Source organism: Sphaeramia orbicularis, unplaced genomic scaffold, assembly GCF_902148855.1.
Source record: "Sphaeramia orbicularis unplaced genomic scaffold, fSphaOr1.1, whole genome shotgun sequence".
NCBI classification, from domain to species: Eukaryota; Metazoa; Chordata; class Actinopteri; order Kurtiformes; family Apogonidae; genus Sphaeramia; species Sphaeramia orbicularis.
The window spans coordinates 47,976-101,916 of NW_021941486.1; the positions used below are offsets into that span (position 1 = coordinate 47,976).

The window sequence follows — 53,941 nt, forward strand, 5'->3', positions numbered from 1 at the left end:
CTTCCGTTGTATCTCTGAAACCGGAAGTCGCACAGACTTGTGGGTAGTACCAATGAAAAGGGCGTGGCCAAATTAGGATAAGGTCATACTACATAACATGTCTCTACGAGCTTCCGTTTCCGAGATACAGCCAGTTAAAGCCTAGAATTAACCATATCAGCTCCCTCTGCTGGATTCTATAGGTATTACAGTCTAACTAAAACAGCTCCCTCTGCTGGACTCTATAGGTATTACAGTCTAACTACAACTGCTCCCTCTGCTGGACTCTATAGGTATTACAGTCTAAGTAAAACAGCTCCCTCTGCTGGACTTTATAGGTATTACATTCTAACTACAACAGCTCCCTCTGCTGGACTCTGTAGGTATTACAGTCTAACTAAAACAGCTCCCTCTGCTGGATTCTGTAGGTATTGCAGTCTGAGTACAACAGCTCCCTCTGCTGGATGCTGTAGGTATTACAGTCAAGTTTCACATAAAGTACCTCACAAAGTGGGGTCCTATCGACTCCAAATGGCATGAAACGTGCTCCTATCACATTTTGAAATTGTAATTTTTGGGGTCCACACTTAGTCAAATTTTCATATTTTCAGATCGCCCATTGTTTTTCTATGATGATCTTTGACCTGGAATATCTCGCGAACCGAAGGTCGTAGAGACTCGGAAGTTTGATCCGTCTGACCTAATTTGGGGTCGCTGAACACGCCAGTCTTTGTCCTGTGTCTCTACAACCTTCCGTTCCCGAGATATAAGCAAAATAAAATTACTTCCGGTTATATCTCCGGAACCGGAAGTCGGACGTGAAAGTGGGTGGCACCAATGGAAAGCCCGCCCCCGAAATAGGGGGGGTAGGTCCAGGTTTCATTTCTCTATGACCTTCCGTTTGGCGTCCAAAAAAAAATGGGTCATCTTCAACTGGGTCATCATGGTTTTCTTGCCTGTTCCCTAACCCTAACCCTAACCCTAACCCCTAACCCTAACCCTAACCCTACCCCTAACCCTAACCCTAACCCTCTAACCCTAACCCTAACCCCTAACCCTAACCCTAACCCACTAACCCTAACCCTAACCCTAACCCTACCCTAACCCTAACCCTAACCCTTACCCTAACCCTAACCCTATCCTAATCCTAACCCTAACCCTAAACCCTAACCCTAACCCTAACCTAACCTAACCCTAACCCAAACCCTCTAACCCTAACCCTAACCCTAACCCTATAACCCTAACCCTTAGTTCAAAAAAACTTACCTCACAAAGTAGGGTCCAAACGACTCCAAATGGCATGAAACGTGCTCCTATCACATTTTGAAATCGTAATTTTTGGGGTCCACACTTAGTCAAATTTTCATATTTTCAGATCGCCCATTTTTTTTCTATGATGATCTTTGACCTGGAATATCTCGCGAACCGAAGGTCGTAGAGACTCGGAAGTTTGATCCGTCTACCTAATTTGGGGTCGCTGAACACGCCAGTCTTTGTCCTGTGTCTCTACGACCTTCCGTTCCCGAGATATAAGCAAAATAAAATTACTTCCGGTTATATCTCCGGAACCGGAAGTCGGACTTGAAAGTGGGTGGCACCAATGGAAAGCCCGCCCCCGAAATAGGGGGGGTAGGTCCAGGTTTCATTTCTCTATGACCTTCCGTTTGGCGTCCAAAAAAAAATGGGTCATCTTCAACTGGGTCATCATGGTTTTCTTGCCTGTTCCTAACCCTAACCCTAACCCTAACCGTAACCTAGGCCAAGGCCTTCTCCTTGGAAAAAAAAAACACCTGCAGGGCCTTCTCCATGGAAAAAAAACACCTGCAGGGCCTTCTCCATGGGAAAAAAAAACACCTGCAGGGCCTTCTCCTTGGGAAAAAAAACACCTGCAGGGCGTTCTCCAAACTGAGTATCCCTCTACATTATTGACATTATTTTATTTTCTACAGGACCTGGACACAACTGGACACCAACCAATACAACAAAACTAACAACACACACACACACACACACACGCACATACACCCTCATACACACACACACACACACACACACGCACATACACACACACCCTCACACACATACACACATACACACACACACACCCTCACACACATACACACACACACACACACACACACACACACACACCTCTGGCTGCATTACAACAACAGCCCAGATGCTAATTAGCGCATTAGCTCAGCTGAGTTCAGACCAACAGCACCGGTTTGAGCCAAACCAGTCCAATAAAAGCACATGTGGACTAAAGTTAGCACATGTGGACTAAAGTTAGCACATGTGGACTAAGGTTAGCACATGTGGACTAAAGTTAGCACATGTGGACTAAGGTTAGCACATGTGGACTAAAGTTAGCACATGTGGACTAAGGTTAGCACATGTGGACTAAGGTTAGCACATGTGGACTAAAGTTAGCACATGTGGACGAAGGTTAACACATGTGGACTAAGGTTAGCACATGTGGACTAAAGTTAGCACATGTGGACGAAGGTTAGCACATGTGGACTGAAGTTAGCACATGTGGACTAAGGTTAGCACATGTGGACTAAAGTTAGCACATGTGGACGAAGGTTAGCACATGTGGACTAAGGTTAGCACATGTGGACGAAGGTTAGCACATGTGGACTAAAGTTAGCATATGTGGACTAAGGTTAGCACATGTGGACTAAAGTTAGCACATGTGGACTAAGGTTAGCACATGTGGACTAAAGTTAGCATATGTGGACTAAGGTTAGCACATGTGGACTAAAGTTAGCTGACCTGAGAAAGCGCAGCATTTGGAGTCAACCATGTCAGGTGTTTGGGGATGCTCTGGGACCAGAAAAAAGCTCCATACGCTGTCTGTCATGTTGTCCAGTACAGGGTACTGCAGGTCCTTTAGGACCAGTACAGGGTACTACAGGTCCTGTCTGTCCAGTACAGGGTACTACAGGTCCTTTGTGTCAAGTACAGGGTACTACAGGTCCTTTGGGTCCAGTACAGGGTACTACAGGTCCTTTGGGTCCAGTACAGGGTACTACAGGTCCTGTCTGTCAAGTACAGGGTACTACAGGTCCTTTGGGTCCAGTACAGGGTACTACAGTACAGGGTACTGCCGGTCCTTTGTATCCAGTACAGGGTACTGCAGGTCCTTTGGGTCCAGTACAGGGTACTACAGGTCCTGTCTGTCCAGTAAAGGGTACTACAGGTCCTTTGTGTCCAGTACAGGGTACTACAGGTCCTGTCTGTCAAGTACAGGGTACTACAGGTCCTTTGTGTCCAGTACAGGGTACTAGAGGTCCTTTGGGTCCAGTACAGGGTACTACAGGTCCTTTGGGTCCAGTACAGGGTACTACAGTACAGGGTACTGCCGGTCCTTTGTATCCAGTACAGGGTACTGCAGGTCCTTTGTGTCCAGTACAGGGTACTACAGGTCCTTTGGGTCCAGTACAGGGTACTACAGGTCTTTTGTGTCCAGTACAGGGTACTGCAGGTCCTTTGGGTCCAGTACAGGGTACTACAGGTCCTTTGGATCCAGTACAGGGTACTACAGGTCCTGTCTGTCCAGTACAGGGTACTACAGGTCCTTTGGGTCCAGTACAGGGTACTACAGGTCTTTTGTGTCCAGTACAGGGTACTGCAGGCCCTGTCTGTCCAGTACAGGGTACTACAGTACAGGGTACTGCCGGTCCTTTGGGTCCAGTACAGGGTACTACAGGTCCTGTCTGTCCAGTACAGGGTACTACAGGTCCTTTGTGTCCAGTACAGGGTACTACAGGTCCTTTGGGTCCAGTACAGGGTACTACAGGTCCTGTCTGTCCAGTACAGGGTACTACAGGTCCTTTGGGTCCAGTACAGGGTAGTACAGGTCCTGTCTGTCCAGTACAGGGTACTACAGGTCCTTTGGGTCCAGTACAGGGTACTACAGTTCCTGTCTGTCCAGTACAGGGTACTGCAGGTCCTTTGGGTCCAGTACAGGGTACTTCAGTACAGGGTACTGCCGGTCCTTTGTGTCCAGTACAGGGTATGACAGGTCCTTTGGGTCCAGTACAGGGTACTACAGGTCCTTTGGGTCCAGTACAGGGTACTACAGGTCCTTTGGGTCCAGTACAGGGTACTACAGGTCCTTTGTGTCCAGTACAGGGTACTACAGGTCCTGTCTGTCCAGTACAGGGTACTACAGGTCCTTTGGGTCCAGTACAGGGTACTACAGATCCTTTGGGTCCAGTACAGGGTACTACAGTACAGGGTACTGCCGGTCCTTTGTGTCCAGTACAGGGTACTGCAGGTCCTTTGGGTCCAGTACAGGGTACTACAGGTCCTTTGTGTCCAGTACAGGGTACTACAGGTCCTTTGGGTCCAGTACAGGGTACTACAGGTCCTGTCTGTCCAGTACAGGGTACTACAGGTCCTTTGTATCCAGTACAGGGTACTGCAGGTCCTTTGGGTCCAGTACAGGGTACTACAGGTCCTGTCTGTCCAGTAAAGGGTACTACAGGTCCTTTGTGTCCAGTACAGGGTACTACAGGTCCTGTCTGTCAAGTACAGGGTACTGCCGGTCCTTTGTGTCCAGTACAGGGTACTGCAGGTCCTTTGGGTCCAGTACAGGGTACTACAGGTCCTTTGTGTCCAGTACAGGGTACTACAGATCCTTTGGGTCCAGTACAGGGTACTACAGGTCCTGTCTGTCCAGTACAGGGTACTACAGGTCCTTTGGGTCCAGTACAGGGTACTACAATACAGGGTACTGCCTGTCCTTTGTGTCCAGTACAGGGTACTGCAGGTCCTTTGGGTCCAGTACAGGGTACTACAGGTCCTGTCTGTCCAGTACAGGGTACTACAGGTCCTTTGGGTCCAATACAGGGTACTACAGTACAGGGTACTGCAGGTCCTTTGGGTCCAGTACAGGGTACTACAGGTCCTTTGTGTCCACTACAGGGTACTACAGGTCCTTTGGGTCCAGTACAGGGTACTACAGGTCCTTTGGGTCCAGTACAGGGTACTACAGTACAGGGTACTACAGGTCCTTTCTTACCTTTGGTGGTCACATGTAGATGTTCTGCTTTGGTAGACAGAACTTCTGTTTCTTAACAGAAGAACACTACACAGACAGTGAACTCAGATGGATTACAGTCGATAGAAAAAATACAAATTTCAGACATTTTGGTCAAAGCCAGGATTAAACCCAAAACTACAAATAAAATTGGATCTGGCATAAGTTTCTTTAAACAAGATAAGTAGGTTTATGATTTCCAGAGACAATAAATTTATAAAACATCAAAAACAGACAATATTCTTTAAAAAAAAAGAAAACTGCATTTATTTGATTATGTTTAATAAATGCAAAAATAAATATGTGGGAGAGACCATTTAGAGTTTGAATATTAGATGGTATTGTCACAAAATGCTGAGTTCAAGAATTTCTGTGTGTAGTTCCAGTTCAGACCACTGGGCCGTGTGTAGTTCCAGTTCAGACCACTGGGCTGTGTGTAGTTCCAGTTCAGACCACTGGATGGGGCTGTTCAAGTCAGACCTCTGTGTGTCTGTGGTTGTCTGAGGTGATGTCCATATAAATGTCCAGTAAAAGTGACCAGGAACATGGGGGACAAGGTTAGGCTGGGGGGGGGGGGGTGGTTAATGGACAAAAAACAACACACAGGAAATTCAGGAACACCTTTGATGTTTGTGTTTATCTTGGAAAACAACATGAAGAGAGAGAGTCTGAGTCTGAGCCAGGGACACATGGGATTAAGAGTGAGAAGAGTAATCCAGGCTAATCTGGACCAACTGAGTCTGTGGAGACAGAAAACAGCACAGAGTGGAAGGACAGGGACAGTGAACACACCACAGGGACAGCGAACACACCACAGGGACAGCGAACACACCACAGGGACAGCGAACACACCACAGCTGACAGCGAACACACCACAGCTGTTTGACTTTGTGCCTGCTTGGACAGAGGATGTACGTGCTGCTCCTTGTCCATGGACTCTTGTCCTGGGAGTCCCTTCTGTGGACCGTCCATGCTTGTCCATCTTTCTGTGCCTGTGACTCTGGGACACGTGGACCAGACGAACCCAGGTGGGTTAGGGTACAGGTTATTAGAGTTAGGGTACCGCTGCTAATGTTGTAATGGGTTGCTGGATATGACATTGCCAGCCACATACTGTCCCAGGTTTGTGTTGCTTAACCCTGACCCTAACCCTTGTGCTGGTTTCAGGTTGGTGCACTGCAGTGATCCCAGAATCTCGGCTGTTCCCGTTCACGTCCCAGCTGACGCATTCAAACTGAGGCTGGAGAAGACTGCGATCTCTCGGATTCCGCGGGCAGCCTTCTACAACCTGTCGCAGTTGAAGTTTTTATGGTTGACCTACAACTCCATCACATCCATTCACCCCAGCAGCTTCGTCAACTTGAAAGCCCTGCGAGAACTGCGTCTGGACGGGAACCTCCTGAGCACCTTCCCCTGGGAGGGGCTTAGGGATATGCCCCGCCTCCAGACCCTAGGCCTTCACAACAACCGCCTGTCCAGTTTACCTGCCCATGCCGCTCTGTTCCTGTCCAACATCACCTACCTGGATGTGTCCAGTAACAGGTGGGTCTGAATGGGTGAGCTTTTACTGGATCAGCTGGTCCCACTCCAACTGAACTGGGTTCTCCTCATGTCTGTGTCAGTTCTTTCCTGGTACCCAGCTTCCTAACCCTAACCCTAAACCTAACCCTAACCCTAACCCTAACCCTAAACCTAACCCTAAACCTAACCCAAACCCTAAACCTAACCCTAAACCTAACCCCAACCCTAAACCTAACCCCAACCCTAAACCTAACCCAAACCCTAAGCTCTAATCCTCCAAACACATACATGTCTGTCGGTTATTGGTGAATCTAAACACCCTGAGATGTGACAGTGAATGGTTGTTATTGTGTCCACGTCAGCCCTGGGTTAGGGTTAGGGTTAGGGTTAGGGTTGGAATGGGTGACACCTCCAGGGGGAACCCCTTCACACATTGGTACACTATATTGCCAAAAGTATTTGCTCACCCATCCAAATAATCTGAATCAGGTGTTCCAATCACTTCCATGGCCACAGGTGTAGAAAATCCAGCACCTAGGCACAGGGCCGGACTGAGACACATTTTCAGCCCTGGAGTTTCATACCTCAGACCGGCCCACTTTAGATCACGACCAATTTATTATTAAAATCATGTAATTATAACCTCACATGTCAGGTCTACACACTGTTCTGCAAAGCCTGAGACAAACACAGCAGTAGAGAGACTGATTTTTTTCACAGTAAGTCAGCCACTTACGGTTTGTTCCAACTTTGCTATTAAAAAACTTGTGGTACAGTGATATTAGGGGTTTGACGAGGATGATAAGAAAAAACTGTGTGTATATTCTGTGACTGAGGGTGAGCAGAGGAACCCCAGAAGAACCCCAGTGGAACCCCAGAGGAACCCCAGCTCCCACAGACTCCTGTTCATCTGTGTCATTAGTGGTTCAGGTTGTGCTGCTGAGCTGCTCCTGTCATCAGTAGACTCTGCTCTCCCTTTCACACTTCCTCCAGTTTCTCTAGACTCTCCTGCACCTGTATCACAATAAAAAATAAGATCTACAGACATTTGGACTTACTAAACCAGTTCAGATCTGTACATTGGCTAAATATGCAGGTTTATTTAATATGACTTTATGCTATTGCCTTTCAGTTGTGGACTTTGTGTATTTACTGTCTCACTGTTAATAATAAAACTAAAACAGGTCAGGACTATGGTTTGGGTCCAGACAGTGGTTTTAGTGGAACTACTGCTTGTTCACAGTCTGTTCCAACAGCTCACCTTCTCCTTCCATCCTGACAGGAACAATCCCCTCATCACTACTGGCTCCTGGCTCTCCTGGGGGGGCGCTGGGCTAGCCGCTCTCTTGTCCACCACAGGTCGTGTTGGGACTGGAACAGATGTGTGCATGTGGGCATCAGGGGTGTGGCGGTTGCTGGCAGGGTGGTGGACTGTGGTGGGGTTCCTGGCGGCTGGTGTTGCCGCCCTGGGCTGCGGTCGGTGCTGGGGCTGCGCTCGGGTGCTGCGCCTTGGGGGGACTCACGGCGGTGCTACTCGCTGCTGGGGGGGGGGCGACACTCCGGATACGTGTGTCTGGTGTGTGCAGGTGGGTGTGCAGGTGGGTGTGAGGGGCTGTTGATGGGTGTGGGTACATGTGTGGGTATGTTTGTACATGTAGATGTGTACGTGTGGGTGTGCATGTGGGTAGGTGGGTGTATGGGCATGGGTGGAGGTGTGTGTGTGTGTGTGTGAATGGTCGAACATGTGGGATGGGTGGTGTGTATGTCTGGGAGTCAGTGGGTGTGTGTGCATATGCTTGTGTGGGTGAGTGGGGGACTGGGGTGTGTGTGGGGTTTGGGGGTTGGGCTTGGTGGGATGGGGAGGTGGGCCTCCAGGCCCCCAGGGCGCTTGGCTGTGGCATCGGGGTGCGCACTGGCCTCCAGCGGGTGGCGGTCTGGGCCGGCCTGGCCGCCCGGTGTGCTGGGTGGGACCTGTGCCCGGGGAGACGGGTGGCTCCTGGGCTCGTGGGGCTCGGGGACCGGCGCCTCGCCTGCCCCTGGGTGGCCGGCTGCTGCCTTATGGGTACAGACAGCTGAGCCCAGAAATAAAAAAAAAAAAAGAAAAATTCCTTCATGAGAATTCCATAATTCTATAACCCAGAAGGACAGTTTCAGGATTTGAATATGGATCATGGCTGATCACTCAGGGTGTGCATTGAGTGTACTGTGTTTTATATACACACACACACACACATATATATATATATATATATATATATATATATACATGTGTGTGTATAGAGAGAGAGAGAGAGAGAGAAGCCATCATGTGTAATATGTAACAATTAACACCATTTAAAGTTGAGTCAGATGTGAGTGACTGACTAAACTGATTACCGGTGCACAATAAACCCAAATGTGAACAGATTTCATATCAGCCCCAGGTTTTATCTGCAGAATGTGTTCAGTAATCCACACGTGTCCAAACACAGCCTAACGCTACCACTGGGTACATACACAGACCAAATGTGGTTCCCAAATGTATCAGGTTCGGACTTCTAAAAGTGCCTCTGGGACTCAACACCAAAGCTGCCGTTTTGGTTCCAGAATATCATTTGGCTCTTTTTGCCATTGTATATACAGCAGGTAAGAGTTGGCTTGTAGTGCTAGATAGTGGATGCAGGAAATGCTATTGATATTGTTTGAGAAATTTCCCCCAAAACAGGAAAGACGATTCCTTGTCCATCTCCTTAACTTCCCTCTCTTTAGGTTGACCATATTGCCTGCTGAGTTGCTGGACCTTTGGTTTCCTCTCCCAGGACAACAGGAAAGTTCAATACAAAGAAGAATATTAGGTACGGTGTGAGAAGAGGCTAGTCCTATCAACAGACACTCACACATGAGTACAAATACATGAAAAACTCCAAACCAGGCCAATACAAACTACTGGATTCAAGTAAAGACAGCTCATTCATTACAAACCAGAAGATCTACAAACATCTACAACTGATGACAAACCCTGAAGGTGGACGTACTCGTACAATCCTGTTGTTTTTTCTGGAAATCCAGGTCTCCATGACAACCCCTGGTTGTGTGACTGTCAGATCTCCATGGTGGTGTCCCTGTCTCTTACCCTGGGCAGTCCAGTGGTTCTCATGGACCAGGTCCTGATGTGCAGCCGGTCTCTGGGTCAGTCCGGGATCCTGATGATGCAGACGGAGGCCTTCCGCTGTATGAGACCGTCTGTTCAGCCGGCAGCCACCACCGTCATCAGCCCACTGGGAAGTAACGTCATCCTGCGCTGTGACGCCACCGGGTACCCAACCCCCACACTGAGCTGGATTAGAACATCTGCACACACAGGTACCACACAGGTACCACACACACTATACACACAGGTACCACACACAGGCACCACTGCGCACACAGGTACCACACACAGGTACCACACACACTATACACACAGGTACCACACACAGGTACCACACACACTATACACACAGGTACCACACACAGGTACCACACACAGGCACCACTGCACACACAGGTACCACTCACACTATACACACAGGTACCATTGCACACACAGGTACCACTGCACACACAGGTACCACTGCATACACAGGTACCACCCACACTGCACACACGGGTACCAATCACACTGCACACACAGGTACCACCCACACTGCACACACGGGTACCAATCACACTGCACACACAGGTACCACTGCACACACAGGTACCACTGCACACACAGGTACCATCAGGAACTGTCACTACTTACTTAGTGGTGGTCATCTCCTTCTCTCCAGACTGCTGCCAACAGCAGATTGTTGAGAACGCTGAAGAACTGCCTCAGAGTTTGCAGAGTTGTAAGTCCTCTTTCTTGGCTTTTAAATGATGTGTTTATTCAATGACATGTGTCAGATTGTTTTTAAATCAGCATTCCTCCTGGTATTGTTTCTCTAAGAACTGTACCCATGGGACTGTGAGTGTGGTAACAAAGATTTACCTGCAGACAAAACACAGTAATAACAAAAACAAATGAGTAAAAAATACACAACAGTGTGGGTCAACATTTCAGGGTTAGGGTTAGGGTTAGGTCCAGTGCTGATCAGGGTTAGGGTTAGGGTTAGGTCCAGTGCTGATCAGGGTTAGAGTTAGGGTTAGGTCCAGTGCTGATCAGGGTTAGGGTTAGGGTTAGGTCCAGTGCTGATCAGGGTTAGGGTTAGGGTTAAGGTCTTTCATTTTCTGGCCTTTGTGGTTGGGGGTTTGCATTTGATGTTTAGATGTTCTGTTTCTTTTCTTGTGTGTGTTTTTATCTGTCATTCAATAAATGCAGAAAAATAAAATTTATATTCCATATCCTTTGTTTTCAGTTATGCAGGAAACTCCTCGGGTGGGACTGCGCTGGTCGATAATCAGTCTGAACGGACTTTCATATAAGGATGCAGGTGAATACCGGTGCCAGGCGCGGAATATGGCAGGACTATCAGAGGCCCCCATTAAGCTCCAGGTGGTGGGATTCACAAAACCATCCAGGATTCCAAAGAAGTCCCAGAAGACTGCCTCTAAACCTAACCCTAACCCTAAACCTAACCCTGCATCCAGATCATCATTCAAATATTCAGGGCCATTCCAGACCGCAAAGCCTGTTCCATCATTAAAGGACAATTCCATTTTCCAAAACTTCACATTCACTGTTCCTGCAGCGGTTAACCAGACAAACCAGAAGACCCAGAAGACCGGTCTGCGTAGACCCCCCACAGACAGGAGGACCAAGCCTCGCAAAGACACTGGTCTATCCTCTGAAACACTGACCCCGAACACCAAAAAGAGCAGGACAGCTGAGCTCTGGGACAGTCCCACTGGTCTATCCTCTGAAACACTGACCCCGAACACCAAAAAGAGCAGGACAGCTGAGCCCTGGGACAGTCCCACTGGTCTATCCTCTGAAACACTGACCCCCAACACCAAAAAGAGCAGGACAGCTGAGCCCTGGGACAGTCCCACTGGTCTATCCTCTGAAACACTGACCCCGAACACCAAAAAGAGCAGGACAGCTGAGCCCTGGGACAGTCCCACTGGTCTATCCTCTGAAACACTGACACATGCTTAAAGGGGGGGGGGGGCATGTTTTCCTTCAGCATTTTTCACTATATTGCTTAAAATCCCCTTCACACCTCGATTACAACTAAGTAATTAAATGCGCTAAGACAAAAATAAAAAACATAATCACCTGTGGAATGGACAGGACTGAATAAACACCATCCGGTCATTTTGAGCGGCCACTGGAAATGACTGAACGCTGATATGTCTATCAAACTCAGCTGTCATTTTTCCCTCCCCCCTCTGTTCGTACCGCTGTTCGAGCAGGAATCGTTCGTTCTCAGAGGTTTGAAAACTGGTACAGCAAACGATGACAGAGACAGAACTGGGTTATAGTAGTTATATTAGAGATTTTAGTTACATTACTTATATTACTTATATTAGATATATTAGTTATATTACTTATATTACTTATATTAGATATATTAGTTATATTACTTATATTACTTATATTAGATATATTAGTTATATTACTTATATTATAACTAATATATTTAAAATAAGCAATCTAAATATAATATAACTAATATTAGTTAGATTACTTATATTGTGACAGGGTGGTGCAGTGGTTAGCACTGGTGCCTCACAGACAGAAGGTCCTGGGTTTGATTCCAACACCAGTCCATGGGGGGTGGGACCTTTCTGTGTGGAGTTTGCACATTCTCCTCATGTCTGCGTGGGTTCTCTCTGGTACTCTGGCTCCTCCCACCATCCAAACACATGCACTGATAGGTTAGTTGGTTAATCTAAATTGTCCATAGGTGTGAATGTGACAGTGGTTGTTTGTCTCTATATGTTCAGCCCTGCGATGAACTGGTCACATGTCCAGGGTGTACCCCGCCTTCACCCCTATGTAGCTGGGATAGGCTCCAAGAGACCCCCGTGACCCTAGTGAGGATAAAGCAGGTTCAGAAAATGAATGAATGAATATTACTTATGTTATATTAGTGTAATAATGTTAGCACAAACCCAGAATCCAAATGCAGAACTCCAACAACAAAAGTTAGTTCCAAAAGGTTTATTGTTCACACACAGGTGAAAAAATATAATGAGTGACAGAATCTTGAGGATAATGGTGGGGGATTTTCTCCTCAGATTAGTCCTCCGGATCGAGGGCAGCAGCCCGTCTCCCCGAGCGGTGTTAGGATTCTTTTCCCCGACTGGGGAAAAGCAGAGGGAGGTCAGGGACGGAAACAGGTCATACACAGGCAGGCTAACAATCGAGCAACAGGACATAAGGACTAGGCAAACTCACGTACCGGTAGTCAGGGCGAGAAGGTCAAAACCAGATCAGATGAGGCAGACAAAACTGACAGGGAACAGGCAGAAGACGAGAAACCGAGGGATCCAAAAACAGGTCAAAGAACAGGCAAGCAAACGAACAAATGAGGTCAAGAACGCTGGTCTGAACTACTGGAGTTACAAACTGGCGACTGACAAAGGGAAAAGACAGGGTTTAAATACACAAAAGGGAGGGAAGACAACTAGACACAGGTGGAGCAAATCAGGGCGGAGACAGGTAATCAGGACAGAGGTCAGGATGAGCGGGGAACAGGAAGTAAAGACGACAGACAAGACACATGAGGGAAAACTTAACAAAATAAAACAGGAAGTGACACACAAAACATAAAAGACAGACAAAACCAGACTATTGTCTGGCAACAGGTATGACAGTACCCCCCCTCCTAGGGACGGCACCAGACGGACCAGGGACATCAGGATGACTATGATGGAACTGTCGAATCAGGTCAGGGTCCAGAATACGGGACGCAGGCACCCAGGAACGCTCCTCAGGACCATAACCCTCCCAATCCACCAGGTATTGGAATCCTCTTCCCCGGCGGCGAGCTGCCATCAACCGCCGGACCGTGTAAGCTGGACCCCCGTCAATCATCCGTGGAGGCGGTGGGGGTTGGGTGGGCGGAACCAGATGGCTTTCTTTCACCGGTTTAATTTGACTGACGTGAAACGTGGGGTGAATCCTCATGGATCTTGGTAACTTCAAACGTACAGAAACAGGATTAATGACTTTTGAGATAGGAAATGGGCCTACGAACCTGGGTGCCAACTTGCGACTCTCGATCCGCAGCGGAAGATGCTTAGCCGACAGCCAAATCCTCTGGTCCGGATGGTAAACGGGAGCAGGGCTTCTCCGGGAGTCAGCCGTGGTCTTGTAACGGCCCGACGCCTTCAGCAGGGCTTGTCTAGCTCGAGTCCAGGTCCTCTTGCATCTTTGGATGAGAGCCAAGGCCGAAGGCACGCCCACCTCCTTCTCCAGCGAGGGAAACAATGGCGGCTGGTAACCATACACCACATGAAAGGGTAATAAACCTGAAGATGCACTGGGCAGAGAATTGTGGGCGAACTCCACCCATAACAACTGGCGACTCCAGGAGGCGGGGTTCTGGGAGGCCAGCACATGGAGTCCCACCTCCAGGACCTGATTAAGTCTCTCCGTTTGGCCGTTGGTCTGAGGGTGGAAACCTGAAGACAGACTGACAGAAGCACCAACAAGAGAACAAAAAGCCTTCCAAAAACTGGCAGTAAACTGGGGCCCCCTATCGGAGACCACGTCTCTGGGGAAACCATGCAGGTGGAAAACATGGTTTAACAGCGCCTCCACTGTTTCCTTAGCCGAAGGCAGTTTGGGCAGGGGAATAAAATGCACCATTTTAGAGAATCTATCCACTACCGTAAGTACAACCGTGTTACCATTAGATGAAGGTAACCCAGTCACAAAGTCCAAGGCGATGTCCGACCAGGGCCTCTTGGGAACAGGCAACGGACGCAACTCCCCCATCGGAGCCTTATTAGAGACCTTGCTGACCGCACACACAGGGCAGGCAGCCACATATTCAGCGACGTCCTTTTCCATCGCTGTCCACCAGAAGCGTTGTTTCAGCACAAAAAGAGTCCTCTTCACTCCAGGATGGCACGCCATCTTAGAAGCATGTCCCCACTGGATCACCTGAGAACGAAGGTGAGGAGGAACAAAAAGGCGGTCTGGAGGGACGCCATCCGGAATGTCACAATCATTGAGAGCCTCCAAAACCAACTTTTCCACACTCCACTGAAAAGCCCCCACCATACAGGAACTGGGCAGAATAGTCTCAGGTTCAGAGAAACATGTGTCAGGGGAAAACACTCTGGAGAGAGCATCAGGCTTACCATTCTTAGAGCCTGGACGGTAGGAAAGAGTGAAATTAAAGCGCGTGAAAAACAAAGCCCACCTGGCCTGACGAGAGTTGAGGCGCTTCGCTGAGCGCAGGTACTCCAGGTTTTTATGGTCCGTCCAGATGAGAAATGGCACGTCCGTCCCCTCCAACCAATGGCGCCACTCCTCCAATGCCACTTTGATGGCCAGCAACTCACGGTTTCCAATATCATAGTTCCGTTCAGCAGACGACAGTCTCTTGGACAGAAAAGCACAAGGGTGTAACCTGTTGTCCGTAGGAGAGCATTGCGATATCACCGCCCCCACACCCAAGTTGGAGGTGTCGACTTCCACCACAAACTGTAGAGTCGGGTCGGGGACGGACAGGATAGGAGCCGAGGAGAACGCCCCCTTAAGACGGTTGAAGGCCGTATCCGCTTCAGTATTCCACCTGAACACAGACTTAGAAGAAGTGAGAGCATGCAGGGGGGCAGCCACGCTGCTAAACCCCCGGATAAACTTCCTGTAGAAGTTAGCAAAACCTAGGAATCTTTGAACGTCCTTCCGGGACGCTGGAGTAGGCCACTCCCTGACAGCACTAACCTTTTCAGGGTCCATCTGAACGCTTCCTTCAGAAATGATGAAGCCCAAAAACGACACCGTAGGCTGATGGAATTCGCACTTCTCTGCCTTGACGAACAGTTGGTTTGTGAGGAGTCTTTGGAGCACCTGTCGCACATGCAGAATGTGTGTTTCCTCATCTGGGGAAAAAATCAAAATGTCGTCCAAATAGACAAACACAAAAACATTCAACATGTCTCTGAGTACGTCATTGACAAGGGCCTGGAAGACAGCAGGGGCGTTGGTCAGACCAAAAGGCATCACAAGGTATTCATAATGGCCACTAGGGGTGTTAAACGCTGTCTTCCATTCATCACCTTCCCTTATTCTGACTAAGTGGTAGGCGTTACGAAGGTCTAACTTGGTGAAGATCTTAGCACCATGCAATAGTTCGAAGGCCGAGGACATTAGTGGTAAAGGGTATCTGTTGCGGACTGTAATATCATTGAGCCCTCGGTAATCGATGCAAGGCCTAAGTGACTTGTCCTTCTTATCCACAAAGAAAAAACCCGCTCCTGCAGGCGACGAAGAGGGCCTAATTAACCCAGCAGCCAGGGACTCGTCAATGTACTTTTTCATGGCAAGGTTTTCCGGTCCAGATAGAGAATATAACCTCCCTTTAGGAGGAGACGTACCAGGTCGTAAATCAATGCAACAGTCATAAGGACGATGAGGAGGCAGAGCCGTAGCTTTAGACTTGCTGAAAACCTCCTTTAAGTCGTGGTAACACAACGGAACCTTCTCTAGCGCTGGAAAATCCTTATTTTCCTCCAAGGGAACACGAACTGGGGCTACAGAAATCTGTGATGATTTGGGAGGACTAACAGGCAATTCAACAAACTTGCAACGAGTCTCACAATCTTTACTCCACGAAATAACCTCCCCTGTGCCCCAATCAATAAATCGTTCGTGAGTCTGTAACCAAGGGTAACCCAGAATTAATGGCTGTGAGTCAGAACAATAAACATGAAAGCTAATGTTTTCAGAGTGCCCATCCAGGAACTGCACAGCAACAGGTTCAGTGCAATGGGTAATGCGGCAGATCACGTGATCGTCCAGGGCTCGGGCTTCCAGCGGACGCTGAACCGGGTTCGTGATGAGACCCAGTTTACTAACCAGGTTCTGGTCCATAAGGTTAGCGTCGGACCCGGAATCGATCAGGACGGGGTGCTGGAGAGACAGAGAGTTAGAACACAGAAGCACCACAGGAAACGGGCGAGTGACAGTGGATAAACACACAGTTCTGCTCAACAGCGACCCCTCACCTGTCTTGGCATCAGGTCTAAGAGTACAGTTAATGACTCTGTGTCCACTTTGGCCGCAGTACAGACAAAGACCCTCTGTCATGCGTCGGCGACGTTCTTCAGCCGATATGTGAGTCCGTCCCAACTGCATAGGTTCCTCCCGGTTACCCCCAGTCTCTGTCACCGGAAGGCGTGGCGTCTCACGACCAGGTCCCCTACTGGACGGAGAGTTGACCTCTGGTTCCATAGATTGCCAAACAGACTCCTGGTCAGCGACCCGGATGGCCTCGGTTATGACGTCGTCTAGGGAGTGAAGCTGTTGACGGAGCGCCATCTCACGGCCCACAGAGCGATTAAGGCCGGATAAAAATGCAGTGATCAGGGCCTGGTTATTCCACCCTGATTCTACAGCTAACGAACGAAAGGCGCTCACATACTGCCTGATAGACTTTTCTCCCTGTCTGAGCCTCAAAATCTGGTGACCAGCGAACTGGCTCCGAACCGGGTGATCGTATACCCTCTTAAGTTCGGATACCAAAGCCGAAAAAGACTGAACAGCAGGAGAACCTTGTTCAAACAGAGCGTTAAAGTAACTGAGAGGGGGACCCTCCAACAGGCTAGCCACGTAGGCAATTTTAACAGAATCTTTAGCAAAACGAACAGGTTGCGAATCAAAAATTAACTGAAGTTGTGTAAAAAAGTCTCGACAGGTGTTGGGATTACCAGAGTACTTGGATGGTGCCGGAATGTTCGGCTCAGCCGAGTCTCGAACTGGCGGGGTGGTAGCCCGACTCTCGCCTGACACAGCTGCAGCCGCAGCTTGGGTACTAGTGAGCAGAGCCACCTGGGTAGTAAGCTGGTTCATCTTGTCGAGGAGAGTATGGAGAGCTTGGTCATGTCCCCCTAGCCTGTGCCCCTGGGACTGAATAGCCTCCTTGACCTGTGTGAGTTCTGCTGGATTCATATTTTGGCCAGTTTGTACTGTAATAATGTTAGCACAAACCCAGAATCCAAATGCAGAACTCCAACAACAAAAGTTAGTTCCAAAAGGTTTATTGTTCACACACAGGTGAAAAAATATAATGAATGACAGAATCTTGAGGATAATGGTGGGGGATTTTCTCCTCAGATTAGTCCTCCGGATCGAGGGCATCAGCCCGTCTCCCCGAGCGGTGTTAGGATTCTTTTCCCCGACTGGGGAAAAGCAGAGGGAGGTCAGGGACGGAAACAGGTCATACACAGGCAGGCTAACAATCGAGCAACAGGACATAAGGACTAGGCAAACTCACGTACCGGTAGTCAGGGCGAGAAGGTCAAAACCAGATCAGATGAGGCAGACAAAACCGACAGGGAACAGGCAGAAGACGAGAAACCGAGGGATCCAAAAACAGGTCAAAGAACAGGCAAGCAAACGAACAAACGAGGTCAAGAACGCTGGTCTGAACTACTGGAGTTACAAACTGGCGACTGACATAAGGAAGAGACAGGGTTTAAATACACAAAAGGGAGGGAAGACAACTAGACACAGGTGGAGCAAATCAGGGCGGAGACAGGTAATCAGGACAGAGGTCAGGATGAGCGGGGAACAGGAAGTAAAGACGACAGACAAGACACATGAGGGAAAACTTAACAAAATAAAACAGGAAGTGACACACAAAACATAAAAGACAGACAAAACCAGACTATTGTCTGGCAACAGGTATGACAATTAGTTATACTAGAATGTAAAGTTCAAATGTGTTGGAACACATTCATCTCTCAGACCAGTTGGTTCAGAATCAGTTTGATCCCAGATCAGTGGACTGGATGTTGTTCACTTCTCCTCCATTCCCATGTCTGTGTTTTCTCATTCCATCTCTGCTCAGTGCATTTGTCTGTAGACGCTCAGCGTCCATGCACTTCAATGGGACTGAGTGGAACTGGTTTAAAACCACTACAAACAGGACCAGCACTGGACACATGACACCTGTTGTCCCGCCCCCAGATGCTCGGCGTCTCCGGGGCCAACGGAGCTGTGGGCGGAGCTCAGCCGGGCCAGACGCCAAGCTTCCGTGTGCCGATCGGAGGACGGGTCCAAAGGCTGAATGTGGTTTGATTGACAGCTGTTTTCAGATGTGCTCCTTCACTGACACAGTTCAGTTTAATATGTCACACATTCTGCTGGGAAATCACAGAAACCAAATGAACTGTTCATTTACTGACCTGAAAGAAAACACAACCACTGGACTAACTGGTTTATATTCAACAGAATTTCAGTGTTTTCTTGGTTACTGTGTTTGATAAGGTCACTGATCATTTTCTTGAAAAGGAAAAGAGGACGAATTTATGTTGAAATAACTGGACCTTTTTTTTTTTATGCAAGTTGACAATGAACTTCAACTGTGTGAAAGACGAACAGACGACCCTGCTCCATGTGTCAAACTCCAGATTGTGTCTGTATTTGAGTAAACTGTGTTTGTGAACCCAGCTTCAGTTTTGTTCTGCCTAAACTTCAGTAAATCCACGTGTGTGTTAATCTGGTGTAAACCACACCTGCAGTGGTATGTACTAATCCCCTTCAGCCCACACTCAGGGGTAGGGGTAGGGGTTATGGTTAGGGCTGGGCTTCTCCTCAACAATCCTCAGATTTGACTCTGAAACACCATTTCCATGTTTGTCTTCACTCTGTTGTCTGTTGGACTTGAATTGAAGTATCAGATTACTTTAAATCCTGGGGACCACTGAATATGGGGATGGACTCTGAGGTCAACACTTCCACTGCTGTGGCAGAATATGGAGGAAAAAGCGCTTTTACACAACTGGAGCACAACATAGTGGCTGGATATCTGATTACTGCAGGTAACAAACAGAATGAGTTCTGCCAAGATCTGAAGGGTACAAATAAGAAAAGGTTCTGATAGTAAAATAAGGAAAGGTTCTGATGGTAAAATAAGGAAAGGTTCTGATGGTAAAATAAGAAAAGGTTCTGATGGTAAAATAAGGAAAGGTTCTGATGGTAAAATAAGAAAAGATTCTGATGGTAAAATAAGGAAAGGTTCTGATGGTAAAATAAGAAAAGGTTCTGATGGTAAAATAAGGAAAGGTTCTGATGGTAAAATAAGAAAAGATTCTGATGGTAAAATAAGGAAAGGTTCTGATAGTAAAATAAGAAAAGGTTCTGATGGTAAAATAAGAAAAGGTTCTGATAGTAAAATAAGAAAAGGTTCTGATGGTAAAATAAGGAAAGGTTCTGATGGTAAAATAAGAAAAGGTTCTGATGGTAAAATAAGGAAAGGTTCTGATGGTAAAATAAGAAAAGGTTCTGATGGTAAAATAAGGAATGGTCCTGATGGTAAAATAAGAAAGGTTCTGATGGTAAAATAAGGAAAGATTCTGATGGTAAAATAAGAAAGGTTCTGATGGTAAAATAAGGAAAGGTTCTGATGGTAAAATAAGAAAAGGTTCTGATGGTAAAATAAGGAAAGGTTCTGATGGTAAAATAAGGAAAGGTTCTGATGGTAAAATAAAAGGTTCTGATGGTAAAATAAGGAAAGGTTCTGATGGTAAAATAAGAAAAGGTTCTGATGGTAAAATAAGGAAGGGTTCTGATGGTAAAATAAGAAAAGGTTCTGATGGTAAAATAAGGAAAGGTTCTGATAGTAAAATAAGAAAAGGTTCTGATGGTAAAATAAGAAAAGGTTCTGATAGTAAAATAAGAAAAGATTCTGATGGTAAAATAAGGAAAGGTTCTGATGGTAAAATAAGGAAAGGTTCTGATAGTAAAATAAGGAAAGGTTCTGATGGTAAAATAAGGAAAGGTTCTGATGGTAAAATAAGGAAAGGTTCTGATGGTAAAATAAGAAAAGGTTCTGACGGTAAAAACAAATTAAAGAAGAGCAGAACACCCAAATGGACTAACACTGGATTCAATGTAGACAGTATGAGATCTGATATAATATATGATATATAATATATAATGTAATTTACGATATATGATGATATATGAGATGTTATAGAATATATGATATATGAAATGATATGAGATGATATATAAGATGAGATGATAAAGGAGATGAGATTGTTTTTTCCATGCATCTTGTGATGCTGTTTCTTGGACACATCATCAGTGATAGTACCTGGGCTCACAGGGGGGTTCAGGTCTTTCAACTTCAGACCCCCTCACCCAGGAGACCTGACCAGGGGTGATCAGTTCCCAACCTGTGGCCCACTCCTTGTCCCTCCTGGTCCACAGGGTTAGGGTTAGGGCTAGGGCTATGGTGAGGCTCTTTCCTTGTCCCTCCTGGTCCACAGGGTTAGGGTTAGGGCCACGGTGAGGCTCTCTCCTTGTCCCTCCTGGTCCACAGGGTTAGGGCTAGGGCCACGGTGAGGCTCACTCCTTGTCCCTCCTGGTCCACAGGGTTAGGGTTAGGGCCACGGTGAGGCTCTCTCCTTGTCCCTCCTGGTCCACAGGGTTAGGGTTAGGGCCACGGTGAGGCTCTCTCCTTGTCCCTCCTGGTCCACAGGGTTAGGGTTAGGGCCACGGTGAGGCTCTCTCCTGGTCCCTCCTGGTCCACAGGGTTAGGGTTAGGGCCATGGTGAGGCTCTCTCCTGGTCCCTCCTGGTCCACATGGTCCATGGTGAGGCTCTCTCTTCAGCCTCAGAAGCTCTTCTCATGGTTCTTCTTCTCCTGTGATGCCCAGGAGGCTGGAGGCTTTGCACAGCCCCTTCCCCTGGACTTCAGTGGGGAAGCACCGTGCACTCCACCCCCACCTGCGCCACTCCACCAGCTTCGCCTATTTTCCCTCTTCCTCTCCCCGGCTTCCTCCATCCTCTCCTCCCAGGGCACCGTTAGCTCCAACAGGATGATCTGCTTGGATGACTCTGAGAAGAGGACCATGTCTAGTCTAAGACTGGTTTCTGAGATGTTTTCAGGGAACCTTAGTGCCTTTCCCAGGTCCACCCTTAGCTGCCGGTCCTTTGCTGTTCCCAGGAGGCCTGTTAGGGCTTCCGGTCCGGAAGGTGGATGTTCTCCCACCCCCATGAAGGGGATTTCACACCTTGATGGTCGCAAGTGCTTGTTGTGGTCAGTTGCGCTGTTGATGGACTCAGCAACCGCCTTCAGCACCTGGTCATAGGGATAGGGTTAGGGCCATCTAGGACAGCTGCTGAGGATGTTCTCCACATCTCCTCTACCTTGGCACAAGGGACATGCTGGGGTTTCAACCTTGCCAAAACAGAAGAGGCTCGATGGGCTGGGCAGGACATCCTAGACCAAATAAGGAATTTGATGTGGTAGGGTTCCGCCCTCCACAATTCAGGCCATGTGATTTTCCTGTTCATGGCATCTTCTCATCTAGAACATCTGGACCATGCACCCTGTTGTCTGGATTGCACGTTGCTCCTCAACCCCAGGCCCTCACTTCGGGTTGGACCAAATTAGTTATCCTTGTCCTTAAATTTGTTGTAGTGGGTCGTTGGAATGGCTCCCAGTCCTGAACAGCCACAGATCACATGAGCTGTCTGTGACGGAGCTGTGGTTCTGCTGGGTCCACTGCCTCCTGGTCCACTGCCTCCTGGTCCAGTACCTCCTGGTCCTCTGGATCCTGGTCCAGTGCCTCCTGGTCCACTGCCTCCTGGTCCACTAGCTCCTGGTCCAGGGCCTCCTGGTCCACTGTCTCCTGGTCCTCTGCATCCTGGTCCACTGCCTCCTGGTCCACTGCCTCCTGGTCCACTGTCTCCTGGTCCTCTGCATCCTGGTCCACTGCCTCCTGGTCCACTAGCTCCTGGTCCACTAGCTCCTGGTCTAGGGCCTCCTGGTCCACTGCCTCCTGGTCCACAGCCTCCTGGTCCACTGTCTTCTGGTCCTCTGCATCCTGGTCCACTGCCTCCTGGTCCACTAGCTCCTGGTCCAGTGCCTCCTGGTCCACTGCCTCCTGGTCCACTGCCTACTGGTCCACAGCCTCCTGGTCCACAGCCTCCTGGTCCACTGTCTCCTGGTCCTCTGCATCCTGGTCCACTGCCTCCTGGTCCACTAGCTCCTGGTCCAGTGCCTCCTGGTCCACTGCCTCCTGGTCCACTAGCTCCTGGTCCAGGGCCTCCTGGTCCCTCCACTTTCTGCCAGTCCTCACCTCAATGCCAACTTCAGATCCTTTGGGATCCCTGAACTCCCAGGGTGAGGGTTAGGGTCAGTTTGTTCCAGCTGCCATAGAGGGCCATGCTGCTGAGACTGAGGGTTAGGCCCAAGCAATGTCACAAATAGCTTTAATAGATGAGAGATGAGATGAGATGGGATGAGATGATCTTGTTGAATAAAATCTGAACTCTTCTTTTCAGGTGTCATCATCTTAAACTGTAATAATCTAAACTCTTCTTTAATAATCTAAACTCTTCTTTTCTAAACTCTTCTTTAATCATCTAAACTCATCTTTTCTAAACTCTTCTTTAATAATCTAAACTCTTCTTTTCTAAACTCTTCTTTAATAATCTAAACTCTTCTTTTCTAAACTCTTCTTTAATAATCTAAACTCTTCTTTAATAATCTAAACTCTTCTTTTCTAAACTTCTTTAATAATCTAAACTCTTCTTTTCTAAACTCTTCTTTTCTAAACTCTTCTTTAATAATCTAAACTCTTCTTTTCTAAACTTGTTCTTTAATAGTCTAAACTCTTCTTTTCTAAACTCTTCTTTAATAATCTAAACTCTTCTTTTCTAAACTCTTCTTTAATAATCTAAACTCTTCTTTTCTAAACTCTTCTTTAATTATCTATAAACTCTTCTTTAATAATCTAAACTCTTCTTTTCTAAACTCTTCTTTAAAAATCTAAACTCTTCTTTTCTAAACTCTTCTTTAATAATCTAAACTCTTCTTTAATAATCTAAACTCTTCTTTTCTAAACTCTTCTTTAATAATCTAAACTCTTCTTTTCTAAACTCTTCTTTAATAATCTAAACTCTTCTTTAATAATCTAAACTCTTCTTTTCTAAACTCTTCTTTAATAATCTAAACTCTTCTTTAATAAACTAAACTCTTCTTTTCTAAACTCTTCTTTAATAATCTAAACTCTTCTTTAATAATCTAAACTCTTCTTTTCTAAACTCTTCTTTAATAATCTAAACTCTTCTTTTCTAAACTCTTCTTTAATAATCTAAACTCTTCTTTTCTAAACTCTTCTTTAATAATCTAAACTCTTCTTTAATAATCTAAACTCGTCTTTAATAATCTAAACTCTTCTTTTCTAAACTCTTCTTTAATAATCTAAACTCTTCTTTTCTAAACTCTTCTTTAGTAATCTAAACTCTTCTTTTCAGGTGTCATCAGTCTCAGCAGTAACATTGTCGTCCTGCTGATGTTTGTGAAGTTTAAGGAACTTCGAACCGCCACCAACTCCATCATCATTAACCTGGCATTCACCGACATCGGAGTGGCAGGGATTGGATATCCGATGTCTGCAGCATCCGACATCCACGGAAGCTGGAAGTTTGGATACACAGGATGTCAGGTAGGACTAACCCAGGATGGACTAACTAACCCTAACCCTAACTGCTGGGTTAGGGTTAGGGTTAGGGTTAGTTACTGCTGACTCAGGGAAATCTTCTGCTTTATTGCTTTTGGAATTGTCTGCAGCCTTTGACACAGTGGGCCACAGAATCCTTCTGACCCTAACCCTAACCCTAACCACACCTGTGGGCATTAAGGGTACTGCACTTCATCTGATCTGTCTAACACAAGTCCAAACATTCAGTCATTCACTTTCTGAATCCGCTTTATCCTCACTAGGATCACGAGTTAGGGTTCAGGTTGGGGCCTATCCCAGGGTTAGGGTTAGGGTTAGGGTTGGGGCCTATCCCAGGGTTAGGGTTAGGGTTAGGGCCTATCCCAGGGTTAGGGTTAAGGTTGGGGCCTATCCCAGGGTTAGGGTTAAGGTTGGGGCCTATCCCAGGGTTAGGGTTAGGGTTAGGGTTGGGGCCTATCCCAGGTTTAGGGTTAAGGTTGGGGTCTATCCCAGGGTTAGGGTTAGGGTTAGGGTTAGAGCCTATCCCAGCTACATAGGGGTGGAGGCGGGTTCACCCTGGACAAGTCGCTGAACTTCTTACAGATGTTTTTTCCATAAATCTTGTCCAGTCCGTCTCCTCTGTGTCACTGATCTGCGGTGTTCCCCAGGGTTCTGTTTTAGTGCCTCTTCTTTTTGCTTCCACTGGGCTCTGTTTTTAAAAACTACATGTTGCTTTTCATTTCTTTGCAGATGATGTTCAGGTGTACCTGCCAGTAACGGCCAACGACAGCCTCTGCACAATAAAAACCACTGCAGGACTGTCTCAGGTGTGCAGTTATGGACGCGCACCAACGTCCTGAATTTAAATACAGATAAAACACAGATGGTGGTCGTTGGACAAACGAACCCCCGACATGGATGGACAGTGGGATCGGTCCTTTGTCCTCCCACTGCTGTTCTGGCAGTGATTGTGGATCCTTTCAGTTTGATAAAGTCCAGTCCAGTTAGGGTTTGTTTAGCTTGGGTTAGGGTTATTTTAGCCCGGGTTAGGGTTTGTTTAGCTTGGGTTAGGGTTAGTTTAGCTCGGGTTAGGGTTTGTTTAGCTTGGGTTAGGGTTATTTTAGCTCGGGTTAGGGTTTGTTTAGCTTGGGTTAGGGTTATTTTAGCTCGGGTTAGGGTTTGTTTAGCTTGGGTTAGGGTTTGTTTAGCTTGGGTTAGGGTTATTTTAGCTCGGGTTAAGGTTTGTTTAGCTTGGGTTAGGGTTAGTTTAGCTTGGTTTGTGTTGGTGACCATACCCCCACATGTGTTTTTAGTCCTGTACTTGGATGGGTTAAGGTTAGGGTTAAGGTTTAGGCTCTGTTTCCTTCCAGTATCCTACTAAACCTCAGCTCACCCTCAAACAACCAGTTGCAGAAGGAAAGTGTCACATGATCACCAAACAAACACTTTACAGACTAAAGCTGTGAGCTCGCTGACGCACATTCACATTCAGTCGTGTGGATTCTTGGGCAGATTATCTTCTCTTTCCTCCATTCGCTGTTATTTTAGTGATTCTACTAATCCACCACACACAGATTTACCACAACACTTTGGATTTCACCTGTTTACAGTGTCCCAGAGTTCCTACAGAACTGGAAGGATTTATTGAACCGATCAGAGGATTCAGGGAGAGTTTTTCAAATCAACCAGTTTATTTCAGCAGTAAACCACAGCAAACCAGTAAAAACACAATCCCGGTTTATTTCAGCAGTAAACCACACAAACCAGTGGAAACACAATCCCGGTTTATTTCAGCAGTAAACCACACAAACCAGTGAAAACACAATCCCAGTGTATTTCAGCAGTAAACCACACAAACCGGTGAAAACACAATCCCAGTTTCATCAAAGAGTAAAACTCTTGGAATGATCTCAAACTCCCTTTGCAGCATTGGAGGGTCCACTGACAGGAACTCCAAACTCTTGGTGGGATTGAATTTTGTTTCATTAAATTAAAATAAATAGATTTTTTTCTTCTCAGATCTACGCAGCTCTGAACATCTTCTTCGGCATGGCCAGTATTGGTCTGCTGACCGTGGTGGCCATCGACCGCTACCTGACCATCTGCAGACCAGATATAGGTATGGACCTAACCCTAACCCAGATATAGGTGCGGACCTAACCCTAACCCTAATCCAGATATAGGTATGGACCTAACCCTAACCCCAGATATAGGTATGGACCTAACCCTAACCCAGATATAGGTATGGACCTAACCCTAACCCAGATATAGGTATGGACCTAACCCTAACCCTGACCCCAGATATAGGTATGGACCTAACCCTTACCCTAACCCAGATATAGGTATGGACCTAACCCTAACTCTAACCCAGATATAGGTATGGACCTAACCCTAACCCAGATATAGGTATGGACCTAACCCTAACCCTGCACATGCCCATACTGACCACACAGTTTTAACCCTAACCCTACTGAAGGTTTAACCCTATAGAGCCTTTTTCAGCCTACATCACATAAGTCTAAAACTTTTAGATCATCCTCCATGGGCCGACTAGTCAGCCACCCCGAAAACAAACGACGAAACAAACTACAAACTCTCTCCACTGTCTGACCTAAAAACAAACTACAAACACCCTCCACTAAAGGGTCAGGGTCAGGGTTAGGGTTACGGTTAGGGTCCTGTTTCTTTACTGTTTCCTTTCTGTTGTTTTTCTCCAGGTCAGAAGATGACAGTTCGTTCTTATAACCTCCTCATCGCGGCGGCGTGGCTGAACGCTGTGTTCTGGTCGTCAATGCCGGTGGTGGGCTGGGCTGGATACGCCCCCGACCCCACAGGAGCAACATGTACCATCAACTGGAGACACAACGACGCGTGAGTTCCACCCTGACCCTAACCTTAACCCTAACCCTAACCCAACCTGAGTGATGGTGCCTTCAGGTTCTTCAGTGCAGTGATGGTGCATTCAGGTTCTTCAGTGCAGTGATGGTGCATTCAGGTTCTTCAGGGCAGTGATGGTGCATTCAGGTTCTTCAGTGCAGTGATGGTGCATTCAGGTTCTTCAGTGCAGTGATGGTGTGTTCTGGTTCTTCACAGTGATGGTGAATTCAGGTTCTTCAGTGCAGTGATGGTGCGTTCAAGTTCTTTACAGTGATGGTGCCTTCAGGTTCTTCAGTGCAGTGATGGTGCGTTCAGGTTCTTCCACAGGATAGGGTTAGGTCTAACTCTCACTCTTTCTTCCTCAGGTCTTTTGTCTCCTAGGGTTAGGGTTTGTTCTAACTCTAAAATAAATGAAGGTCCGCACAACCAGTGAGCTCACTGGTTGTGCGGACCTTCATTTATTTTTCACGTTCTACTTTTAGGGATCCTGCACACCTCTAATTTTGGATGTGTGTGTCGTTTACCTTTGTTCTAACTCTAACCCTGTTCTTTCCTCCTCAGGTCTTTGGTCTCCTAGGGTTAGGGTTTGTTCTAACTCTAACCCTGTTCTTTCCTCCTCAGGTCTTTGGTCTCCTAGGGTTAGGGTTTGTTCTAACTCTAACCCTGTTCTTTCCTCCTCAGGTCTTTGGTCTCCTAAGGTTAGGGTTTGTTCTAACTCTAACCCTGTTCTTTCCTCCTCAGATCTTTCATCTCCTACACTATGACAGTCATTGCTGTGAACTTCGTGCTTCCTCTGTCCATCATGTTCTACTGCTACTATCATGTGTCTGTGACTGTGAAGAGAACCAGAGCCTCCAACTGCCTGGACAGTGTCAACGTGGACTGGTCTGACCAGATGGACGTCACCAAAGTAAGAACAGCCCTAACCCGAACCCTAACCCTAATGTGCTCACTTTGATAGTGTCTGTAGTTTGTCTGTAGTTTGTCTGTAGTTTGTGTCTCAGTTTCCTTCTCCTGTGTCTGTTGCAGATGTCAGTAGTTATGATCCTCATGTTCCTGGTTGCCTGGTCTCCTTACTCCCTGGTGTGCCTCTGGGCCTCCTTCGGGGACCCTGGGTCCATTCCTGCCTCCATGGCCATCATCGCTCCGCTCTTCGCTAAGTCCTCCACCTTCTACAACCCCTGCATCTATGTGGTCGCCAACAGGAAGTAAGAGTCCGCCTGCTGTTGAGGACCTGTGGACATGGACCAGGATCTGGTCCTGTGTTGGACAGGTTTCAGGTCCAGGTTCTGGAAGTGGTCTGTGGTGGACTGTGGTGGTCTGTGGGCTAAGACCACAGGTGGTCTGTGGTGGTCTTTGGGATCAGACCACAGGTGGTCTCTGGTGGTCTTTGGGATCAGACCACAGGTGGTCTGTGGTGGTCTTTGGGATCAGACCACAGGTGGTCTCTGGTGGTCTTTGGGATCAGACCACAGGTGGTCTGTGGTGGTCTTTGGGATCAGACCTGCTTCTGTCCCACTTCCAGGTGTAGGAGGAAAAGCCTAAGGCCTAGTGGCTCCACCTTCACAGTGAACACCCATAATGCATTTCAACACCCCCTGCTGTTTTCATATAGTTCACAAGACCACACGTCCCGGGTTTCCCATCTGGACCTGATGGATGCAGGAAATGTGACCCCCATGGGTCAGGGGTTCTGGTGTCACAGAGTGACCAATCCAAACTGTTCTGGTCACAACAAAAGAGACAACGGTCATATATTTGAATTGAATGTGTGTTTTTAGTCGTATATTTAAACTGAACTGAAGGCGTGTTTTTAGTCGTATATTTAAACTGAACTTAAAGGAGTTTTTAGTTGAATACTTAAACTGAACTGAAGGCAGTTTTTAGTCGTATATTTAAACTGAACTGAAGGCGTGTTTTTAGTTGTATATTTAAACTGAACTGAAGGTTTGTTTTTAGTCGTATATTTAAACTGAACTGAAGGCGTGTTTTTAGTCGTATATTTAAACTGAACTGAAGGCAGTTTTTAGTCGTATATTTAACTTGAACTGAAGGCGTGTTTTTAGTCGTATATTTAAACTGAACAGAAGGTGTGTTTTTAGTCGTATATTTAAACTGAACTTAAGGTAGTTTTTAATTGTATATTTAAACTGAACTGAAGGTTTGTTTTTAGTCGTATATTTAAACTGAACTGAAGGTGTGTTTTTGGTCGTATATTTAAACTGACGGTGTGTTTTTAGTCGTATATTTAAACTGAACTGAAGGTGTGTTTTTAGTCGTATATTTAAACTGAACTGTAGGCTTGTTTTTAGTCGTATATTTAAACTGACCTAAAGGCGTGTTTTTAGTCGTATATTTAAACTGAACTGAAGGTGTGTATTTAGTCATATATTTAAACTGAAGGTATCTTTTTAGTCGTATATTTAAACTGAACTGAAGGTGTGTTTTCAGTCGTATATTTAAACTGAACTGAAGGCAGGTTTTAGTCGTATATTTAAACTGAACTGAAGGCAGTTTTTAGTCGTATATTTAAACTGAACTGAAAGCGTGTTTTTAGTTGTATATTTAAACTGAACTGAAGGCAGTTTTTAGTTGTATATTTAAACTGAACTGAAGGTGTGTTTTTAGTCGTATATTTAAACTGAACTGAAGGCGTGTTTTTAGTCGTATATTTAAACTGAACTGAAGGGGTGTTTTTAGTCGTATATTTAAACTGACGGTGTCTTTTTAGTCGTATATTTAAACTGAACTGAAGGCCTGTTTTTAGTTGTATATTTAAACTGAACTGAAGGCGTGTTTTTGGTCGTATATTTAAACTGAACTGAAGGCGTGTTTTTAGTCATATATTTAAACTGAACTGAAGGCAGTTTTTAGTCGTATATTTAAACTGAACTGAAGGCGTGTTTTTAGTCGTATATTTAAACTGAACTGAAGGTGTGTTTTTAGACGTATATTTAAACTGAACTGAAGGCGTGTTTTTAGTCGTATATTTAAACTGAACTGAAGGTGTGTTTTCAGTCGTATATTTAAACTGAACTGAAGGCAGGTTTTAGTCGTATATTTAAACTGAACTGAAGGCAGTTTTTAGTCGTATATTTAAACTGAACTGAAAGCGTGTTTTTAGTTGTATATTTAAACTGAACTGAAGGCAGTTTTTAGTCGTATATTTAAACTGAACTGAAGGTGTGTTTTTAGTCGTATATTTAAACTGAACTGAAGGCGTGTTTTTAGTCGTATATTTAAACTGAACTGAAGGGGTGTTTTTAGTCGTATATTTAAACTGACGGTGTCTTTTTAGTCGTATATTTAAACTGAACTGAAGGCGTGTTTTTAGTTGTATATTTAAACTGAACTGAAGGCGTGTTTTTGGTCGTATATTTAAACTGAACTGAAGGCGTGTTTTTAGTCGTATATTTAAACTGAACTGAAGGTGTGTTTTTAGACGTATATTTAAACTGAAGGCGTGTTTTTAGTCGTATATTTAAACTGAACTGAAGGTGTGTTTTTAGTCATATATTTGAACTGAACTGAAGGAATGTTTTTAGTCGCATATTTAAACTGAACTGAAGTTTTTAGTCGTATATTTAACCTGAACTGAAGGCGTGTTTTTAGTCGTATATTTAAACTGAACTTAAGGGAGTTTTTAGTCCTATATTTAGACTGAACTGAAGTTTTTAGTCGTATATTTAAACTGAACTGAAGGCGTGTTTTAGTCGTACATTTAAACTGAACTGAAGGAGGTTTTTAGTCGTATATTTAAAGTGAACTGAAGGTGTGTTTTTAGTCGTATATTTAAGCTGAACTGAAGGTGTGTTTTTAGTCGTATATTTAAACTGAACTTAAGGCAGTTTTTAGTCGTATATTTAAACTGAACTGAAGGCAGTTTTTAGTCGTATATTTAAACTGAACTTAAGGGAGTTTTTAGTCGTATATTTAAACTGAATTGAAGGCAGTTTTTAGTTGTATATTTAAACTGAACTGAAGGTGTGTTTTTGGTCGTATATTTAAACTGACGGTGTGTTTTTAGTCGTATATTTAAACTGAACTGAAGGTGTGTTTTAGTCATATATTTAAACTGAACTGAAGGTGTGTTTTTAGTCGTATATTTAAACTGAAGGTATGTTTTTAGTCGTATATTTAAACTGAACTGAAGGTGTGTTTTTAGTCGTATATTTAAACTAAACTTAAGGGAGTTTTTAGTTGTATATTTAAACTGAACTGAAGGCAGTTTTTAGTCATATATTTAAACTGAACTTAAAGGAGTTTTTAGTTGTATATTTAAACTGAACTGAAGGCAGTTTTTAGTCGTATATTTAAACTGTACTGAAGGCGTGTTTTTATTCGTATATTTAAACTGAACTGAAGGTGTGTTTTTAGTCGTATTTTTAAACTGAACTGAAGGCGTGTTTTTAGTTGTATATTTAAACTGAAGGTATGTTTTTAGTCATATATTTAAACTGAACTGAAGGTGTGTTTTTAGTCGTATATTTAAACTAAACTTAAGGGAGTTTTTAGTTGTATATTTAAACTGAACTGAAGGCAGTTTTTAGTCATATATTTAAACTGAACTTAAAGGAGTTTTTAGTTGTATATTTAAACTGAACTGAAGGCAGTTTTTAGTCGTATATTTAAACTGAACTGAAGGCGTGTTTTTTATCCGTATATTTAAACTGAACTGAAGGTGTGTTTTTAGTCGTATTTTTAAACTGAACAGAAGGTGTGTTTTTAGTCGTATATTTAAATTGAACTTAAGGTAGTTTTTAATTGTATATTTAAACTGAACTTAAGGTTTGTTTTAGTCGTATATTTAAACTGAACTGAAGGTGTGTTTTTGGTCGTATATTTAAACTGACGGTGTGTTTTTAGTCGTATATTTAAACTGAACTGAAGGTGTGTTTTTAGTCGTATATATAAACTGAACTGAAGGCTTGTTTTTAGTCGTATATTTAAACTGAACTAAAGGCGTGTTTTTAGTCGTATATTTAAACTGAACTGAAGGTGTGTATTTAGTCATATATTTAAACTGAAGGTATGTTTTTAGTCGTATATTTAAACTGAACTGAAGGTGTGTTTTCAGTCGTATATTTAAACTGAACTGAAGGCAGTTTTTAGTTGTATATTTAAACTGTTCTGAAGGCAGTTTTTAGTCGTATATTTAAATTGAACTGAAGGCGTGTTTTTAGTTGTATATTTAAACTGAACTGAAGGTTGTTTTTAGTCGTATATTTAAACTGAACTGAAGGTGTGTTTTTAGTCGTATATTTAAACTGAACTGAAGGCGTGTTTTTAGTCGTATATTTAAACTGAACTGAAGGTGTGTTTTTAGTCGTATATTTAAACTGACGGTGTCTTTTTAGTCGTATATTTAAACTGAACTGAAGGTGTGTTTTCAGTCGTATATTTAAACTGAACTGAAGGTGAGTTTTTAGTCGTATATTTAAACTGAACTGAAGGCGTGTTTTTAGTTGTACATTTAAACTGAACTGAAGGCGTGTTTTTGGTCGTATATTTAAACTGAACTGAAGGCGTGTTTTTAGTCGTATATTTAAACTGAACTGAAGGCAGGTGTTAGTCGTATATTTAAACTGAACTGAAGGCGTGTTTTTAGTCGTATATTTAAACTGAACTGAAGGTGTGTTTTCAGTCGTATATTTAAACTGAACTGAAGGCAGTTTTTAGTTGTATATTTAAACTGTTCTGAAGGCAGTTTTTAGTCGTATATTTAAATTGAACTGAAGGCGTGTTTTTAGTTGTATATTTAAACTGAACTGAAGGTTTGTTTTTAGTCGTATATTTAAACTGAACTGAAGGTGTGTTTTTAGTCGTATATTTAAACTGAACTGAAGGCGTGTTTTTAGTCGTATATTTAAACTGAACTGAAGGTGTGTTTTTAGTCGTATATTTAAACTGACGGTGTCTTTTTAGTCGTATATTTAAACTGAACTGAAGGTGTGTTTTCAGTCGTATATTTAAACTGAACTGAAGGTGTGTTTTTAGTCGTATATATAAACTGAACTGAAGGCTTGTTTTTAGTCGTATATTTAAACTGAACTAAAGGCGTGTTTTTAGTCGTATATTTAAACTGAACTGAAGGTGTGTATTTAGTCATATATTTAAACTGAAGGTATGTTTTAGTCGTATATTTAAACTGAACTGAAGGTGTGTTTTCAGTCGTATATTTAAACTGAACTGAAGGCAGTTTTTAGTTGTATATTTAAACTGTTCTGAAGGCAGTTCTTAGTCGTATATTTAAATTGAACTGAAGGCGTGTTTTTAGTTGTATATTTAAACTGAACTGAAGGTTGTTTTTAGTCGTATATTTAAACTGAACTGAAGGCGTGTTTTTAGTCGTATATTTAAACTGAACTGAAGGCGTGTTTTTAGTCGTATATTTAAACTGAACTGAAGGTGTGTTTTTAGTCGTATATTTAAACTGATGGTGTCTTTTTAGTCGTATATTTAAACTGAACTGAAGGTGTGTTTTCAGTCGTATATTTAAACTGAACTGAAGGTGAGTTTTTAGTCGTATATTTAAACTGAACTTAAGGTTTGTTTTTAGTCGTATATTTAAACTGAACTGAAGGCGTGTTTTTAGTCGTATATTTAAACTGAACTGAAGGCGTGTTTTTAGTCGTATATTTAAACTGAACTGAAGGTGTGTTTTTAGTCGTATATTTAAACTGAACTGAAGGCGTGTTTTTAGTTGTATATTTAAACTGAACTGAAGGTTTGTTTTTAGTCGTATATTTAAACTGAACTGAAGGCGTGTTTTTAGTCATAAATTTAAACTGAACTGAAGGCAGTTTTTAGTCGTGTATTTAAACTGAACTGAAGGCTTGTTTTTAGTCGTATATTTAAACTGAACTAAAGGCGTGTTTTTAGTCGTATATTTAAACTGAACTGAAGGTGTGTTTTTAGTCGTATATTTAAACTGAACAGAAGGTGTGTTTTTAGTCGTATATTTAAACTGAAATTAAGGTAGTTTTTAATTGTATATTTAAACTGAACTTAAGGTTTGTTTTTAGTCGTAAATTTAAACTGAACTAAAGGCGTGTTTTTGGTCGTATATTTAAACTGAACTGAAGGTGTGTTTTTAGTCGTATATTTAAACTGAATTGAAGGTGTGTTTTTAGTCATATATTTAAACTAAACTTAAGGTAGTTTTTAATTGTATATTTAAACTGAACTGAAGGTTTGTTTTTAGTCGTATATTTAAACTGAACTGAAGGTGTGTTTTTGGTCGTATATTTAAACTGACGGTGTGTTTTTAGTCGTATATTTAAACTGAACTGAAGGTGTGTTTTTAGTCGTATATTTAAACTGAACTGAAGGCTTGTTTTTAGTCGTATATTTAAACTGAACTAAAGGCGTGTTTTTAGTTGTATATTTAAACTGAACTGAAGGTGTGTATTTAGTCATATATTTAAACTGAAGGTATCTTTTTAGTCGTATATTTAAACTGAACTGAAGGCGTGTTTTTAGTTGGATATTTAAACTGAACTGAAGGCAGTTTTTAGTCGTATATTTAAACTGAACTGAAGGTGTGTTTTTAGTCGTATATTTAAACTGAACTGAAGGCGTGTTTTTAGTCGTATATTTAAACTGAACTGAAGGGAGTTTTTAGTCCTATATTTAAACTGAACTGAAGTTTTTAGTCGTATATTTAAACTGAACTGAAGGCATGTTTTTAGTCGTACATTTAAACTGAACTGAAGGAGGTTTTTAGTTGTATATTTAAAGAGAACTGAAGGTGTGTTTTTAGTCGTATATTTAAACTGAACTGAAGGTGTGTTTTTAGTTGTATATTTAAACTGAACTTAAGGAAGTTTCTAATTGTATATTTAAACTGAACTTAAGGTTTGTTTTTAGTCGTATATTTAAACTGAACTGAAGGTGTGTTTTTGGTCGTATATTTAAACTGACGGTGTGTTTTTAGTCGTATATTTAAACTGAACTGAAGGTGTGTTTTTAGTCGTATATATAAACTGAACTGAAGGCTTGTTTTTAGTCGTATATTTAAACTGAACTAAAGGCGTGTTTTTAGTCGTATATTTAAACTGAACTGAAGGTGTGTATTTAGTCATATATTTAAATTGAAGGTATGTTTTTAGTCGTATATTTAAACTGAACTGAAGGTGTGTTTTCAGTCGTATATTTAAACTGAACTGAAGGCAGTTTTTAGTCGTATATTTAAACTGTTCTGAAGGCAGTTTTTAGTCGTATATTTAAACTGAACTGAAGGCGTGTTTTTAGTTGTATATTTAAACTGAACTGAAGGTTATTTTTAGTCGTATATTTAAACTGAACTGAAGGTGTGTTTTTAGTCGTATATTTAAACTGAACTGAAGGCGTGTTTTTAGTCGTATATTTAAACTGAACTGAAGGTGTGTTTTTAGTCGTATATTTAAACTGACGGTGTCTTTTTAGTCATATATTTAAACTGAACTGAAGGTGTGTTTTCAGTCGTATATTTAAACTGAACTGAAGGTGAGTTTTTAGTCGTATATTTAAACTGAACTGAAGGCGTGTTTTTGGTCGTATATTTAAACTGAACTGAAGGCGTGTTTTAGTCGTATATTTAAACTGAACTGAAGGCAGTTTTTAGTCGTATATTTAAACTGAACTGAAGGCGTGTTTTTAGTCGTATATTTAAACTGAACTGAAGGCGTGTTTTTAGTCGTATATTTAAACTGAAACGAAGGCAGTTTTTAGTCGTATATTTAAACTGAACTGAAGGCGTGTTTTTAGTCGTATATTTAAACTGAACTGAAGGTGTGTTTTTAGTCATATATTTAAACTGAACTGAAGGCGTGTTTTTAGTTGTATATTTAAACTGAACTTAAGGTTGTTTTTAGTCGTATATTTAAACTGAACTGAAGGCGTGTTTTTAGTCGTATATTTAAACTGAACTGAAGGCGTGTTTTTAGTCGTATATTTAAACTGAACTGAAGGCGTGTTTTTAGTCGTATATTTAAACTGAACTGAAGGTGTGTTTTTAGTCGTATATTTAAACTGAACTGAAGGCGTGTTTTTAGTCGTATATTTAAACTGAACAGAAGGTGTGTTTTTAGTCGTATATTTAAACTGAACTTAAGGTAGTTTTTAATAAGTATATTTAAACTGAACTGAAGGTTTGTTTTTAGTCGTATATTTAAACTGAACTGAAGGTGTGTTTTTGGTCGTATATTTAAACTGACGGTGTGTTTTTAGTCGTATATTTAAACTGAACTGAAGGTGTGTTTTTAGTCGTATATTTAAACTGAACTGAAGGTGTGTTTTTAGTCGTATATTTAAACTGAACTGAAGGCTTGTTTTTATTCGTATATTTAAACTGACCTAAAGGCGTGTTTTTAGTCGTATATTTAAACTGAACTGAAGGTGTGTATTTAGTCATATATTTAAACTGAAGGTATCTTTTTAGTCGTATATTTAAACTGAACTGAAGGTGTGTTTTCAGTCGTATATTTAAACTAAACTGAAGGCAGGTTTTAGTCGTATATTTAAACTGAACTGAAGGCAGTTTTTAGTCGTATATTTAAACTGAACTGAAAGCGTGTTTTTAGTTGTATATTTAAACTGAACTTAAGGTAGTTTTTAATTGTATATTTAAACTGAACTGAAGGTTTGTTTTTAGTCGTATATTTAAACTGAACTGAAGGTGTGTTTTTGGTCGTATATTTAAACTGACGGTGTGTTTTTAGTCGTATATTTAAACTGAACTGAAGGTGTGTTTTTAGTCGTATATATAAACTGAACTGAAGGCTTGTTTTTAGTCGTATATTTAAACTGAACTAAAGGCGTGTTTTTAGTCGTATATTTAAACTGAACTGAAGGTGTGTATTTAGTCATATATTTAAACTGAAGGTATGTTTTTAGTCGTATATTTAAACTGAACTGAAGGTGTGTTTTCAGTCGTATATTTAAACTGAACTGAAGGCAGTTTTTAGTTGTATATTTAAACTGTTCTGAAGGCAGTTTTTAGTCGTATATTTAAATTGAACTGAAGGCGTGTTTTTAGTTGTATATTTAAACTGAACTGAAGGTTGTTTTTAGTCGTATATTTAAACTGAACTGAAGGTGTGTTTTTAGTCGTATATTTAAACTGAACTGAAGGCGTGTTTTTAGTCGTATATTTAAACTGAACTGAAGGTGTGTTTTTAGTCGTATATTTAAACTGACGGTGTCTTTTTAGTCGTATATTTAAACTGAACTGAAGGTGTGTTTTCAGTCGTATATTTAAACTGAACTGAAGGTGTGTTTTTAGTCGTATATATAAACTGAACTGAAGGCTTGTTTTTAGTCGTATATTTAAACTGAACTAAAGGCGTGTTTTTAGTCGTATATTTAAACTGAACTGAAGGTGTGTATTTAGTCATATATTTAAACTGAAGGTATGTTTTTAGTCGTATATTTAAACTGAACTGAAGGTGTGTTTTCAGTCGTATATTTAAACTGAACTGAAGGCAGTTTTTAGTTGTATATTTAAACTGTTCTGAAGGCAGTTTTGAGTCGTATATTTAAATTGAACTGAAGGCGTGTTTTTAGTTGTATATTTAAACTGAACTGAAGGTTGTTTTTAGTCGTATATTTAAACTGAACTGAAGGCGTGTTTTTAGTCGTATATTTAAACTGAACTGAAGGCGTGTTTTTAGTCGTATATTTAAACTGAACTGAAGGTGTGTTTTTAGTCGTATATTTAAACTGACGGTGTCTTTTTAGTCGTATATTTAAACTGAACTGAAGGTGTGTTTTCAGTCGTATATTTAAACTGAACTGAAGGTGAGTTTTTAGTCGTATATTTAAACTGAACTGAAGGCGTGTTTTTAGTTGTACATTTAAACTGAACTGAAGGCGTGTTTTTGGTCGTATATTTAAACTGAACTGAAGGCGTGTTTTTAGTCGTATATTTAAACTGAACTGAAGCCAGGTTTTAGTCGTATATTTAAACTGAACTGAAGGCGTGTTTTTAGTCGTATATTTAAACTGAACTGAAGGCGTGTTTTTAGTCGTATATTTAAACTGAAATGAAGGCAGTTTTTAGTCGTATATTTAAACTGAACTGAAGGCGTGTTTTTAGTCATATATTTAAACTGAACTGAAGGTGTGTTTTTAGTCATATATTTAAACTGAACTGAAGGCGTGTTTTTAGTTGTATATTTAAACTGAACTTAAGGTTTGTTTTTAGTCGTATATTTAAACTGAACTGAAGGCGTGTTTTTAGTCGTATATTTAAACTGAACTGAAGGCGTGTTTTTAGTCGTATATTTAAACTGAACTGAAGGTGTGTTTTTAGTCGTATATTTAAACTGAACTGAAGGCGTGTTTTTAGTTGTATATTTAAACTGAACTGAAGGTTTGTTTTTAGTCGTATATTTAAACTGAACTGAAGGCGTGTTTTTAGTCATAAATTTAAACTGAACTGAAGGCAGTTTTTAGTCGTGTATTTAAACTGAACTGAAGGCTTGTTTTTAGTCGTATATTTAAACTGAACTAAAGGCGTGTTTTTAGTCGTATATTTAAACTGAAGGTGTGTTTTTGTCGTATATTTAAACTGAACAGAAGGTGTGTTTTTAGTCGTATATTTAAACTGAAATTAAGGTAGTTTTTAATTGTATATTTAAACTGAACTTAAGGTTTGTTTTTAGTCGTAAATTTAAACTGAACTAAAGGCGTGTTTTTAGTCGTATATTTAAACTGAACTGAAGGTGTGTTTTTAGTCGTATATTTAAACTGAATTGAAGGTGTGTTTTTAGTCATATATTTAAACTGAACTTAAGGTAGTTTTTAATTGTATATTTAAACTGAACTGAAGGTTTGTTTTTAGTCGTATATTTAAACTGAACTGAAGGTGTGTTTTTGGTCGTATATTTAAACTGACGGTGTGTTTTTAGTCGTATATTTAAACTGAACTGAAGGTGTGTTTTTAGTCGTATATTTAAACTGAACTGAAGGCTTGTTTTTAGTCGTATATTTAAACTGAACTAAAGGCGTGTTTTTAGTTGTATATTTAAACTGAACTGAAGGTGTGTATTTAGTCATATATTTAAACTGAAGGTATCTTTTTAGTCGTATATTTAAACTGAACTGAAGGCAGTTTTTAGTCGTATATTTAAACTGAACTGAAGGCGTGTTTTTAGTTGGATATTTAAACTGAACTGAAGGCAGTTTTTAGTCGTATATTTAAACTGAACTGAAGGTGTGTTTTTAGTCGTATATTTAAACTGAACTGAAGGCGTGTTTTTAGTCGTATATTTAAACTGAACTGAAGGGAGTTTTTAGTCCTATATTTAAACTGAACTGAAGTTTTTAGTCGTATATTTAAACTGAACTGAAGGCATGTTTTTAGTCGTACATTTAAACTGAACTGAAGGAGGTTTTTAGTTGTATATTTAAAGAGAACTGAAGGTGTGTTTTTAGTCGTATATTTAAACTGAACTGAAGGTGTGTTTTTAGTTGTATATTTAAACTGAACTTAAGGAAGTTTCTAATTGTATATTTAAACTGAACTTAAGGTTTGTTTTTAGTCGTATATTTAAACTGAACTGAAGGTGTGTTTTTGGTCGTATATTTAAACTGACGGTGTGTTTTAGTCGTATATTTAAACTGAACTGAAGGTGTGTTTTTAGTCGTATATATAAACTGAACTGAAGGCTTGTTTTTAGTCGTATATTTAAACTGAACTAAAGGCGTGTTTTTAGTCGTATATTTAAACTGAACTGAAGGTGTGTATTTAGTCATATATTTAAATTGAAGGTATGTTTTTAGTCGTATATTTAAACTGAACTGAAGGTGTGTTTTCAGTCGTATATTTAAACTGAACTGAAGGCAGTTTTTAGTCGTATATTTAAACTTTTCTGAAGGCAGTTTTTAGTCGTATATTTAAACTGAACTGAAGGCGTGTTTTTAGTTGTATATTTAAACTGAACTGAAGGTTGTTTTTAGTCGTATATTTAAACTTAACTGAAGGTGTGTTTTTAGTCGTATATTTAAACTGAACTGAAGGCGTGTTTTTAGTCGTATATTTAAACTGAACTGAAGGTGTGTTTTTAGTCGTATATTTAAACTGACGGTGTCTTTTTAGTCGTATATTTAAACTGAACTGAAGGTGTGTTTTCAGTCGTATATTTAAACTGAACTGAAGGTGAGTTTTTAGTCGTATATTTAAACTGAACTGAAGGCGTGTTTTTGGTCGTATATTTAAACTGAACTGAAGGCGTGTTTTTAGTCGTATATTTAAACTGAACTGAAGGCAGTTTTTAGTCGTATATTTAAACTGAACTGAAGGCGTGTTTTTAGTCGTATATTTAAACTGAACTGAAGGCGTGTTTTTAGTCGTATATTTAAACTGAAACGAAGGCAGTTTTTAGTCGTATATTTAAACTGAACTGAAGGCGTGTTTTTAGTCGTATATTTAAACTGAACTGAAGGTGTGTTTTTTGTCATATATTTAAACTGAACTGAAGGCGTGTTTTTAGTTGTATATTTAAACTGAACTTAAGGTTTGTTTTTAGTCGTATATTTAAACTGAACTGAAGGCGTGTTTTTAGTCGTATATTTAAACTGAACTGAAGGCGTGTTTTTAGTCGTATATTTAAACTGAACTGAAGGTGTGTTTTTAGTCGTATATTTAAACTGAACTGAAGGCGTGTTTTTAGTCGTATATTTAAACTGAACTGAAGGTGTGTTTTTAGTCGTATATTTAAACTGAACTGAAGGCGTGTTTTTAGTCGTATATTTAAACTGAACAGAAGGTGTGTTTTTAGTCGTATATTTAAACTGAACTTAAGGTAGTTTTTAATTGTATATTTAAACTGAACTGAAGGTTTGTTTTTAGTCGTATATTTAAACTGAACTGAAGGTGTGTTTTTGGTCGTATATTTAAACTGACGGTGTGTTTTTAGTCGTATATTTAAACTGAACTGAAGGTGTGTTTTTAGTCGTATATTTAAACTGAACTGAAGGTGTGTTTTTAGTCGTATATTTAAACTGAACTGAAGGCTTGTTTTTAGTCGTATATTTAAACTGACCTAAAGGCGTGTTTTTAGTCGTATATTTAAACTGAACTGAAGGTGTGTATTTAGTCATATATTTAAACTGAAGGTATCTTTTTATTCGTATATTTAAACTGAACTGAAGGTGTGTTTTCAGTCGTATATTTAAACTGAACTGAAGGCAGGTTTTAGTCGTATATTTAAACTGAACTGAAGGCAGTTTTTAGTCGTATATTTAAACTGAACTGAAAGCGTGTTTTTAGTTGTATATTTAAACTGAACTGAAGGCAGTTTTTAGTCGTATATTTAAAGTGAACTGAAGGTGTGTTTTTAGTCGTATATTTAAACTGAACTGAAGGCGTGTTTTTAGTCGTATATTTAAACTGAACTGAAGGGGTCTTTTTAGTCGTATATTTAAACTGACGGTGTCTTTTTAGTCGTATATTTAAACTGAACTGAAGGCGTGTTTTTAGTTGTATATTTAAACTGAACTGAAGGCGTGTTTTTAGTCGTATATTTAAACTGAACTGAAGGTGTGTTTTCAGTCGTATATTTAAACTGAACTGAAGGCAGGTTTTAGTCGTATATTTAAACTGAACTGAAGGCAGTTTTTAGTCGTATATTTAAACTGAACTGAAAGTGTGTTTTTAGTTGTATATTTAAACTGAACTGAAGGCAGTTTTAGTCGTATATTTAAACTGAACTGAAGGTGTGTTTTTAGTCGTATATTTAAACTGAACTGAAGGCGTGTTTTTAGTCGTATATTTAAACTGAACTGAAGGCGTGTTTTTAGTTGTATATTTAAACTGAACTGAAGGTGTGTTTTTAGTCGTATATTTAAACTGAACTGAAGGCTTGTTTTTAGTCGTATATTTAAACTGACCTAAAGGCGTGTTTTTAGTCGTATATTTAAACTGAACTGAAGGTGTGTATTTAGTCATATATTTAAACTGAAGGTATCTTTTTAGTCGTATATTTAAACTGAACTGAAGGTGTGTTTTCAGTCGTATATTTAAACTGACCTAAAGGCGTGTTTTTAGTCGTATATTTAAACTGAACTGAAGGTGTGTATTTAGTCATATATTTAAACTGAAGGTATCTTTTTAGTCGTATATTTAAACTGAACTGAAGGTGTGTTTTCAGTCGTATATTTAAACTGAACTGAAGGCAGGTTTTAGTCGTATATTTAAACTGAACTGAAGGCAGTTTTTAGTCGTATATTTAAACTGAACTGAAAGCGTGTTTTTAGTTGTATATTTAAACTGAACTGAAGGCAGTTTTTAGTCGTATATTTAAACTGAACTGAAGGGGTCTTTTTAGTCGTATATTTAAACTGACGGTGTCTTTTTAGTCGTATATTTAAACTGAACTGAAGGCGTGTTTTTAGTTGTATATTTAAACTGAACTGAAGGCGTGTTTTTAGTCGTATATTTAAACTGAACTGAAGGTGTGTTTTCAGTCGTATATTTAAACTGAACTGAAGGCAGGTTTTAGTCGTATATTTAAACTGAACTGAAGGCAGTTTTTAGTCGTATATTTAAACTGAACTGAAAGTGTGTTTTTAGTTGTATATTTAAACTGAACTGAAGGCAGTTTTAGTCGTATATTTAAACTGAACTGAAGGTGTGTTTTTAGTCGTATATTTAAACTGAACTGAAGGCGTGTTTTTAGTCGTATATTTAAACTGAACTGAAGGCGTGTTTTTAGTTGTATATTTAAACTGAACTGAAGGTGTGTTTTTAGTCGTATATTTAAACTGAACTGAAGGCTTGTTTTTAGTCGTATATTTAAACTGACCTAAAGGCGTGTTTTTAGTCGTATATTTAAACTGAACTGAAGGTGTGTATTTAGTCATATATTTAAACTGAAGGTATCTTTTTAGTCGTATATTTAAACTGAACTGAAGGCTTGTTTTTAGTCGTATATTTAAACTGACCTAAAGGCGTGTTTTTAGTCGTATATTTAAACTGAACTGAAGGTGTGTATTTAGTCATATATTTAAACTGAAGGTATCTTTTTAGTCGTATATTTAAACTGAACTGAAGGTGTGTTTTCAGTCGTATATTTAAACTGAACTGAAGGCAGGTTTTAGTCGTATATTTAAACTGAACTGAAGGCAGTTTTTAGTCGTATATTTAAACTGAACTGAAAGCGTGTTTTTAGTTGTATATTTAAACTGAACTGAAGGCAGTTTTTAGTCGTATATTTAAACTGAACTGAAGGTGTGTTTTTAGTCGTATATTTAAACTGAACTGAAGGCGTGTTTTTAGTCGTATATTTAAACTGAACTGAAGGGGTCTTTTTAGTCGTATATTTAAACTGACGGTGTCTTTTTAGTCGTATATTTAAACTGAACTGAAGGCGTGTTTTTAGTTGTATATTTAAACTGAACTGAAGGCGTGTTTTTAGTCGTATATTTAAACTGAACTGAAGGTGTGTTTTCAGTCGTATATTTAAACTGAACTGAAGGCAGGTTTTAGTCGTATATTTAAACTGAACTGAAGGCAGTTTTTAGTCGTATATTTAAACTGAACTGAAAGTGTGTTTTTAGTTGTATATTTAAACTGAACTGAAGGCAGTTTTTAGTCGTATATTTAAACTGAACTGAAGGTGTGTTTTTAGTCGTATATTTAAACTGAACTGAAGGCGTGTTTTTAGTCGTATATTTAAACTGAACTGAAGGGGTGTTTTTAGTCATATATTTAAACTGACGGTGTCTTTTTAGTCGTATATTTAAACTGAACTGAAGGCGTGTTTTTAGTTGTATATTTAAACTGAACTGAAGGCGTGTTTTTGGTCGTATATTTAAACTGAACTGAAGGCGTGTTTTTAGTCGTGTATTTAAACTGAAGACGTGTTTTTAGTCGTATATTTAAACTGAACTGAAGGGGTGTTTTTAGTCGTATATTTACACTGAACTGAAGGGGTGTTTTTAGTCGTATATTTAAACTGAACTGAAGGAGTGTTTTTAGTCGTATATTTAAACTGACGGTGTCTATTTAGTCGTATATTTAAACTGAACTGAAGGCGTGTTTTTAGTTGTATATTTAAACTGAACTGAAGGCGTGTTTTTGTTCGTATATTTAAACTGAACTGAAGTTGTGTTTTTAGTCGTATATTTAAACTGAACTGAAGGAAGTTTTTATTCGTATATTTAAACTGAACTGAAGACATGTTTTTAGTCGTATATTTAAACTGAACTGAAGGCGTGTTTTTAGTCGTATATTTAAACTGAACTGAAGTTGTGTTTTTAGTCGTATATTTAAACTGAACTGAAGGCGTGTTTTTAGTCGTATATTTAAACTGAATTGAAGGCGTGTTTTTAGTCGTATATTTAAACTGAACTGAAGTTTTGTTTTTAGTCATATATTTAAACTGAACTGAAGGTTTATTTTTAGTCGTATATTTAAACTGAACTGAAGACGTGTTTTTAGTCGTATATTTAAACTGAACTGAAGCCGTGTTTTTAGTCGTATATTTAAACTGAACTGAAGGAAGTTTTTAGTCGTATATTTAAACTGAACTGAAGGTGTGTTTTTGTCGTATATTTAAACTGAAGGTGTGTTTTTGTCGTATATATAAACCAAAGGTGTGTTTTTGTCATATATTTAAACCGAAGGTTTGTTTTTTTTCGTATATTTAAACTGAAGGTGTGTTTTTAGTTGTATATTTAAGCTGAAGATGTGTTTTTTGTCATATATTTAAACCAAAAGTGTGTTTTAAGTTGTATATTTCAACTGAAGGTGTGTCTGTAGTTGTATAGTTAAACCGAAGGTGTGTTTTTTGTCGTATATTTAAACTTAAGGTGTGTTTTTTGTCATATATTTAAACCGAAGGTGTGTTTTTAGTCGTATATTTAAACTGAAGGTGTGTTTTTAGTTGTATATTTAAACTGAAGCTGTGTTTTTTTTCGTATATTTAAACTGAAGGTGTGTTTTTAGTTGTATATTTAAACTGAAGGTGTGTTTTTAGTCGTATATTTAAACTGAAGCTGTGTTTTTAGTCGTATATTTAAACTGAAGGTGTGTTTTTGTCGTATATTTAAACTGAAGGTGTGTTTTTAGTCGTATATTTAAACTGAAGCTGTGTTTTTGTCAGCCCTGCGATGAACTGGCGACTTGTCCAGGGTGTACCCTGCCTTCGCCCCTATGTAGCTGGGATAGGCTCCAAGCGACCCCCGTGACCCTAGTGAGGATAAAGCGGGTTCAGAAAATGAATGAATGAATGAATGTGTTTTTGTCGTATATTTAAACTGAAGGTTTGTTTTTGTCGTATATTTAAACTGAAGGTGTGTTTTTGTCGTATATTTAAACTGAAGGTTTGTTTTTGTCATATATTTAAACTGAAGGTGTGTTTTTGTCGTATATTTAAACTGAAGGTGTGTTTTTGTGGTATATTTAAACTGAAGGTTTGTTTTTGTCATATATTTAAACTGAAGGTGTGTTTTTAGTCGTATATTTAAACTGAAGCTTTGTTTTTGTCGTATATTTAAACTGAAGGTGTGTTTTTAGTCTTATGTTTAAACTGAAGGTGTGTTTTTAGTCTTATGTTTAAACTGAAGGTGTGTTTTTAGTCTTATGTTTAAATTGAAGGTATTTTTTTAGTCTTATGTTTAAACTGAAGGTGTGTTTTTAGTCTTAAGTTTAAACTGAAGGTGTGTTTTTAGTCTTATGTTTAAAGTGAAGGTATGTTTTTAGTCTTATGTTTAAACTGAAGGTGTGTTTTTAGTCTTATGTTTAAACTGACGGAGTGTTTTTAGTCTTATGTTTAACTGAAGGTGTGTTTTTAGTCGTATATTTAAACTTAAGGTGTGTTTTTAGTTGTATTTTTAAACCGAAGGTGGTTTTTTTTCATATATTTAAACTGAAGGTGTGTTTTTTGTCATATATTTAAACCGAAGGTGTGTTTTTAGTCGTATATTTAAACTGAAGGTGTGTTTTTAGTTGTATATTTAAACTGAAGCTGTGTTTTTTTCGTATATTTAAACTGAAGGTGTGTTTTTAGTTGTATATTTAAACTGAAGGTGTGTTTTTGTCAGATATTTAAACTGAAGGTGTGTTTTTAGTCGTATATTTAAACTGAAGCTGTGTTTTTAGTCGTATATTTAAACTGAAGGTGTGTTTTTGTCGTATATTTAAACTGAAGGTGTGTTTTTAGTCGTATATTTAAACTGAAGCTGTGTTTTTGTCAGCCCTGCGATGAACTGGCGACTTGTCCAGGGTGTACCCTGCCTTCGCCCCTATGTAGCTGGGATAGGCTCCAAGCGACCCCCGTGACCCTAGTGAGGATAAAGCGGGTTCAGAAAATGAATGAATGAATGAATGTGTTTTTGTCGTATATTTAAACTGAAGGTTTGTTTTTGTCGTATATTTAAACTGAAGGTGTGTTTTTGTCGTATATTTAAACTGAAGGTTTGTTTTTGTCATATATTTAAACTGAAGGTGTGTTTTTGTCGTATATTTAAACTGAAGGTGTGTTTTTGTGGTATATTTAAACTGAAGGTTTGTTTTTGTCATATATTTAAACTGAAGGTGTGTTTTTAGTCGTATATTTAAACTGAAGCTTTGTTTTTGTCGTATATTTAAACTGAAGGTGTGTTTTTAGTCTTATGTTTAAACTGAAGGTGTGTTTTTAGTCTTATGTTTAAATTGAAGGTATTTTTTTAGTCTTATGTTTAAACTGAAGGTGTGTTTTTAGTCTTAAGTTTAAACTGAAGGTGTGTTTTTAGTCTTATGTTTAAAGTGAAGGTATGTTTTTAGTCTTATGTTTAAACTGAAGGTGATTTTTTAGTCTTATGTTTAAACTGACGGAGTGTTTTTAGTCTTATGTTTAACTGAAGGTGTGTTTTTAGTCGTATATTTAAACTGAAGGTGTGTTTTTAGTCTTATGTTTAAACTGAAGGTGTGTTTTTAGTCGTATGTTTAAACTGAAGGTATGTTTTTAGTCTTATGTTTAAACTGAAGGTGTGTTTTTAGTCTTATGTTTAAATTGAAGGTATGTTTTTAGTCGTATATTTAAACTGAAGATGTGTTTTAGTCTTATTTATAAACTAAAGGTTTGTTTTTAGTCTTATGTTTAAACTGAAGGTGTGTTTTTAGTCTTATGTTTAAACTGAAGGTGTGTTTTTAGTCTTATGTTTAAACTGAAGGTGTGTTTTTAGTCTTATGTTTAAATTGAAGGTATGTTTTTAGTCGTATATTTAAACTGAAGATGTGTTTTAGTCTTATTTATAAACTAAAGGTTTGTTTTTAGTCTTATGTTTAAACTGAAGGTGTGTTTTTAGTCTTATGTTTAAACTGAAGGTGTGTTTTTAGTCTTATGTTTAAACTGAAGGTGTGTTTTTAGTCGTATATTTAAACTGAAGGTGTGTTTTTAGTCGTATATTTAAACTGAAGGTGATTTTTTAGTCGTATATTTAACTGAAGGTGTGTTTTTAGTGGTATATTTAACTGAAGGTGTGTTTTTAGTCGTATATTTAACTGAAGGTGTGTATTTTGTGCAGGTTCAGAAGAGCCATCATTGGGATGATCCGATGTCAGACCAGGCAGAGAATCACAATCAACACCCAGGTTCCCATGACGATGTCCCAACAACCTCTGACCCAGTGACAGGACATGGACCAGGAAAAACCTCCAAGACGACCTGTCACACCCACACAAGTCCACACGAGTCCACACAAGTCCACACAAGTCCACATGAGTCCACGAGTCCACCAAGTCCACACAAGTCCACTCGAGTCCACATGAGTCCACACAAGTCCACTTGAGTCCACGAGTCCACACAAGTCCACTCGAGTCCACACAAGTCCACTTGAGTCCACTTGAGTCCACTCGAGTCCACACAAGTCCACTTGAGTCCACATGAGTCCACACAAGTCCACTCGAGTCCACACAAGTCCACACAAGTCCACTTGAGTCCACATGAGTCCACTTGAGTCCACATGAGCCCACACAAATCCACATGAGTCCACATGAGTCCAAACATGTCCACTTGAGTCTTCATGAGTCTACACAAGTCCACATGAGTCCACACAAGTCCACACAAGTCCACTTGAGTCCACATGAGTCCACACAAGTCCACATGAGTCCACACGAGTCCACACGAGTCCACACAATTCCACTTGAGTCCACATGAGTCCACATGAGTCCACACGAGTCCACACAAGTCCACACAATTCCACTTGAGTCCACATGAGTCCACACAAGTCCGTCCCTGTGGATCTGGTCCATAGTACCACAGGAGGATCAGGGCTGTGACTCCACCCTGTTCTTCCAAAGATGGACTCCAACGTCCTGGACACTGATGGAAGTCCCTGTACATGGTCTGTGGTGGTCTGGTCTGTGGTGGTCTGTAGATGGTCTGTGGTGGTCTGGTCTTTGGTGGTCTGTAGATGGTCTGGTCTGTGGTGGTCTGTAGATGGTCTGTGGTGGTCTGTGGTGGTTCTGGACTCTTCCATGTTTTCTGTCTGTTGTTCCTTTCATCCTGTCCTTCTCTGTAGACTTAATGTCCAAATATGAACATGTGACTGAATAAACGAACACTGGAAACAAACACTGTGTCTGTGGAGTCTGTCCTTAGACAAGCATAACTGACCATCTACTGACCATCAACTGACCATCCACTGACCGTCCACTGACATCCACTGACCATCCACTGACCATCAGCATTTATGTAGTTATTGGGTTAGAAAAATCATAGTGAGTCCCAATGCAGCAGGGACTGCCTACCGTTTATACATTCTGTAACATGACTGACCGCCTACCGTTTATACATTCTGTAACATGACTGACCGCCTACCGTTTATACATTCTATAACATGACTGACCACCTACCGTTTACACATTCTGTAACATGACTGACCATCTACCGTTTATGTGTTCTATAACATGACTGACCGCCTACCGTTTATACATTCTGTAACATGACTGACCGCCTACCGTTTATACATTCTATAACATGACTGACCGCCTACCGTTTATACATTCTGTAACATGACTGACCACCTACCGTTTACACATTCTATAACATGACTGACCACCTACCGTTTATACGTTCTATAACATGACTGACCGCCTACCTTTTATATGTTCTATAACATGACTGACCGCCTACCGTTTATACATTCTGTACATGACTGACCGCCTACCGTTTATACATTCTGTAACATGACTGACCGCCTACCGTTTATACATTCTATAACATGACTGACCACCTACCGTTTACACATTCTGTAACATGACTGACCATCTACCGTTTATGTGTTCTATAACATGACTGACCGCCTACCGTTTATACATTCTGTAACATGACTGACCGCCTACCGTTTATACATTCTATAACATGACTGACCGCCCTACCGTTTATACATTCTATAACATGACTGACCGCCTACCGTTTATATATTCTGTAACATGACTGACCACCTACCGTTTACACATTCTATAACATGACTGACCACCTACCGTTTATACGTTCTATAACATGACTGACCGCCTACCTTTTATATGTTCTATAACATGACTGACCGCCTACCGTTTATACGTTCTATAACATGACTGACCGCCTACCGTTTATACATTCTATAACATGACTGACCACCTACCGTTTATACATTCTATAACATGATGACCACCTACCGTTTATACGTTCTATAACATGACTGACCGCCTACCGTTTATACATTCTATAACATGACTGACCACCTACTGTTTATACATTCTATAACATGACTGACCGCCTACCATTTATACATTCTATAACATGACTGACCGCCTACCGTTTATACATTCTATAACATGACTGACCGCCTACCGTTTATACATTCTGTAACATGACTGACCACCTACCGTTTACACATTCTATAACATGACTGACCACCTACCGTTTATACGTTCTATAACATGACTGACCGCCTACCTTTTATATGTTCTATAACATGACTGACCGCCTACCGTTTATACATTCTGTAACATGACTGACCGCCTACCGTTTATACATTCTATAACATGACTGACCACCTACCGTTTACACATTCTGTAACATGACTGACCATCTACCGTTTATGTGTTCTATAACATGACTGACCGCCTACCGTTTATAAATTCTGTAACATGACTGACCGCCTACCGTTTATACATTCTATAACATGACTGACCGCCTACCGTTTATACATTCTATAACATCAATGACCACCTACCATTTATACATTCTATAACATGACTGACCGCCTACCGTTTTTATGTTCTAAAACATGACTGACCACCTACCGTTTATACGTTCTATAACATGGCTGACCGCCTATCATTTTTTACGTTCTATAACATGACTGACCACCTACGGTTTATACGTTCTATAACATGATTGACCGCCTACCGTTTTTCACATTCTATAGCATGACTGACCATCTACCATTTAAATGTTCTATAACATGACTGACCACCTACCGTTTATACGTTCTGTAACATGACTGACCACCTACCGTTTATACATTCTATAACATGACTGACCACCTACCGTTTACACATTCTGTAACATGACTTACCGCCTACCGTTTACACATTCTATAACATGACTGACCGCCTACCGTTTATACATTCTATAACATGACTGACCACCTACCATTTATACATTCTATAACATGACTGACCGCCTACCGTTTTTATGTTCTAAAACATGACTGACCACCTACCGTTTATACGTTCTATAACATGGCTGACCGCCTATCGTTTTTTACGTTCTATAACATGACTGACCACCTACGGTTTATACGTTCTATAACATGATTGACCGCCTACCGTTTTTCACATTCTATAGCATGACTGACCATCTACCATTTATATGTTCTATAACATGACTGACACCTACGTTTATACATTCTGTAACATGACTGACCACCTACCGTTTATACATTCTATAACATGACTGACCACCTACCGTTGACACATTCTATAACATGACTGACCATCTACTGTTTATGTGTTCTATAACATGACTGACCACCTACCGTTTATATGTTCTATAACATGGCTGACCACCTACCGTTTATACATTCTATAACATGACTGACCACCTACCGTTTACACATTCTATAACATGACTGACCGCCTACCGTTTATACATTCTATAACATGACTGACCACCTACCGTTTACACATTCTATAACATGACTGACCACCTACCATTTATACATTCTATAACATGACTGACCGCCTATCGTTTATACGTTCTATAACATGGCTGACCGCCTACCGTTTATACGTTCTATAACATGGCTGACCGCCTATCGTTTTTTACATTCTATAACATGACTGACCATCTACCGTTTATATGTTCTATAACATGACTGACCACCTACCGTTTATACGTTCTGTAACATGACTGACCACCTACCGTTTATACATTCTATAACATGACTGACCACCTACCGTTTACACATTCTATAACATGACTGACCACCTACCGTTTATATGTTCTATAACATGACTGACCACCTACCTTTAACACGTTCTATAACATGACTGACCGCCTACCGGTTTTTACATTCTATAACATGACTGACCGCCTACCGTTTTTTACGTTCTATAACATGACTGACCACCTGCCGTTTATACATTCTATAACATGACTGACCACCTACCGTTTATACGTTCTATAACATGACTGACCACCTACCGTTTATACGTTCTATAACATGACTGACCGCCTACCGTTTATACGTTCTATAACATAACTGACCAGCTACCGTTTATACGTTCTATAATATGACTTACCGCCTACCGTTTATACGTTCTATAACATGACTGACCGCCTAACGTTTACACATTCTATAACATGACTGACCGCCTACCGTTTATACGTTCTAGAACATGACTGACCGGCTACCGTTTATACATTCTATAACATGACTGACTGCCTACCGTTTATACGTTCTAGAACATGACTGACCGGCTACTTTTTATACGTTCTATAATATGACTTACCGCCTACCGTTTATACGTTCTATAACATGACTGACCGCCTACGTTTACACATTCTATAACATGACTGACCGCCTACCGTTTATACGTTCTAGAACATGGACTGACCGGCTACCGTTTATACATTCTATAACATGACTGACTGCCTACCGTTTATACGTTCTAGAACATGACTGACCGGCTACTTTTTATACGTTCTATAATATGACTGACCGCCTACCGTTTATACGTTCTATAACATGACTGACCACCTACCGTTTATACGTTCTTTAACATCACTGACCGCCTACTGTTTATACATTCTTTAACATGGCTGACCATCTACCATTTATACGTTCTATAATATGACTGACCGCCTACCATTTATACGTTCTATAACATGGCTGACCACCTACCATTTATACATTCTATAACATGGCTGACCATCTACCGTTTATACGTTATATAACGTGACTGACCGCCCTACCGTTTATATGTTCTATAACATGACTGACCGCCTACCATTTATACGTTCTATAACATGACTGACCACCTACCGTTTATACATTCTGTAACATGACTGACCACCTACCGTTTATACATTCTGTAACATGACTGACCACCTACCGTTTATACGTTCTATTTCATGACTGACCGCCTACTGTTTATACGTTCTTTAACATGGCTGACCGTCTACCGTTTATACATTCTATAACATGGCTGACCACCTACCGTTTATATGTTCTATAACATGACTGACCGCCTACTGTTTATACATTCTATAACATGACTTACCTCCTACCGTTTATACATTCTATAACATGACTTACCACCTACCGTTTATACGTTCTATAACATGACTGACCGCCTACTGTTTATACGTTCTTTAACATGGCTGACCATCTACCGTTTATACGTTCTATAACATGGCTGACCATCTACCGTTTATACGTTATATAACATGACTGACCACCTACCGTTTATACGTTCTATAACATGACCGACCACCTACCGTTTATACGTTCTATAACATGACTGACCACCTACTGCTTATACATTCTTTAACATGGCCGACCATCTACCGTTTATACGTTCTATAATATGACTGACTGCCTACCGTTTATACGTTCTATAACATGACTGACCATCTACCGTTTATACATTCTATAACATGACTGACCACCTACCGTTTATACATTCTATAACATGACTGACCGCCTACCGTTTATACGTTCTATAACATGACTGACCACGTACCGTTTATACATTCTATAACATGACTGACCGCCTACCGTTTATACATTCTATAACATGACTGACCACCTACCGTTTACACATTCTATAACATGACTGACCACCTACCGTTTATACGTTCTATAACATGACTGACCACCTACCGTTTATACGTTCTGTAACATGACTGACCGCCTACCGTTTATACATTCTATAACATGACTGACCGCCTACCGTTTATACATTCTTTAACATGGCTGACCATCTACCGTTTATACATTCTATAACATGGCTGACCATCTACCGTTTATACGTTCTATAACATGACTGACCATCTACCGTTTATACATTCTATGACATGACTGGACCACCTACCGTTTATACGTTCTACAACATGACTGACGCCTACTGTTTATACATTCTATAACATGACTGACCACCTACCGTTTATACATTCTATAACATGACTTACCACCTACCGTTTATACGTTCTATAACATGACTGACCGCCTACTGTTTATACATTCTTTAACATGGCTGACCATCTACCGTTCATACGTTCTATAATATGACTGAACCCCTACCGTTATACATTCTATAACATGGCTGACCATCTACCGTTTTGTACGTTATATAACATGACTGACCACCTACTGTTTATACATTCTATAATATGAACTGACCGCCTACCGTTTATACGTTCTATAATATGACTGACCGCCTACCGTTTTATACATTCTATAACATGGTGACCAC

At 40.7% G+C, this 53,941-nt stretch overlaps 2 protein-coding genes across 2 annotated transcripts; both read left to right on the forward strand.

Moving 5' to 3' along the window:
• The first annotated feature begins 5,789 nt into the window (after positions 1–5,789).
• LOC115415950 (leucine-rich repeat, immunoglobulin-like domain and transmembrane domain-containing protein 3) lies at positions 5,790–11,648 on the forward strand. Its single transcript, XM_030129631.1, has 8 exons — positions 5,790–5,827; positions 5,906–6,057; positions 6,197–6,571; positions 9,299–9,384; positions 9,599–9,892; positions 10,342–10,401; positions 10,909–11,094; positions 11,131–11,648. Exons 2-8 carry the CDS (start codon positions 5,939–5,941, stop codon positions 11,646–11,648), a joined length of 1,638 nt encoding a protein of 545 aa, XP_029985491.1. The 5' UTR covers positions 5,790–5,827; positions 5,906–5,938.
• A 7,657-nt stretch (positions 11,649–19,305) lies between these two features.
• LOC115415955 (visual pigment-like receptor peropsin) lies at positions 19,306–47,635 on the forward strand. Its single transcript, XM_030129637.1, has 7 exons — positions 19,306–19,495; positions 23,945–24,135; positions 26,149–26,248; positions 26,847–27,000; positions 27,748–27,916; positions 28,036–28,214; positions 47,500–47,635. The coding sequence occupies exons 1-7, from the start codon at positions 19,384–19,386 to the stop codon at positions 47,603–47,605; spliced, it is 1,011 nt and encodes a 336-aa protein (XP_029985497.1). The 5' UTR covers positions 19,306–19,383; the 3' UTR covers positions 47,606–47,635.
• The last annotated feature ends 6,306 nt before the right edge of the window (positions 47,636–53,941 follow it).

Coding starts and splice junctions, on each gene's coding strand:
- LOC115415950 (XM_030129631.1), top strand. CDS start 5,939: ATGTACGTGCTGCTCCTTGTCCATGGACTCTTGTCCTGGGAGTCCCTT. Junction 6,572..9,298: donor CTGGATGTGTCCAGTAACAG/GTGGGTCTGAAT, acceptor CCCTCTCTTTAG/GTTGACCATATTGCCTGCTG. Junction 10,402..10,908: donor GCCTCAGAGTTTGCAGAGTT/GTAAGTCCTCTT, acceptor CTTTGTTTTCAG/TTATGCAGGAAACTCCTCGG.
- LOC115415955 (XM_030129637.1), top strand. CDS start 19,384: ATGGGGATGGACTCTGAGGTCAACACTTCCACTGCTGTGGCAGAATAT. Junction 24,136..26,148: donor TTGGATACACAGGATGTCAG/GTAGGACTAACC, acceptor TTTTCTTCTCAG/ATCTACGCAGCTCTGAACAT. Junction 27,917..28,035: donor ACCAGATGGACGTCACCAAA/GTAAGAACAGCC, acceptor TGTCTGTTGCAG/ATGTCAGTAGTTATGATCCT.